Here is a 72089-nt window from a genome sequence, read left to right on the forward strand (position 1 = left end):
ATCGGACTACCTTAGAAGAAAAGATTAGAAGCTTTTGAAATGCGGTGCTATAGGAGAATGATAAAAATGAGATGGGTGGATAAAGTGACAAATGAAGAGGTGTTGCGACAAATAGATGAAGAAAGAAGCATTTGGAAAAATATAGCTAAACGAAGAGACAGACTTTATATTAAGCCACATATTAAGGCATCCTGGAATAGTCGCTTTAATATTGGAGGGATAGGTAGAAGGAAAAAATTGTGTAGGCAGGCCACGTTTGGAATATGTAAAACAAATTGTTAGGAATGTAGGATATAGGGGGTATACCGAAATGAAACGACTAGCACTAGATAGGGAATCTTGGAGAGCTGCATCAAACCAGTCAAATGACTGAAGACAAAAAAAAAAAAATTGTTTAATTTATTGTGGAATTCAATATTTTAAAAGCTGCATAATTATATTCCCAACATTATTTATCAACTATCAAGGGTTTTATTCATGAATCTGTGAAAAAAACTTTTAAGACAAATGTTGGAAAAAATCGTATAAATGATTAATTTCAGATATATTCAGGCCAAAGTACTTAAGACTGAGATTTACATTAGCAAAAATCTTTCTCAATATTCTTACTTCAATTTATGACATCCACATAAAAATATATTTAGAGCTTCTTGAGATATTCATGGACAAAAAACTTCTAAATATATTAGATGAAACAAGAACTTAATTCTTTGAAGTTGTTTATTAAAGTAAATTATTAATTAGAAAGTAATTTAAGTGAATTTAACTTAATCCAAACATTATTATGAACAAAAACTAACTTTTAAGTTATCGATCAGAAAAGGTAATTCCATTAAGATGTAATTCCATTTGGATATGTCGAAATGTTAAATAGTTTTGTGAACGGTAAGTAATCTACTTACTCCCCTTAAATGCTACAGAAATATTGATGTACAATATATATCATTCATACTATTTATATCCATCTAACACCACAATGCTTGAAACAATCTTTTATACAAGATAACAAATTTCTTGGAGTAAGGAAAACACTTCCCCATGTTAAAATATATAATACAATAATATATAATGTATAATACAATAAGTTCCTATTCAACCACAAATACAGTAACAGAGTGCAATAAAAAATGTATTACACTTAAAATGCAAGTTTTAAGTTTCAGCGGTATTGTTGTTTTTGAAAAACTCTGTGTGAAAAACACAATACACCTTAATTCTGGAAACAGCAATTATTTATTTTGTGATGCTTCTTGTTTAACAGGTTGTTGTCACAAAATCTGAAATATATTACATTTAATACTGTAATTTTAGTCTTACTTTGGCATAAAGAGTGATTTAGTTGTTCATATATTGGTTTTATGCAGCATTAGATAATACAATGAGACTACCACGGTTTTTGCATGGAGATCATTTTGTGTTAAGGTCTGCATCAGACTATCCTAATAGTTAATAAAAAATTATCTGAATTTGATAATACTGTTCATTTTAGAAATTGAGATTTCTCAACCGTACATATTATATCTGATGTATTTTATGCCATAATTTGTTTTAATTTGATTTTTATCATCAAAACTAAATATTTTACATTTTATTTCATAAAAAATTTGTCTTGAAAAGTAGGGATATTAATTTTGGGAGCCTACAAGATTGGAGAAAATTTATGATATTAAATTTTGTTGGTGGTAACTATTTCATACGATTTACGATAGTTTATCTTAAAAATCAGAATAAGGTACATTTCACATCTCACAAAAAATATTTAACATTAAGACCTATAAAAATAGATGTAACTATCTTTTTGTTTTTTTTACTGCTCAAAATTGTCAGGAGAATCCACTTGTCAAACGAGAAAATTGGTTGAGTTTAATTGTTGTCATGCGAGAAATTCTGATAGAAAATTTAATTGTTGTGAATTTACTTCTCTTGAGGATGAATTTTTCCTTGTAAATTTTCTATAATTTCAATAAATAATATTCATAAATTTGGGAAAATATTTTTGTCATATAATTTTTATATATACTTTTGAAAAATTAAATCTCCATGTACATAATTTGAATAATTCTTCCTTTTTGTACTTTTTAATAAATTTAAAATGGAGCCAATTTCTTATCCTTAGCTTCCAAGTAAGATACAGTAAAGTGAAACTGTATCCAATGTTGCTGAAACCTATGGTTAACCATCATTATCTATAGTGTATTAGTTAGTGTCAGCAGATGACCATTATTGTACAGGCTCATATAAATTTGTTATTTACTTTAAAATGAATATAGTTTGTCTAATAAATTCTTTTATTGTTCACAATCCTTCAGTAAGTTATTCTCTGAATATGTTGATGATACATTTCTAGGTCTCTTAAGAGCTAAACAAATTTACAAAAAATTAAAAAACCTTACACAATTATCAATTAATATTTGCCATTTTTCATCAGTGTTGAAAAGAAATTAACTTTACTAATATAATTACTGGGAATCAGAAATTAAACATAGTTTAGACTGTTGGCATTTTACTGTAAATAACCTACCTAATGGAAATATACACAAATTTTTCTTTTCAAAAATTTGTAAAGATTTTTAAAATGATAATCTTTTCAGATTAATTTATATAATTACATTCATGGAGAAATTAATTCAGGTTTTGGAATGGTTGAACTACAATTATGCAATAGTGAATTTATTTAGTATACTTAATATAATATTTTGTAGAGGGAAGCTATTCTCAACGGTTACTTTTTGTAATCTAATTAAGCCTTTAGACTTTACAGCAAGTTATAAGTTTAATTCTTGGAAAAGAGATTCAATATAATTTTTTAAAAGCTACAATTCATTTAATAACATGTTTTTTAAACACAGCCCAAGCAGTATTTTATAAAAAAGGGTCAACATGTTAAAAATAGTAACTACGGTAAACCAAGGTTTAGTTATTTGTTTTGCCATTATAAATTGAAGGTTAATCAAGAAACATCAAATTTAATGTTATTAATTTTAAGATAAATAATAACTATCTTTCTAACCCAAGAGATATTAAATTTTAGGTATTTAATTAACCCACTTTTAAGTTGGATTCCCGATACATAATTTATTGTTAAACATTAATATCAGCACTTCATTTATTCACTTTGCAGCTTAGGGGAAAAAGTTAAAATATATTTAAAAATGCATATTTTATCTTTTCACCCACATGTGAAAGACAGTTTTGGCATTCAAAGGAAAGCTATTTGAGCACTGGCATCATTCTATCGTAAGGCTGAATATAAGGCAAATACCAGCGAATTGAAGATGCTTAAGCTTCCTTATACTTACATACAACAATAAATCCATTATGCTCACAGTAACTAGAAAGCAATGCAGTTACCATTGATGTACGCAGTTACTCAAAAGTCCTGGTTAAGTAACTACACACTGAACCAGGAGTAAGCAAATTAAGTGGTGCTTAACTTGCTTTGAAATAAGTACAACATATTACAAAGTTAATAAAATGTCATTAATTACTAGGTCATTAAATTTTATAAAAAAATATATATATCATATAATTACAATTATATATTATAATGTTATGTATATAATTACATTTACAAAAAAAAAAAACTTTTGCTGCTTAAGAGCATTTGCAGAAATTGCAGTTATTACTGAGTAAACTTATTTATAATTATGTGCCACATATAGTGATGTATATTGCTGACAGTACTATTAGTACAGGCTTAGAAAAGATTGTTATTCTAATAACACCTGAAAAAATGACAAGGTCATGGTAAATATCTTCACAGCAAAAATTAATATACAACTTTATTGCATGATTATTTTCTAAAAAAAAAAAAAGGAAAAGATCTGAAAGGGATATATAAATATTGCTGTGCACACACTACCAGCACAGCAAGTAAAATTTTAGCAGATGATGAAGGTTTACTGGAAAGGTAGGCTAAATTTCATTCACTTTATTAGAATAAAATGAGCACACTTTGATATTAAGACATTTCAGAGCCAGAAACTGGATATATGAAAATAAAATTTGATAGCATAAGTAGATGCAGGCACAGAAATTGTAAAAACTCCTAATCATGGCTACACCACTAATATTGTCATTACTCTTTTTGAAACTAGTAACCAACTAGTGAACAATAAAGCTACCCCACAAACGTCCACTTAAATGAGGATGATATGTTGACATGTAAACAATGTCTAGTCTTGTACACTCAGGCGTAACATTCCTGTGACATATGGTTTATTGAACCCCAACAATCAAAGTCTATAGGTATCCATGGTTTAGATTTTAATTATCAATAAAAGCAACTAAATTTTACTAGGATTTGAACTTACAACCTTTTGACTTCAAAAATCAGCTGTTACAGCAGTGTTACTTAACTGCCTATTTGCAACTCAACAAATATTAGTAACAAAATATATATATACATATAAAAAACAATGCAAGCTTGTTTATAAGCACAGGTTCATTGAAGTTCTATTTATTATGTCAATGAAACAGATTCATAATATTAGTTTGTAAATCTTTGTTTACACACAACTTTGTTCTACATCATGCCATACATTTCAAATTATGTGTGTATATATATATATTTTATAGTAAATTTTAAATTTAATAATACATTATTATACTTTAATTAAAGTGGGGTGACCAACCCCTTAAGTCTCCTACCATCAATAAGGATATGATAGCACTCACAATTAGTGATCATGGATTTATTCAATGTATAATTACTTCTAACTACAAATTACCAAATAAAAATTAAAAGTTAATAAACAATATGAAGAATTAATGTTCAAGTACTATTAATAATTATGTACTAAAAATCTATTATTTCTTTAAACAGAAATTTCTTAACGGTAGATAGTTGCATCATTCCCTACGAAGTACGGTTGAGAGTAAAACAAATCTGACACTCATCCTGCCAAGTTCAAATGAAATTGGCACTCTTAGGTCAATAGCACAATAAATGAACTTAACTGTTACGGTTATTTCCCCATTCTACTGAGAACTTTTGTTCCGTCTGGGATAAAACTGGTTTGTAACAAGAACAGCATTAAAGATTGGGACATCAAAATATGATATATGTGTAATCATTTCTGAAGGACTGTGAAATTAAAGTTCAGTCTGTGTTTGCATGGGGTAAATGAAATTTACAGTCTCACATTTTAAATGCAATTATACAAGTTTCTGAACAACTTTCCTTTTGTGGAAAACGATTTTACAACGAACTAAAATGAATTTACATGACTAGTTAAAGCTCACGCTACTAATTATCAATATAAAAAACTAAAACTTAAATTCTATTGATCTACATTAGAATAACATAACATTACTTACTTAGTCAGATAAACAAAGTAAACACCAACAAGCACATAATAATAAAATTAGAACATCTACTACAGATCTTCCTAACAACGCTTTTCCCACAATTTTATCAGTGATGCCAACACATACAAATGTATTCTTTAATACATACGATATCTGTATATAATCTCGGAAAAAAAAAAATATATACATACGTATAATATTGCACATTATATTTATTAAATAATTTCTCATTCACTGAAAAGTTAAGTGGTTTAATGTAAAAATAAAAATTGTACTGAAATTTTCATAAAATTCTTAGAAGCGATTGTAATTTATTAAAATAAAAATAAAAATAATCCGTCATTTAATAATAATAATAAAGTTCTCATAAACTTGTTTGGAGTTGTTTATTGGTCCCAGACATCTTGAAACATGAACATCTTTGTACGCACAACGATGACAAAATACAGAATCCATCACCCTAAATCCGAAGTGAAACGTCTGTGTATCTCTTAAAGAAGATGATAGAGCCCTCCTCAACCTAAATCACTTTGTAACAGACACATTGCTTCAATGAAGTGACATTTTCTCTCCAAATCTGAAACATCATCATTGCACAAAGATGTAGTTGCATGTGACTTAGGTTACCCCCTATAATTCTGAATGTTGACAATTTCTACTCCAGTATCATTACAACTAGGGATAGGATCCAAGCATGGAAATCTAAGGCGCTCCACGGTAGATTCGTCCATTCCCACGAAAATGCTAATAAGGTCGCATAAACGCGTTGGCTGAGGGACGGACTTCTATTTAGAGAAACTGAAGGTTTCTGCAAGCCATCCAGGATAAGGTCGTTGCGATGAACAATTACAAGAAGTTCATAGAAAATCAGGACGTCAGTGATGAGTGCCGGATGTGTCACCAATTATCGGAGACAATTGATCATTTGATAACTGAGTGCGCTAGTCTGGCTGACAAGGAAATCTGCATCACCACATTCTTACATTAAACACTGTTCATCAGGCGTTGGCGTTGAAATTAGGACTCGAAGATGACAGGGAGCAGTGTCCTTTTATGAATATAAGGCGAGGCCTGTGCTGGAAAATGAGCACTATAGACTGTGTTAGATCTCTCGGTAAATACTGATAAAATTATTGCTGCGAAGAGGCCAGACATGGTTCTCCACAACATTAAAGAAAATACTGCTCTTGTCATTGATGTCACTCATCCATCTGATCACAATATTAATAAGGCTTAGAAGATAAAATAACCAAGTACAACCCTCTGGCAATAGAGTATAAGGAAATTTACAGACTGAACTCAGTAAAGTCATTCCCGTTGTGATAACAGCAGATACTCTGGTCCCTTGTGCGTCTCAGAGTATCCTTGTGGTATACCTTACTATCAGTGTCTTTTGGCTGTCGGTCGTGTGTGTACCTTCCGACAGTATCGAGGTTAGCTGATCCTAAGTCTGTATTCACTAACAGCGGATTTTAAATTAGACTCGACATCTGTAGCTCTGCTGCGGTGTGATTGGCGTGGATTTATACAACGCGTACTCGCCTCAACGCGGCGAAAGGGTGGCAATGACTGTTGGTCGTTAGTCCCCGTGACAAAAAAGGCTCTGCCTTTTAGTCCTTCTGCGCTCTTGTCAGAGCAAGGGCCGTAATCAGTGGTTCATTATTGTACGTCTAGTGCATCAATCAATCGTTCCAGCAGCGGCGAAGAGGTACGTAACGTGACAGCAGAACGTAAGGGTCTCCAGCTGCCCGTACTCGCTGCGGGCAGTCGTCACACAGTGGGCTTGCCCAAACCAGTTTATAGGGAGACAGCGAGAATTTCGTCAGTTTTCAAGTACGTTAGGGAATCTTCGGCCATGTCGGAGTTCCAAGTAGTAAAGAAGTCCAGGCGGAAGAGGAAACCAGCGCCGGTACCGTCGACTAGCTCCTCAGAGGACGAGGTAAGCGAAGCGATGGATACAGGGACATCCACCCAGGTGCGGTCCTCCCCTGTAGTAGAGGCATTTAAAAATTCAGAGGGCAGACCTGGTAGTTCTGCCCTGCTGTTGAAGCTAGTCCAGGAGGACCTGGAGTACTTGGTAGAGACTTTCTTTCGCTTCCCGGCGAGGTCAGCTCGGGTGCGAGGAAGACAGTTCTCCCCCGGCTAGGTAAGCTGAGGGAAGCTTTTGCGGCGGTAAGTGAGGGTTTCGAGGCCTTGGCCTCCAAGCCCCAAGAGGTCAAGGCTCCCAAGGTAGTTGTTCAGGCCCCAGCGTAGCGCCTACGGTGAGGTCCTGAAGACCAAACGAGAGGCCAGCAAAGCGGTAAAGAAGCCGGAGGTAGTTTTTGTTAACAAGGCGGAGGGCTCCAAGACCACGAGTCAGGAATTGAAGCGCTATTTCCGGGAAGCCCTTCGTGGCGACCGGAATCGGTTTAGGATTCGAGATATACGGGAGACCAGCAAGGGTTTAGTCGTCGTTGCGGATAACAAGGAGACGGTCCAAGTCATCAAGGACTCTCCAGCGGTGCAGAAGCTTGAGGTTAAGGTGGACCCCAAGAGATTGAGAAAACCCCGAGTAATTATATATGACATCGAGCGGGGTCTCTCTGATGAGGAAGTTCTGTCTCTCATTCGAGAGCAGAATACTGATTTGGATGCGGCCACGTTCAAAGAGCAGTGTAGGTTAGTCTTTAAGACTAACCTTAGCAAGACGCTTCTTGCACAGGCGGGCGGATTGGCCCAAGTTTTCCAACATTCTTGCGGCCAGGTTGCGGGTGTTCACTCGCACCCTGGACGAGGTCCCTCTAGATAACCTGGCAGAGAATTTCTCTTCCGCGGTGGTTGAAGCCGCAGAACTCTCAATCCCCCGTAGGATGGGTCGAGAGAGTGTAGCTGGTTGGTGGTCTCGGGACTTGACTGCGATAAAGCAGGCCGTGGGCCGACTCAGGAGAGCCGCACAGCGTGCGTGTGATCCTGACCGGCGCGAGGCCCTGTTTGCGGAGTATCGTCAGAAAAGGAACGAGTATTTTCATAGAATTAGGACTTCTAAGCGAGATTCCTGGCGCTATTTTGTTCAGGAGCAAGGGAATAAAGACCCTTGGGGTGTTGTTTATCGTGTACTTGGTCACAAATGTAAAAAGGAAAGTCTTCTGTCGGTCTCTCGACCCAAGACGGCGTTGTAGTTGAGAAAGATCTTGTGTTATCTCTTCTGATGCACGATCTGCTCCCCGATGATTCCGAGGTTGGTGAGACCTCGTATTACCGGAGAGTTCGAGCGGCGGTTGTGAATTTCAATACGGACTGAGGCGAAGGTCTGCCAGGTAATCTGTAGCCTTGCTACAGAAATAAAGCCCCCGGATATGATGGTATCACGGTGGAGCTCCTTGTTCGCACCCTGCCTGTAATTCTTGGGCCGTTGACTAGGGTGTTCAATAGGTGTTTATCTGCCGGGTATTTCCCGGCTTGCTGGAAGCGTGAAATTTTGAAACTGTTGTTAAAAGGTGGCGACAAGGACCCCACCGTTAGTTCTTCTTACCGACCTCTGACGCTCTTACCAGTTGTTGGAAAAATTTTCGAGAAGGTACTTTACCTCCGCATTAATAGTAGGCTCACTTTGAATCACATGCTGATGGACGACCAGTATGGCTTTAGACCCGGTAAGAGTACAGAGGATGCGATTATTAGGGTCCTGGATCTGGCTTCAGGCAGTTAGTGCAAGTATGTACTCGGTGTCTTCTTGCACATATCCGGGGCATTTAATAACTTGTGGTGGCCCTCTGCCTTGTTTCCATTGCAGAAGCGTGGTTGCACGCAGGAAGAAATTAGGACTCTGTCGAGTTATTTCAGCGAAAGAACTGTTGTCCTTCGTGACGGCAGTTCGCAAGTAGGAAAGACCCTGTCAAAAGGATGTCCACAGGGCAGTGTATTAGGTCCACTCGTCTGGACCATCGAGTTTGACTCTCTCAAGCGGCTGCGCTTGCCCGGTGGCATGTAGGGTTTTGCGGTTGTGGAGTCTTCAGCATAAGATGGTTTTCAGTGCGGAGAAAACCACTATGATGTTTTTGAAGGGCCGTCTAGCTGCAACTCGCCATCCGCGGGTTGTGATGGACGGTCGTTCAATTAGGTATGTCACCCTTCAGAATATCTGGGTGTTAACCTTGATGAGAGGCTTCTCTTCAAGGAGCACCTTCAGTATGTGGCGAAGAAAGAAGTTGATGCTTTCTTCGGCGTCCGTAGAGTGGTACATCCCGATTGGGGGTTGAATTTCCGTACCATGCGGATTCTTTATAAAGGCGTTTGTGAGGCCATTATGTTGTCGCTGCGCCCGTCTGGGCTCATCGTTTTCGGTAGCAATGTTATAGGGACATTCTATTACGAGCCCAGCGTCTTCTTTTGTTAGCGGTTGTCGGTGGTTACAGGACTGTCTCGCGAGTGGCAGTAACTGTGATCGCGAGCATCAAACCTGTAGATATGTCGGCTACCGAACGTAGCCAGCGATTTGTTGCAAAGAAGGGAGGCCTTCTTACTGCTGGGCGTATGCGTGAGATCGAAGACCAAGGTTTCGACTCTTGGCAAGATAGGTGGAATACTTTGACAGGTCGTTATACGCATGGTATATTTCCCAATGTTAGAGAGTTGCGAGCGGTTAGCTGGGTATCCCCCAATCGGCATACCACTCAGTTCCTCTCAGGACATGGTGCCTTTAGGGATAAATTGGCAAAGTTTGGGTTGGTTGATTCCGGCTTCTGTCCGGACTGTAGGGTCGATGACACCGTGGACCATGTCCTTCACATATGTACGAAGCTGAACGTACCAGAGTTGCTAGGGAACTCGAGAGTGTAAACTCTATTTTGGATCTACGAGTCAACTGGAGGACTCGTAGAGAGTGGACAGTAGTTGCTGGCTTCCTTCACTTCCTCGGCCTGAGCAGGGCTGCCGAAGGGATTTAGTAGGTGAACCAGGGTGGCTAGGGACCGCCTGGGCAGTTGGCTGGCCGAAGGTAGGCGCTTAAGGCAGCGTGCCTCGGTTAGCTGTATTGGTGGCATGTATTTAATCACGCTGTCGGCGGAGTTGCGGCCGTTGTCGGCGGGCGGGATTATTCTTGCCCGGTGGGTGCAGTCGCGCTCCGACGGGGGCACTAATGAGCTAATGACACTGTCGGCGGGGCTTCTCTGGGTACTGCTTTGGTGGTATGCATGGGAGTCTTGGCGGCGGTCTGCGAAAGATGGTGAATGTCACGCGGGACTCCGTGATGGCGCTGTGCGGGAGTAGGCGTTAATTCTCCTCTCCCGGGCAGACCGGAGCGGAGTCAGATAGAAACTCATTTTGAGTATTAAGCGGGTTCTTAAGGGAACTAGGTCTAAATTTCGATGTATAAAACCTTAGTGGGAAAGTTTGTTGTTGAGGTTATTAGTACCGATCTGAGACATTCAGAAAATGGCTCTTTAATAGTTATGTCTAGGCGCGGGGTCTTCGTTTCGCGGTTAGGCTTCTAGCTTAGTTCCTGAGGGCGACGTGGTAGCTGCAGGTGTCCGTTGTCTTCATTCTGAAGGCATAAACACGAAAAACTATCTCAGGGTGAACTTTACCGATGCAGATGTCCCTCGGGGCATCTGCATCGGTGGCATCTCTGCGGGGCCTGGACTGAAAGCTGTGGTGCGCAATCAGTTTGAGGGCGAGAAGATGTCCTCCGTTAAAGCCACAACTGGCTAGGAACGGAGGGGGTGGTGTAGCGACCGGACACGCTACGAGGTGGGATCTTCTCCCCTCGGGGGGAATCGAGAGGTGATAACAGCAACTTGATTGATTAATAAAAATTTGAAGAAGTGGATAGAAAAGGTTGGCCTGGATCCTCAAAACAAAATTACAAAAGATCGGTAATTCTGGAGAAGTGTAGGATTGTACAGACTGTGTTAAATGTACCACATCACTAAATGAGGTATGCCTCAATGGCCTCTCGTACTGGAGTTACAGATGTGAAATATCTCTGAGATGAAAAGATAATAATGTTTTCGTTATATATATAAGTAATACAAAAATGTAGTAGTTGAATATAAAAATTCAAATAACATTGTCGTTAATAAATTAAACAACAAGTAATCATTCTTAATTATTTCATAGCTTTTTTTCCATGATGGTCGGAGATGATATTAATTTAAAAACACATACTTCCGTAACAACAAACCGAACAAAATCTATTATCTTTTTTTTAATTAAAAATATGTACTTCAGATATATTATAAGAGTTTAGTTGTTTTTTTTTTTAGTGTAGGCCCTTATCATCTAAACTCCCTCCCCCACAAATAACTCTTGAAGACCGGACCTGTCAGAAAGTGGTCGGCAAGGAATACAGTGGAGCCCATACCGATAGAACTCGTACATCCCCGTCAGGCATCTCCTTACTCTTTTTCTTTTTATCCTCCGGAACCATCGTAAGGTATTACTTCAGAGTATATGTATGAATGTAGTCTTGTACAGTCTCAGGTAGACCGTTTCTGAAATGTGTAGTTAATTGAAACCCAACTACCAAACAACACTGGTATCCATGATCTATTGTTCAAATTCATATAAAAGTAACTGCCTTTCCTAGGATTTGAACTTGGATTCATCCAAGTTCAAGGGTGCCACAATATAAACACAAATCTTACTTGCTGCGCTCCCTTGTGTGCAGATACAACCTGAAGCAGCGATGACCCAACAGGAACTGAGTAAGGAAATAGTCTATCTTGCCGCTGTTTCACACAGGTGTCAGATGACAATATTAAGCGGTTTATTTTGTTTGTATATCGTCTACGTCTGGTGCTTTCTCAATAACGACTTGCACCTACATTTCGGTAGACTCGGATTTTCTTGTCACTATTTCCTTAGGTTTGGAACTACATGACCGAGTGATCTTTTCCTCTTTTCTAGACAAAACAAGATTTTTATTTACTACTTTAAGTGATGGTGTTATGATCGCAGGTTTAGCTAGTTTTTTTATGCTGCGCTGGTACGTTTCTTTTATCTACGATGTTAATGCGGGATTGAGCCTTCTCATGTTTAGATGGTTCTCTGCGATGAGTCGACTCTATCTCAACATCAATGATTTTTTCTATCATTGTTGCAAGGCTTGGTGGCATTGTATTAAGCAACTGCTCCACGTTAATTTTGGATGAAGAAGGGGCAGCCGCTGCTTCAGCATAAGCGGTCGATTGTCGAGGTGTTCGTTGACTAACAATTTTCTTCGCTTCAGTATAACTAACCTTCTGAAGCGTTTTAACTTCCTGAATGGCCGTTTCAGATTTATAAATCGAGCAATTCCTGGATCGGCAGTTATGGTGCTCTTTACAATTAATACAGATTGGAGGGTCTTTGCATGGTTCACCCTCATGTATTTTCATTCCATATATGCAGATTTCCTGAGCTTCACATCTAGCTGCAGTGTGCCCGAAATGTTGACACTTGAAACATCGCATAGGCTGCGGAATAAACGCACGTACATCAAGCCGATGTATACCAGCACGCACCTTTTCAGGAAGGGTAGGCCTGTTAAATGTTAATACATGAGAGGCCGAAGGAAGAACTTCGCAATTTCTTCTCATTGTTAGTCTGCGACACTGAATCACTCCTTGACTAGACATTTCCAGTACTATTTCCTCTTCGGTACAGTTTAGAAGATCACGGCAAACAACAACTCCTCTGGATGTATTAAGGGTGCTATGCGGTTGCACTGATACCGCAAATTCATGGATCTTCTTCAATGCCTGGACTTTTTGACTTTGACTGTCGTTAATAGTTTCAACGTGTAATCCGTTAAAGGTTTTACGAATTTCTTTAACAGGACCACCAGCACAAATAGTTATCTCTCTTACGATCAAGAATGGCCTAACTTTTTGGAAGTTTCCATTCTCCTCTGTAATAATTAAAAATATTGGCTTAGGTACGCTATAGCCAAATAAACTTTTCTTTAAGTCTTTACTGATTCTATCAGCATCTTTCTTTATCTTATCAGATTCCTTACTTTTTTCCTCTTCGCTTGTGGCGAATCGGAGGTTTCCAAACGAGGGTGTTTACGTGCACCCTCTGCCACGTTGGTTTGTTCAGGAATATTCATGAACATTTATCCCTTCTGTAGCAAGGCTAGCCGCCGGGGTACACCCCCACTCCAGGGCTACTAACTTGGAGGTCCGATCCGGTACTCCGGTGGAACCGGTATATGTCCTGGCGGATGCGCAGTCTCTGCACTGACTCCAGGCTCCTACTCACCGAAGCTTTCAGAGCTCCCATACACTGACATACATGGGCACCATTGCTACATGCTTGCCATCGCAGGGGGCATGTGGACAACGGAAGGGTCTTCGTTACACCTGCAATAACATTAACCCTGGCCACCACATCGCCAGCTCCAAGTTTGGTATGTGTTCGCTTCCCAATCATTAAATTGTTCATATCCTGCAGGTAAACGAAAACTCCAATTCATGTGAGGACCTGAAGGTGGAAACAGGTCAAAAAGAATACTAAATCCGAGGAATTTACTCGAGCCCCGTTAGCCAGCGATATGTATTGTACATAAGTACAGCTGTTACCGTCCTGGACGTGGAACGTAGATGTTGTGTTCCGGACGTGGGGATTACCTACCTCAGGGCAAGATAATTATTAATTTGTAATCTATTAATTTTACATTCAGGGATGTAAACTTCTGATTCTACAAAGAACACAATTTGCAAAAAAACAAGTTTCTTTAAAGTAACTAAAAAACATATAATTAAATGTTAAATATAATTTGTATGAGTTTGTTTTATCCCTTAATAAATTACAAGCTCAGTTACAGTTTTGATAATTGTTCTTAATTGTCCAGTAGAGTGTTCACCTACACAAAGACAGTTCAATTAATTTATGTCAATAAAACAATATAGAAGTAAATCAATTATATTTGCAAAAGGATTTCAATCAGATCTACTCTCTTCCCTATCTTCTTGTTCAATACGAAACCTACTCCTTGCCTGCCCTTAATTTGAAGCTGTGTTAATTATTCTAAAATCACCTGACCAAAAGTCGTTTTCCTCTTCTTACCAAACCTTGCTAATTCCTGCTACATCTACATTAAATCTATTCATTTACCTCTTTAAATTTTCTAACCTACCAACCTTTTTTAGACTTCTAACATTCCACGATCCGACTCATAAAATGTTCTTTTTTAATATTTTACTAAGGTAGGCGTAAGTATTAGTTAAATATCTTTACTATATATGAATATGCAGAGAGTTACATTTTCTTGCAAAAAAGCAGCTGTGATTTTCCATTGCTTTCAGCTGCGCAGTACTGAAGATTCAGTGATGTTGCTATGGCCTAAGTCCTCCCGACCTATTCCCTTAACAACTACTGAAAGAGCTGCTGTCTTCTTTCATTAATCATTCTTTAGTCTGGCTCTCAACAGGTACCTCTCCAATACAGCTGTACCTTCAGTCCAGCTACTCTGAATCACTGAGCACTCAAGCCCCCTCAACAACGGCAAGGTCTCATCATTCATAGACAGTAATTTTAGAATGTATGTATGTTAAAAATCTATGTTATGTTTATATGTGTACAGGTGCATTGCAGCAACATATATTTATTTTGTTACATGTTTTTTAACAGCTATTATAACAGTCAGAATATTATTTACATTTATAGAAATATACAGCATAGTACTGTATTTCCAAAAACAGTGTTTCTATTATTTATACACCAAAGTTATTTTACTAGTTTTTTTTTTTACATATGAAAAATGTAAAAATTAGAAATGAAATAAAATTAATTATTAAACCAAATTAAATGTACTTGATTAATTTTATTTTAACTTAATGGCTATCAGAAGTGTTAGTTCTCTGTTTACTATATTTATTTCAATGTTGTGCAGTGTACTTTGTCAGTCATTTGTGACATTTATTTTTTTAAGCGGTTTGCAGTACAGCTCAAGCTCTTTACCACATCCTGACCCCCATAGGGGAAGACCCCCTCCACCTTGTGATAATCCCAGTCACCACATATCCCCCTCCGTTCCTAGTCCTTATGGGTTTTACCATTTCACCAGAGGCCATCTTTTAGACCCTCTTAAACAGCTAACACTTCACAGTCATCAGTCTGGCCTCTGTCAGGAAGCCAACAATGCAAATGCCTCTGCAGACACTTCCATCATTGTATTTACACAACTTACCATTGCCTTCTTCCAACCATGATCCACCTACCATAACTTAGAACTCTCAAACAAATAAATCGATTTGCAGAAGTGTGATCCCCATGCCTTCCTCTAACACTGAAGGTTTCACACAAAAATTCTTCCCTTATCTAACTTCAATTAGAATGTGCACTCAGATCATTACTTGGTTGAGTCTTTAGACACCAAAAGTACTACTCTCACACCAATTAAGATTTGTGTTATAAAACAAAATGTTGATCGCAAAAATAATTCTGTCTTGCAATTCAATTTACTCACAAGTCTTCTTGTTTACTCAAAAATCAAGAAACAGATTCACAAATTTAATAAGCTTCTAATGAAAACTTACCCTATTTTTCTCTGCTCTGGTCTGCTTTCAGAAGCAGGGTAATGCCTACACCCTCCCATATTGCAGCTTCATCACACATTTATCCAAAGATCCATTCTCATCCTAACAGCAAATATCTAAGCTTACTGGGACGTCATGCCAAAACACCTACCTTGGTAGTAAGCACCCAGGCAGGCCCCTAGCTACACAGGCTGCTATTCTATAATAGCATCAGACACCCTCAGCCATCCTCCGCAGAGCTAAGAATCTAAGGAAGCCAGCAACTATGTTCCACTACCTTTTGGTCTTCCAATTTAGTTGCAGATCAAAAACAAAATTGATTCTCGCAAGCTTTTTACTGCTTTAGTATGTTCAGCTTTGTACCTGGAGCAAACTATAAAACACATCATCAATGGCCTTACACTCCAGGATCAAGTTCAATAACCAAATCTGTTAACCAATTTTGTGAAGCACCATGTCCAGAAGGAGATTGTGTAATAAGCTGATTGGGGGAAATCCACCTAACAACCTGAATACTTTTTAAAAAATCCTAAGCCATCTGAAAAAAAAAATGTTTACATCTGGGTTGAATGAATACTGCACATGCAAACACCTCACATGTTTAATATATACAGTGGTGTTTCACATGCATGAATAATGTAAAATATCAGACAATTTATAATGTTTAAATAAACATCTGAACCAGGGATTAAATAAATATTTGAATAAAAAAAAAATCCCTTCCGCACGCTGGAAGACAGAGGTAGATTTCATCAGTGTTAAAAAAAGATTTCCACCTTAAAGTTAAGAAATACTTCAAATTTACTCAATATGACGATAGTTGCACGTGAAAAAAGTTTCACATGTTTAGCATATAACATGCCCCATCTTTTTACAACTTCAGGAGCATTTTGGTCATCCCTTGTCGTAAGGGTAGGTCATATCAAAAATTCTTAAAGAACAGAAGTTTTAGGTAATGTTTAGAGAACTAACAACTAATTTAAACCGATTACCTACTGTGCCTAGGGACAGTCGATTGCCGACTGTGCCTAGGGAGGGTATAACTTTTTATCTTCAAAACTACATTTTTACACACCCTGGGCCAATGGTTGGCGATATCAAAAAACTTTACTTATATAAGTTTTAGGCCCTTATCGATAGAGTAGTAACAACTTTAAATGAATTCTATATTTTTCTTAATAATTAAGTTATAGTGATATTTTGAAAATGCACCCCCCTTTTCTGATTTTGTACGTTAATGAACTTAACTGAGATTTTGTGACAAGTTATTTTTAAGTAACAATTTGAAAGTGAAATATATATATACATATATATATATATAAATTTTTGAGCTGATGGTGGTTTTGGTGTCTGGGGGGATGTGAAACGCAAAAATATGTAGAAATTTTCCAGAAATCGAATCATTGTACCCTTTACAATCGCTAACTTTATTATGAAATCTAACTAAATCATGTAAAAAAATTAAGAAATCAGATATGAAATTATTCATATGCTATATTTTCTATTGGGCAATGACCTTAGCAGTTACTGCCAGTAAAACTAAAAAAAAAGTCAGTTATATTTAACAATGGTTAAATAATAACTGAACAACTATCAATTTATTTCAAATTTAATTTTATTAGCATTTCATGTAGAAGTATATTACTTTAAGTTTTGCTACATCATAACGCTTACATAAAAAGATTTAAGCTAATCAATTTTTTAATATAAAAGAAACAACAACAGCTCAACTTATCAAGAGAGATTAGATAGAAGAAAAATACTTTATTGACTATATTAAGAAAAGTAAGAGATTAAATAAGGTATTCAGAGAAGGAAAAAGGTTCACACCTAAGTGTATTTAGTGAGCTTCACTATATCACTAGTACAAGAGAAAAAATAACTATATAATAAAACCGTTAAACACGAGAAAAAATTTTACAGTAAAAAACAAAAACAATCCATTAAGTTTTAAAAAACAAAAAAGACAACACCAAAGAGTTCTATTACATAGAATCTAATACGACTTAAACAAGCACTTAAAACGATATACACAAGGAGAGATTTTATTTTAGCGTAAAAAAAATAAAAACTACAAGGTTGAAGAAAGTGAAAAAAACTTAAACCGAAGAGGAACTTTTAACAAGTAAAGTTGCACGAAAATCTAACAGAGTAAAATTTAATTAAAAAGGGTACACAAAAGAACAAAAACGAAGACAACACCGAAGAGTTCTTTTATAAAAATCCTAGTAGGATTTAAACAAGAACCTAGGAGGACCTACACAAGGAGGCACTTTTAAGTAAAAAACTCTTTGGAAAAAACCACAAGCTAAAGAAATCTCATTAAGTGTAAAAAAAAGAAGAGGAAAAAATTGCTACAAATTAAAAAAAAATTAAGGTAATTTAAGTAAAAGAAAACAGACAGGAATAGTAGGACCATAATAATAATGGTGGGGTGGGGGGTTGGATATCACCCTGATTATTTTCTTTGGAAATTTGTAAAACTGAACTTTTATGTAAAATATAATTTAAGACAATATAACTGATATATATTTTTTAATTACTATGTATAACATTTTTTTTTATAATTGTAAATAAATACACTTTTTGGATAAATTTCCAAAATTGATGTTTTTTTTATTTTTAATATTACATTAAGTAAAATTATATAATTTGGCAGTAAAAGTGTAGTTTGTAATAACCTAGTATTAAAAGTGTTTTTATAAATCGATTAATGTTGTTTTATGAAAATGGGGAAAATGACAAAATTACATAAGTTAAATTAAAAATGATTTGAGTTATTTAGAAATAACGAAAATATATCTATGTTTTTATTAGGTTTCAGTTAGAAATCGTGGTATTACACAAGTCTGTCTTTCATCCAGTAGGTTTTGAGTTCAAATCCAGGTTAGGTTAGCATTTTTCATATGCTATAACATCCATATTTGACTAAAACTAAGTAGTTAGTTTCTAAAATAAATAATTTATACTATTTAAATTAAATTATTTACAAATAAATGTGTAATATTTTAATTGGGCTGTTTTTTTTGTATTTAATTATACTTCATTATTAATTTTAACTTTTTATTACAACAAAACAGAAGAGGAATAAAAATCCTAATAAAATTAAATGGAAAGTTTTAGATTAAATCTAATCCTGAAAACCAATTACAGTAAAGTCTGTTTTAATAAAAGTTGGTCAAATTTAGAACAACAAATCCATCCACAAATAAAAGTGAATATCCTCATCACCACCAATCTGGACTACCATCATACCACATATTTTTTATCAGTTTGTAAGAACAAAGTTTATATAACTGATAAAATTTTGTTTTGTCTTAATGAGAATTAGAAGTAATAGGCATTTTTGTCCCACACTTTTACTAATAACAACAAAATCTCAATACTTGACTCTTATCTTTACACAGCTTTTGGCATGTTGTACCTAACTTAAATACAATTCATATGTTGGTCTTCTAAAGAGTTCCATAGCAATTTTTGAGGTACATTGACAAAAGTTTTCTTCAAGTCAATAAATTGTATCGATACATTAAAAGTATGAATAAAAATAGAACAATGAACAAATTTGCGGACTATTTTGAAAAACAGAAAATGAAAACAAAGTTAAGAGAGAGACATGAAAGAGAAAAATATCAAAATTGAAGATGTAGAAAATAAATGATTGTAGACAGATATGATATGTGCAAGCACTTTGAAAGAATAAATGTATTATTTAATTAATATTTCAATTATTGGACACTGATAGTTTTCAAGAAAACTGTTAATATCTCATTATTCTACTGTAAAATGAACCGATTAGCAACTGAGTGTATTTCTGTGTACTACTCACGTGTACAGATTTGGAATCATAATATGAGAAAGATCTATAACAGCAGCCACTTTTGCTGAAAAAAAATGTAATTAACAAATCAACAGTTTTGTAAACCACAAAACTCTAACTCTCATATTTTATTTTGATGTATTAAATTATACAGATTTTAAAATCCAAATACTTAATTGGTATTTTATTACAATACAAGAGCTGAGAGTTTTCACCTTGCCAGCTGCTGGGTCTAGTATATTAGTCATTGTATTGTACTAGTTTGTTGTATTTGTATTTTATATACAAATACGTCATTTTATTAATAATTTGATGTCATCTGTTAGATGGTAAAACAAACAAGGCTCACCTGTCCCACCTCAGCCAGGTAACAATTCAGTTGACAACATTAATTACTTTCTAGTAAACTGTTAATCCAAATATATTTCAATGTACTACCAAACTCTATCTGTCCAAATATATAATACGAGAGAGATGTACAACAACTTTGGCTGAAAAAAGGGTGTATAACATCCATTTTTGCAAAAAAATTCTATCCACACTTTTTTTGATATCTTTGATTGTACATTTTATTAACCGCTAATATTTTACTATTTTATGAATTTGTGTCATTACTGAACATTAATAATTTCCCAGTAATTGTAATTTCATTATTATTCTATTAAAATACAAAACTTTTTATTAGGCACTGAGAAAAGAAAGACTGTTTCTTTTGTTTCATCTTTTTAAAAAGTAATAATAGAATACTGGAAAAAAAATAATAGAATTCTGCAGAAAGAAAAACAAAATAAATTAATTAGACTGAAGCGATTCAAAAGGTTCTCCAAGACATAGGTATTGTTGAAACCTTTTTAAAACAAGATCTGTTTAGAAAGTTAATTTTCAATCACGAGTTGGAAAATAGAAAAAGAAGATGGTCTGGAAAGAGAAAATGAGTTAAAAAAAACAAAAAATTCTGGAAAAAATTATCTTTACCATTGTCCATATATGCCTAAGATTATAACAATGACATACCATTAAATGTAGAAAAATGAGATTTTTATAAATGAAACAACCTCAAAATCATCTACTTTTTGATATGAGGCCACCACATTTAAACCCTCATGGCTGGGACACTAAAAAATTTAAACGGAAAAGTTAAGACTATGCAGATTCACAATGTAGGTCAGGCAAAGACGGGGTAGCTTTAATTTAGTTTTAATTATCTAACTGGTACAGGATAAATGCATCTGGTCATAATATAATACAACCAACTGTTCTTACGAAAAGGAATCGTGTACATTTTAAATAAAAGAGCAATCTGTTTTTTGTAGAACTTTATTTGATTAAAAAAATAAATAACTTTGAATGTACGTATGAAAATATTCAAAAACATAATTTTTACATAATAAGAGTATATAAATATAGCTTAATCCATTTAAATATTTAAGTGGAAGATTAAGTTTTCATTTCACATACATATTGTAAAATCAGACTATATAAATCTGAAATCTTTTAATTTATGAACAAAATATTATTTCTTAACATCACATAATAATCGCAATTTATATATTATAAACATTTCTAAAACTGAAATATAATAAACTAATTTTTTTATTACAATAAAATACTCTATTTCATAAAGAAATTTATTTTATAAAAAATTGAATACATATAAAATTTAATAAAAAATATTATTTTGCGATAGTAAAATTTTAGTCAATAATTTTGAAAAACTGTTGAATCTGCTAAAAAATCCAGAAAAAAGCTCAACTATTTGTAACCAGTAACTAAACTAGAAAACTCAAGTCCCCTGAATAAACAAGAAATAAAGAACAAACAGATCTCTAAAAATTAATAAAGCATCCGGGTGAGGACCCAATAACTGTGTAATTTTTTAAATTATGATTATTAGCTAATTAATCAATGATCTATTACAGAAAATATTTGGAAGACAAAAAAAATCCTGCCAGAATGGCCACTCTGCCCCAATTCATCCTTGACACAAAAGAGGAGACAAAATTTACAGTGGAATGTCTCTCCTTTCAGTAACCTTTAAAATGTTATAAAACTTGTAGAGAATACAAAGAAGAGAAGAGCACATCAATAAACGAATTGGGAAATATATCAGGGTGATTTAGAAAGGGAAGATTCTGTGTGGAAAAAATAAATAGTAAAGAGGAGATTTTTTTGCCTTTACAAAAGATCGGGCAAGATTCAAATAGAAATGGTAAATGTAATTGCTGAAATATATTTCTTAAAATATATAACAAAATATTTCTTAAAGAAATTAATTGGAATATACCAGTAGCAACAAAGTATGATCTAATCTTAAAGATTCTTAATTTTTTTAGGTGTTAAAAAAAATGTAATTTTTTACATTTTCTGATAGTATATATTTTGAAAAATATTTTGGTAAATTTACAAGCATAAATTCAAAATAATTGCAAAGTTATACAAATTTAACTCTTAATTGTTGTCGTCTGGTCATTTTTGACCTGAGAGTTATATTTTTGTTGGCTATGTTGACATGACAGTTGCTACTTCCCAGATTTTCATTGTCCACTGTATTCAAGGGTGTTTCAAGGTCAGCTATAGTGCCATGTACAATGAAACTTATTGGTTTACCTTTTACGAGTGTTCACAATCAATCCGATGATAGTAGCAATGTTACTTTTTTTTTGGTAATAAAATTGTCATTGTATTTTTTACATTTTTAACAAATTATGAGTTTACTGAGTATAAGTACCTCTTGTGAATGTAGTAAAAGCTTGAATGAAAATGAAATTGAAGATATCTTAATGAACTGATGATCTGTAGGGCAGTGGATCTATATTTAGTGAATATGATAGCGATAGTGAATGTGACATAGAAAGTCCTGACAATGTATGTGAAATTAAAAACAAAAACGCGATGAGTGTATCAGATGAATTGTTGAAGAGGAAATTAGACAAAAGTCTGTTTATGAAAAAAATTGTTATAAATTGTGTACTGAACTTATCAGTTCAAGAGCTTAGGTTATTAGGTCTCATCTTTCTCAAATAAAAGAAACTGCTAAAAACTTGAATCTCTATTAATTCAATTTATTATTGGGAATTACTGTTTACTGATGTAATGTTATACATTATATTAGAACATAAAATTATTAAATTATCACTAAAACTACTGCTTCGCAACTTCCTTTGTTAATCACGATAATTATGAATTAAAAGCTTTAATGGACTGCTGTATTTATTTGGTATATTTAATTCTAGTAAAGAAGATGTGAGGAATCTACAGAAAGTGATGGAACTGGAAGTGTTATAATCAGGGAAACAATGTCCCTTCAGCGGTTTTTATTTCTGTTAGTTTTAACGACACTAAAGTACACTCCAGTACACGAGATGGTGACAAAACTGCTCATATTTTCAAATTATTTAAAATGTTCCTCTCAATTGCCAGTCCAATTATTCTGCGTCCAAGTATCTAATTGTAGACAAGATGCTTGACAGTTTTCAGGATCTATGCACCTTTCGAATGTTCATGAAAAATAAGTCCTGAAAATATGGACATATATTTAAGAAAATCACTTGCCTTAACAAATATGAGACGACTTGAAGAATCCAGACTTCCAACATCGCTGACTTTAATATTAGAAATGTATTAAAAATTAAAAGAGGAATAATCGAACCTGAATTGCTGCAGAAAAAACACAGGCGATGTCATATGTGCCCATCAATCAATGCCAACAAACATCTCAACGTCTGTAGTGAGTGTGAGACCATGTATGCAAGTACAAATAACATCATAAGAAATAGTTGAAATTAGTTATGAATATTAAGATGTCGCTTTAAACTGGTTTTTCGATTAAATGACTTTTGACAAAAGTTACAAATATAATTCTTCTCTTTTGTATGAATATTAAGATGTATTTTTAAATAGCTTTTGCTATTTAATGACTTTTGACAAAAGGTACAAACATAATTCTTCTCTTTTGTATGAATATTAAGATGTCTTTCTAAATTGGTTTTGTAATTAAATGACTTTTGACAAAAGTTACAAATATAATTCTTCTCTTTCGTATGAATATTAAGATGTATTTTTAAATTGCTTTTGCGATTAAATGTCTTTTGACAAAAGTTACAAATATAATTCTTCTCTTTTGTATGAATATTAAGATGTAATGTTAAAGTGCTTTTGAGATTAAATGACTTTTGACAGAAGTTACAAATATAATTCTTCTCTTTTGTATGAATATTAAGATGTTGCTTTAAATTAAAATTACAGTTAAAAACCTTATGGCAGATTTTGCAAACATAATAAATTTTCTCTTTCGTATGAACGTTTAAATGTGATTTTAATTCAGAACTTTGATTAAAAGTCTTCTGACAAATGGTACAAACATAATTCTTCTCTTTGTTATGCTTAATAAGTTGTGTTTTTAAATTATTTTCTGGAATAACAGACTTTTGACAAAAGTTAGAATTATTTACACTACTCTTACAAGTAAGACAATTCTTGGTACTTCCTTTGATGGTTAATTTATCAATAATAACCTGTAAAATTAAAACAACAATTAAAAAGTAATTATGAATTAATGTAAAATTATTTCCATTACAATAACATTATTCTATTTTGTAAAAAGCCGCAAAATATGGATAAAAAACTGAATATTTTAAACATATATTCAAAATAAACATCGTTTGGAATATTATTTATTGATTCACAAGTAAAGTTTAATGTAATAACAAACTTTACTTATCCTATTGCATAGGAAACATAGCTGAAACTTTACAGATTGTCTGGGATAAAGGCATCCAAAACAAATGGCCTATATTTAGGATATCAGTCCTAACTTCTTAGTAGACTCAAATGATAGCATAAATCTCCAAGAATTGCTCAGTGTACTTTCAATAGTCAGTAGAATATGCATATGATGTGCAGACAAGCTGACTCCAATGCGATTGTAGTCCATCAAGATGTGGATCCCACAAAAACTATTCAGTGCATGCTTTTGTTAATGGAGTTTTAATCATGTACACATGTTTAACAGCTTGTACAAATTGAATGCAATATCAATTCTTTTACGTCCAAGTTTAACGTCCTCCAAGGTAATGACTTTAGGAGACAGAAATCATCAAAGGTTTCAGTTTTAATGAGACTATGGATCAAGTAAGTGACGCAATCACTGCCCATCCCATTAACTTCTTTTGGCAACCTAGTTATGGATTGTAAATATCTCTTTCCACTGTTCACAACATTACCATAAGCACTCAGTTTGCAAGAATACAAGTTACAACAATTATTTATAGTTAGATATCTTATTTAGTGGTGAGATAACTTTTTCATATGTGCAGGATAGTTAAAGACACACTATCAAATTTAATGTACTTAAAACCCCATGCAGTAATCTAAAATGAAACGGAACCACCCAAGTCAATGTCTATTTATGATGAAACAAAAATGGTATAATCAGACTGATTTTTTCATGGAGCCCACTGTGACAGGGCACATTTACCTCGACCTGATTGAGAATTTTCCTGTTCCTCAGATTCCTGCCGGATTCAGTTTCCAACAAGATGTTGTTCCACCACACTTATATTGAGATGTTACCATGTTCCTGAACAACACTTCCCCAGATGTAGGATCAAATGAATTACCAATTGCATGGCCAGCTATATCTTTCAAATATCACTTCTCTAACTTTTTTGCTTGAAATTTCATTAAAAGTTGTAACAAACAAAGTTTGAGAATTGGACGATTTAAAACAAAAAATTTGAAGGTGTAGGTCTAATAATGAAGCTGGTGCTCTTAACCACCTGGCAGGAGTTAGATTATTGTCTGGAAAGCAATTTACATTACTGAGTGGATTTAAATCACGCTATTTATAAAAATTATAATAATTTCTTTTTTTTTATCTATAAATGTGCTGCCATCTGTTGCTGCTTTTTTAAGTGTCATCATCATATTCTGTCTGAAAGTTGATCAAGTAGGAATCTTTTGTATTTATATGTTTAAATATCTGAAAAATGTCCTAACTTTACCTAGTATTATTTAAATTAAATTTCTTGATATTGTAATATTAAAATTAACTATTTACAATATTTTAATTTGTTATTATGTTTGATATGTAATTTTATATAAATATATTATATACAGCTGATGGTGAAGGATCCTGCAAAGGTGCTTTTGGAATAAAAAACAAGGTAAGTGTCATTTCATTTACTTTATAATTCTGTACTTGGGTTGTTCAAGTTGATTTTTTTATTATAAAAATACTACATATATATACATATGATCAAACTGAAAAACATGATTTATAACGTATAATATTATAACAAATAAAATAAAAATATATATTTTTTAAATTCTTCTAAATTCGCGTCCTCTTTTAACAATATATTAAAAACATTTAAAAAACTTGTAAATAAATCTGATGAAGTGGTGCGCATGCAAGAAACACTAATATATATATATATTTCCACACAGGGCAAGAAACTTAAAAACCAAACTGAGAGAGCTTAACTACAGGTATTTGAGTGTTACCTTTTACACTGCTCCTATTAGCACTATTATTGGAGGTGTATATTACTGCTCTAATCTATTATTGTCTGTTGTAAACTATTCATGCTTCAGTGCAATAATTTTCGAGAACAGTGGTTTCCTTGTCAACACGATTTGTCTAGTGCAATTCTGACTAGACGATTTGTCTAGTTGCAAGTCCTACACTATCAATAACTGAAGGCAAATGTTCACAATAAAAAACTGAAGTCATTGACAACAGTATGCATCAGGTGACTCTCAATAATATTACTTTAGCATTGATGCATCTGCTGTGCAGGATGATCACTTCGGATATCTTTTGTCAAAATATGGTAGATATGTTAAGTCTTCCTAATGTAATCACAAAATTAGATTTTATATTATTTTCTTTTCATTTACAGATTTTATGTCACAACCATGTTTAGTCTGTACCAGGTCCAATTTAAACTGCCTATCTGATAAATATTGAAACATGAACACTGAATACAATTAACAACATATCACCTAAAGCTTACAAAATGTTCTACTCTATCAACACGTTAAAATTCACATACTTCGGTCATCAATGAATTTCAAAAACACACTTTCTTCTCACACATTGACCATTTATCATTCACAATCATCTCAATAAATCAATATCTATTAAACAGAACTAAATACAGTTACAAACATTTTTTTTAAAATGAACACATTGGAATATATACACAGTAATGAAATTAACAAGAGACAAATCATGTTTGTTACAATAACCAATAGCTAATACTTACACGACATGGATAAAATACCATCCCATCTTTTGTCTTCACTGTGTGAAAATCTTTTATTCGAAGTTCATTGCTTTTCATATTAGGATTAACCTGTGGTGAAACATCATCATTCAATAAGATCTCAGATTCCTTTAAAAAAAAAAAGATAAAGAAAACAAATTACAAACTAATTAATTTCCAATAAATGTTTTTTTTTATTTTATTCTGACTGGAACTTAGTAATAATACCACTTATATACAAATCACATATCATAAAAATAAATATTTTTGGCAGTAAATACCATTAAAATTTGTCTTGCTAAAATTTTTAGAAAAATCCAAGTATTATGACAAAATTAGGCCAAAAAAGAAGAAAATTATTTTAATTTTATTTTTGTATTAATTTAGTATTTAAAGAATATTACAATGGTTATTTATATATATATATTATACACTTTATTTTCTCAATGTGTACGTTGTAAAAAATAACAAAATAGCAAACACATTAATCACAAATTTAATTCTGAGAAAATTAATTGTATAAGTCAAACAAATATTGACTTGTTGTTGTTGTTCAGGAAGGTTTTGAAGAATTTTTTTTAAACTTTCAACTTAATTCTCTTGAAATTTGATTCATTTACTCAGATTTTCCTAATTTTTTTATATTATCAGTATGATGTGATTTGTCCAACTCTGCGAAATGAGCAGTTCTCTCACCTTTGCATCATTAGAAATAAATCTTTGTCCAATGAGCCATTTCTTCAGATTTGGGAGGAGGAAGTAATTAATTGAAGCCAAGTCAGGTGAATACAGCACATGCTTCCAGATAACTTTGTCAAAGTGTAAATTATCATTGAGTTTTGCAACTACTATCAGAGTTATGTGTACCAGCACATTATTGTGGTAAAAGAACAGTATCTTTTTGGCCAATGTGGCAGTAAATATCAATCAGTCCAGTTAGACATCAGAACTGTAATGATCCTCATACTTGAAAGTTCATGTATTACTAAAGAATAAACCAAAACATGGTAAAAAAATGCATTGAAGTCAAATTAAAACATCAACATTAAGTGCTTACATAAAGTTTCACTCACATAACTATTCTACAAAATTCACTCTGAAAGGGTGAGTAAAACTAACTTACTGCTTCATTTTTGATTTTATGATCTTCTAATTTAATTAGGTTGGTCCCTTCACTCACAAGAGGATCTGTCACTTCATCAAAATTATCACACCCATTATTGATCGGCTCCTCTTTCACTTGCAAAGATTCACTTTCCTGAAACACAAAATCAATGATTTAATGTTATAGTTCAATGGCATGATGATCTTTCCATATGACACAAAAAAAAAATCAAATTATACTTACACAAACAGGTGTAATATCATCTTCAAAAGGGCGATGTGGTAAAATCAACAATAAAGTTTCCTTTGTGGTATCATCTTCAGTTTCTAGTTTGATACTGTTAGAGGGGAATGCTTCATACACGTAGATATTCTTTACAGGTACATCCATTATCTTCAAAAATAAAAACACTCTAAGTTAAAATTGAATTATTTATAATAAAAACAACAAAGTCGCTGAAAACTGTAAAACATTTCATATATTGAAATTTTTATTTATATTTATTTGTGTGTAACTTTTTTTTTTACATGAATATTTAAGAACTTAATTATAGTGTATATATATAAAATATTGTCAAGTGAATGATTAATGCGAGACCTGACATTAGACACATCACTAATAAAAATGGCGCTAGTCATTCTCAAGAATGAAAGAGAAGAAGTTTTGCAACATTTTCTTCATGCATTAAATATACACAAGTGTTACATAAACATGATATTACCACTGAAATAAAGGTGATAGTCAGCCACACACAAGCAGCTCAATTATTTATACCACAGAAATTTATGTACAATGGACATCAAAACTATCAGAGAACATTACCATGATTGTGCCCAGACGTACTTTAGTTGCTTCACATGAAACAAAATCAAACCTGGGGCAGACAGTTTAAAGCAACCAACTAATGGTCTTTTAAACAGAAAATTATAAATTATATATGACTCCATTCACTAAAAACATTAAAAAGCTGGAGCTACAATTTTAATAATTTTTTTTTAAACCTTACAGTCCAGTACAATCTTCTTCAATTCAGAGAAGCCCCCTATTGAACAAAATGTTGAAATTCATCAAAGTCACTCCCAACAATTGTAGGCTCTCTGTAGGAGATGATCCTCTCATACTCTGAGAATGACATTCCCCTGTCGTATATTCCCGATACAGAATAAAAATTGCACCTACAAGATGTGTTGTTATTATGGAAACCATATAAGAAAGGAATCACGATATTATTGTTGTGAATGTGATGTTGGTATTTGTCCTGCCCCTTGTTTTAGAAATTTCCACACTAAGAAGGAAAACATTTTCATATTTCAAAACATTAAAATTCATATAAAAAAAAAAAATTTTATAACTAGTATTCAACTGAAATATAGTAATAACTCTTTGAACAGGCAAACATGAATCTAAGTTATTATTCTGTGATCTTGAACTCTGAATGCATAAATTTATAAATATTTATGAACTATTTCTATAATTTAATAGTTTTCACAGTTAGATGAGAAAAGTATACATAGAAATTCACAACATGTAAACAAATTTCACCATGCCTCAATGAGATAATGTTATGTATCAGACTACACTTTGTTTAGTTTGGTAGAGACTCAGATCATCCATTCCTGAGACATATGGTTAATTAAACCCCAACCACCAGAGTACACAGGTATTCACTGTTAAATTAATAAATCTTATAAAAGCAACTGACTTTTACTAGGATTTGAACCTGAGAACTTTCGACTTTGAAAATCAGCTGTTAAAACAACTTTTTTGTGATGAGTTAAACACTAGATCAGCCTGGTGGGCTAAATATGTATATTATTATTATCTTTTATGACCGCATAGGATGATTTTAGTCAGTCTGTTATGCATGTATCTTTGATGGGACTGTTTGGGCCTTGTGGTCCTCCCATTACTTTTTCATACATTTCAATCTTTGTGCCCTTTCTAGTGTTGAAAATGTTTGTGCTGTGAGGTTTTATCTTATAAGAGTTTTTGTTCATGAGTTTCTCATTTAATTTTATCGTACCTGTGGCGTCTACTGATGTAATGCCAATTTCCTTCAGATCCTATCTTATTTCTCTCAATCATCTGCATCCTGCCTTTGTATTTTCCGAGTCGAGATTGTACTGCATTAGCAGTTTCCGAAGTCTTGAATACTGCATCCACACGATTATGTCGAAAGAATCCTAATCTCCTCTTATGCATATCAGTAATGGGTTCTAACTCTTTGTACATGATTTTGTTTGGCACATTCACACCACTGCCTATCTTTCAGATACTTTTTATCCATGCAAGTTCTTCTAATTTTTTCTTTCCTTCTTCTGGAATCTGTCTTTCATTGTTTGTTCAGGTGGAAGAGTGTTTGCTGCATAAGTGGTTTATGGTTTTATAACTGTGTTTAAGTGTCTTATTTTTGTATTTATTGATAGGCATTTTTATTATAAGTGTACCAGGTTAATTTTTGTGCTTCAGCTAGATTTTTCTTCTTATTCAGATAAAGGAATGTTTGTTTAGATTGTTTGTTACTATTTCTCCAAGGTATTTAAATTGGGTTACTAAATTTTAGGTCCAATTTTATTTGTAATGTTTTGAAGTACTAATATTCGTAATTTAGTTTCATCAATGCCATTTGCTACAAGTGCCAACTTGTCAGCAAAACTAGGAAAGTTTGTTTCAATTTTTCCACCCATTTTAACTTTTGTGAGACAACTTTTTGAGATCTTGAGCCATTCCCTCATCACCATTTCTAAAATACAGTTGAACAGTAGTCGTGAGAACTCATTGCCTTGGCGCAGTCCTGTTTCGATCTTAAAACGTTCTGAGAGCTCACCCCAATTTTACCTTTGACACAGTTTGTAAGGGTCTGTTTTATCATGTTTATAATATGATGAATAGTTCAGGGTGTCTTAGAATTTTTAGTAGGGATGCAGTGATAAGCTTTATTGAAATCTACAAACGTTACGACCACATCCTCTTGTAATCCATTATTAGCTTGAAACTCAAGATGTGTTCTGGGCAGCTCCTCCAGGCTCTGAAACCTTCCTTGTATTCTCCTGGTTTTTTTTCGAGTTGTGGATGATTCTTGTAAGAATTTTGTATGTTGTCTCTAGGAGTGAGATTCCCCAGTTAATTGTTAGGGTCTGTTTTGCCCCCATTTTTGTGTAGGAAATGGATGAGGGCTATCGTCCACTGTTCTGGTAGTTCTTCTTTGATCCAGATGTTGACAAACTGTTGATGAAGGACAATTTTTGCTGATCTTCCTGCATGTTTTTAGATGTTTCCAAAAGTCTGATTTTCTTCTGCTGCTTTGTAATTCTTCATCTCACCCAGTGCTTGGTAGACTACTTTTATTGTGGGAGGGTTGATGTTTTCTGGTAGAGTTGGTGTTAAAGTTTAAGAATTTTGTTGGTTCTTCGCAATTTAGGAGATCATTAAAATATTTAACAAGGATTTCCAAATTGTTTTTATTTCTGTTAGCCAGGTCCTTCTATTGACTTGTGTTTTTTTAATGATGTAGTCTCTTTATTCTCCTTAGGGGTCAGGTGGTTTCTTTTCTTTGTTTTACTAGATTTTGGAAGGATATTTCTAATTTTTGGGATTAATAGCAATAGTAGATTTTTTTCCACTGTTTTGACACATTTGCCGTTCCAACATTGATGTTTTTGTACGGGATTTTATTGGGGCTAATTCTTCTGTGATTAATTTAATGTTGTTGACTGGATCTTCAAGTTTATCTGCGATTGTTATTTTTTTGGTTGCTTTTTGGTGATTTTCATTCTTGACCAGTCGGGCAGGATCCTCTTTTCTTTTAGTTTTAGACTTGATTTTGTTGTTTTCTTTGTGAAGCAAATTTTATTTTGACTACATAGTGATTGGATCTAGTGTCTACTCCTCGGATGACTTTTACACTGTAGATCTCCATGTGGTGCTGTTTATCCATAAAGACGGTCTAGTTACCATTCTTCTATAGTGTAATCAAGGTGTTTTTAAATTTTGATTATTTGAGATTTCCTCTTGAAATATGTGGATTTGAATATTAGCTTGTCATTTCTGCAGAGATCTATGAATCTCTCTCCATATTTGTTTGTTTTCATTTGAGTGGGCCATTTTCCAATGTTGTCGTGGTCTTCTTTCTCTGTCTAGTTGGGCATTGAGTTTCCAATTAATTGTTCAACATGGATTTCAGTTATGTTATTTATAGTTAGCTCGCGTAGATTCCAGAACCTTACTGTTTCTTTAGTCTTATGGAGAATTATTTTTATTAGTAGTGGATGCATGGCTGTTTATTATAGTGTAGATTTTATTAGATGCATTTGGTGTGAGTGTTGAGATTCTTGGAGATTGTGACTGGAATTATTGTATAGTTTCTTATTTTGAGTCTGACTAAAAAGCCTGTTCCAAACTGTGGCACTTTTTCATCACTCTCTTTCCAGGTATACCTTTGCAGAGTCTATATCCTTGAGATTCAATGGCATCCTGGTCAGTGTTTCTTATTTCCTGCAGACCCATGATGAGAATTTTGTATTGGTCCATTCGGCCAGTTATTATTTTTAGTTTACCAGTCCACTGCAGCAAGTTTACTTTGTGTGTGGAAATGTAGATGATTTGATTTGCTTTGGTTTGATTTTGGACTTTGTATTTTTCTTATTTGTGTGTGTAGTGTTAGGGCATTCCAATGCTTCCAGTTGCATGTTATATTCTAAGTGCCAGCCCACCATATCTAAATGCTGCCTTTTCTAAACTCTGGTGTTGCTTGGTTCAGCAGGTGGAGTATTTCTTAAAAAAGATCTTTCAGTGATGCCTCTCAAGGGGTCACCTGTCAAACTAGGTTCCGAGTTACAACTCTAAATGCGATCTAGTGAGGTGTGATTTGATGATAAATGAAGCTATGAAGTTTTTTTAGATTCAGTTCACCAGACAAATTTCTCCTATTTGTTTGGGATACCTCCAAGCATAATCCATGAAGGCTCAATCTGACTTTTGTTAAAAGATATTACTTTGGAGAAAAGTTAAAAAGTCTGATCCTAAATGTTACACCCATATATATATATATATATACAATATAATATTCTTTCAGCCTCCACAAATCATAGAATTAGAAAAACATTCACCTTTAATCTTTTACTCCATCAGATGCTATTGGACCTAAGCCCATCCTCAGTGATATCTTTTATAAATTCTTAAACTGTTTACAATTATACAATAACTATTAGCTTTTTACATTTCGTAATGTTTTTGCAATTGTTGGATTTAATTATATAGATACCAGAAGAATACGATAAAACAAAAACTCCCGTTATTTCAATTGAGAAATAAAATGAATATATAAATGAAATGGTTTTAAAAAAAATTAATGACCCAACAATAAAGTTTTAAAAATTAAAAAAAGATTCCTTAGTTAAATACAAGGAAATATTTAATAATAATAATAAATTAAAATATCATATCAGATTATCCATATATACCTTGTACCCCAAAACTTACAGGTTTCCCAAAATTACACAAGGAAGGTATAACAACAAGACCATTAATTAATTTCAAAACAGCCCCAAGTTATATTATTACTAAAATTATTGATATAGCAATTAGATCAAGAATAAATATAGAATATAACTGAAATATAAAAAACAGTTATTAATTAATTAACTAAATAAGTTAAAAATTATTAAAACTATAATTACTAGCTTAGATATAACTAATATGTACCCAGATAAACCCATTGATTACACAATCTCAAAAGAAAATAAATTAATAAAAGCAGGAGAAGACATAAAATTTATAAATATTTAACAATTAGAAACATGTGTAAGCAGAATTATTTTGAATTTATTGGAACCTGTTACATATAAGAAAATATTTTACCCATGGGATTTCCCTTATCTGCTTTAATGTCAAAAATATATTGCAGAAATTTGATAATAGAACAGTATATGGCATAAATCACGTATATTAAATTTTATTGTGGGTCAGATTCGTGGATGATAATTTAGTTATATATGAACCAGTTATAGATAATGAAGTAATTTTAAATAAATTCAGTTCAGATCATAAAACTTTATAATTTACATATGAAATGGAATATAACAGAAAAATAAATTATTTAGATATATATATATATATATATATATATATATATATATATATATATATATTAAAATATAAACAATCAAATAATAACTGAATTATACAAAAAACTTACCTGAAATGAAATTTTTATAAATAGGAATTCTAATCATATTTGGTCCCAGAAGGTTAATATTTTTAAGTATGTACTTAAACAGAGCAATAAAATACATAAACGACAAATGGGAATTTTGTAATTTTAGTATAAAGAATATAGCTATAAAAAAAGGATATCATATGTCATTGACTGATATGAAAAATATAATCCAGAATTTTTCAGTAATCAAAATATTACTACATTATTACCCATAAAAATAGTGAAATGTTTATCTAAAATACCCTTATACAAATAAAATTATAGAAAACTAAATTGATGCGTATACAAATAAAAAATACAAACCTGATAATCATATAATAAAACATTAATAAGTAAAAAATAAATATGGGTCTTCTGGTATTTATAAAATTAAATGGAACAATTATGAAAAGATATATAAAACAAATAGATCATTTAAAAATAGATGTAATGAACATTTTAAATCATTTAAAAATAGAATAATAGGTTTCTCGAATGTTGCTGACAATTTTATAATAATTTTGATTATTATTTAGTTTAGAAGGTAATTTGGAAATAGTTGAAAAAATTAATACTGAAGATAAAAAGTTTAACCTGCTAAATAATTAATATATACGAGTTCACAAATGAATTGCATGGAATCCAAAATTTACATGCAAGGCCATAATAATGAAAAACAATACAGTAGGATGCTGATTTTCAAGATGTCTGACAATATATATATATATATATATAAACGTGAATTCAGCCTTGTAAATCTGCAAACAGAATTTGATGGAGATACTTTTATTTAAATTAAGTTTGTATCCAAAGATAAGATATGATAAATTAATAATTATTGTAATACTTTTTCATTATTGACTGAACAAATATTTGTTAAAAAATAAAAAATCTTTAAAAACATTTTGAATATTTTTAGAAGTTTAAAATTTGTTTTATTAATTTTTATTTTAAACAATGTAAAAAGCTAATAGTTATTATATAAATTGTGAACAGTTAAAGAATTTATAAAAGTTATCACTGAGAATGAGCTTAGGCCTGAAGGCATTTTGAAGTAAGAAATTAGAGGCAAGAGTGTTTCTCTAATTCCGTGCTTTGCAGAGGCTGAAAGAATATTCTATCGTACATATAGACATTTATGTAGACAGAAAAAAAATGGACTATAAAAAGTTTAACCTGCTAATTAATATATACGAGTTCACAAATGAACTGCATGGAATCCAAAATTTACATGCAAGGCCATAATAATGAAGAACAATACAGTAGGATGCGGATTTTCAAAATGTCTGACAAACTGGACTGCTTAAATCCAAATTAAGAAATTAAAGAAAAAATAATACATTATTAGAAAAAAAAATCTTCACTTCAACCAGAAACATTTTATTTATGTTTATTTTACTGAATTTTTCAATTGACCTTTTTGCAATTCATTTAGCAAAAACATATATGTATTTTAGCCTTTGTAAAACTTATTAAAGTAAATTTTTACCCAATTATCCAGATCTGGTCTTGTAAAGGTTAATCTGGACAATTGGTGTTTTCACTGTATGCAGAATCTAATATCCTTACTTACCACTTCATTTTTAACTTCTAAATTTTCTGATTTATACAAATTGGTGTCTTCAATTGCTAAATGATCTTTTTTGATATCAAGTAGTTCCTCTTTCAGCTGCAGTAAATCTACTTGCTGTAATAAAAAACAAAAAAATGAATGCTACAAAGTAAAGATTTTTACGATTTTTTTGTATAATTTATTAAATATATAAAATGGCTCCTGTAATTTGCTTAGCATACACATATAGGACAGCCACAGTTAAATTATTACTATTATTATTAGGTGACTTTAATATGCCCGATTTTGCCAAATATTATCAAAAAATGTTTCAACTCATCTTATAGATTTTTCTACAAATTGTAACCTTTTACAATCAAATAATCTGTTAAAACTCTTGTGGTAATTCTCATGAGTTTGTTTTTTCTAATCTTACTGACATATTATGTTAATAATGCTTACAGTAAAACTTTTTATCATGGTAATATCATTTACCTTAGAGATAATGTTGCTTAAGACTTTGAGTTAAATCTTATAGCTAAACAATTCTTACCAGATATTTTTATAACATTCACCATTTACTAAATAGGAGTTTGATTGTAAAAGATATTTATTTATTATATTGCCATATAATATTGAAGTTTAAGAGTGAAACAAGGAAACTGAATTTAGTAGCAAATGAAAAATGCAATACCTGACTCGGATTTGATATTTATCACCAATATAGAAATTTTTTTTAGAACTGCAACTACATATTAACAATATTGTTGATAATCATGTACCAAAAATATTTATATATAATGTAATTTTTGAAGCAGTTCTCTACTGAGAATTTACACAATTATTAATGAGAAAAACTTCCATAAGCTTCAAAAACAACATAGATCTACCTTATTATTAAGATATATTTAAGAACAAAATATTTGTAATACTCTTAGTCAAGATTTATTTTTTAATTATACTGTTAAAGTTGAGGAATCTTTATGCAATGGTTCCAAAGATTTTTTTAAAATAAGCTAACAAAAACAATGATAAATCTATTTTAGGTGGCCACGAAGGCGGAGCAAATGCCTTCAACACTGAAGAGGCTAAGGCCAATGTCCCAGGGCATCTAAACGCAGGATATTAGCATCTACGGTGGTGTTGGATATATAGCCGATACTATTGCTATCACATACAATATTGTATGTGATGGTGGTAAGGTGGGAGGCCTTCAGACTGAAGAGCAAGTATAGGAAGTTGGCAATCAGGGTAGCCCAATTATATAGGACAGTTTCGTTGGATGCTTCACTAGTGGTGGTGTGAATGCCACCACTGGACCTCATAGCCAAGGAAAAAAGGGACAGGATCACAGAAGGCAAGGACCCGTATGTTTATTGAATAGCAGGAGGTGGAAGAATCCAAAAGGACATTACAGCTATATTTTGATCCCAGAAGTAGCTGCTATATTGGTCAATAGACCATGGGTCATTCGGGGTCTACGTCTGCAGGATTGGAAGGAGGTGTACAGATCAATGTCAGTATTATGAAGAAATTAACAGAATGGAGCACATCTTTTTCATGTGTCCCAGGTGGAAGGAAGAATTGGCATGTGATGGTTTGGCCTCGCTTGGGGGTCATGCAGTTGATGCTCTTGTTCGGTGAGAGTTGGACCATGTGTTCACAGTGGTTTCTGGTCGAATATTATTCAGTCGACTGAAAAATATTAAAAAATAATGAGTAATATTAAATAAAATTTGAACACTTTCTTTTTGAATATCTTGTTAAAAAATTTGGAGATGTATATACACAAGAAAAAATTTTAGCAGATGATGAAAGTTTACTGGAAAGGTAGGCTAAATTTCATTCACTTTATTAGAATAAAAAGAGCACACTTTGATATTAAGACATTTCAGAGTCAGAAACTGGATATATATAAATAAAACTTGATAGCATACGTAGTCAGGCACACAAATTGTAAAAACTCCTAATCATGGCTACACCACTTTTATTGTCATTACTCTTTTTGAAACTAGTAACCAACTAGTGAACAATAAAGCTACCTGTTACAAGTAATACAATGTCGGCCAATGTCAGAGGTCCCAGGGCATCTAAACGCAGGAAATTAGCGTCTACGGTGGAGTTGCATATATATAGCTGATACTACTGCTATCACATACAATATTGTATGTGATGGCGGTAAAATTAGAGGCCTTCAGGCTGAACAGCATGTATAGGAATTTGGCAATCAGGGTGGCCCAACTATATAGGACAGTTTCCTTGGATGCTTCACTATTGGTGGTGGGAATGCCACCATTGGACCTCATAGCCAAGGAAAAAAGGGGAAGGACCACAGAAGGCAAAGAGGAGGCAAGGAGCAATATGTTTATTGAACAGAAGGAGGTGGAAGAATCCAAAAGGACATTAGAGCTATATTTTGATCCCAGAAGTAGCTGCTGTATTGGTCAATAGACCACGGGTCATTTGGGGTCTACGACTGCGGGATTGGAATGAGGTGTACAGATCAATGTCAGTATTGTGAAGAAACTAACACAATGGAGCATATCTTTTTCATGTGTCCCAGGTGGAAAGAAGAATTGCCATGTGATGGATTGGACTCGCTTGGGGGTCATGCACTTGATGCTCTTGTTCGGTGAGAGTTGGACCATGAGTTCACAGTGGTTCCTGATGGAGCGCTCCACCAGAAACTACTAAACAAAGAACATGAGGTGGGCAGCAAACATTGTTTGTTTGGGTTAAACAAAAAAACTCCTTAATCAATTTCAACTAAATTTTTACCCACATTTCTCAGCATAACTGAGAAGGTTTTTAGATATGTTTTCAATCACAAAAAAAAAAATGAATATATATCTGTAGTAGTAGAGATTTTCCAGTTGAAGCACAATCTTTAATGAACTGTGAGTCATCACTGTGTGAGGTGAGTTTGAACTGAATGCATTATATCAGTCGACTGAAAAATATTACAAAAATAATGAGTAATATTAAATTTTGATCAATTTCTTTCTGTTTAACAATAATGACCTTCCCTTGGGGACTGCATGTGAGGCTAGAGTGGTGAGGTATACGAACACCTCATGGGAGACTAGCCCAATCATTACTATCAACTGGTAACAAACGGGGTGCCCCTGGGGCGCTTTTTTGGAGGTGCAATGTGGTGCTCTTATATCAGAAAACAATAATCCGATTTTGAAAACTCAAACTGGGAATATATATAGTTTGTCTGTTTGCTCATGCATCATGTGAGACGAACCTGACTAACTGAGTACTTTCAAATTTCAGAATAAAATTGTTCCAAATTCTTTCAAATTTCAGAATAAGAGAAGGTTTTAAGCCATTAATCGAGGCCCTAGCTCCCTTGAACATTAAGATATTAAAAATATTCATTATTTCTTCACTCCCAAGATGGGTGAAGTTGTGAATTAAGGAAATTTATTAAGGAAAAGATAGATTTATTCTTTTACATCATTACTGAATATTTCGGCCGCCATTGCAAATAAATAAGTTATGAATTTTTCATCGTCAAAGGCATGTGTACTTTAGTTACCATAGTTCCTATTACCTATATTTCATAATTTATTTTCTTTTTCAGGTTTCTGTCCAACCTCACCATGTATGTTACAATATCCAATAATTATAAATACTTACATGACCTGGATAAAATTCCTCCTCTTCTTCTGCCTTTACAGTGTGTACATCATTAATTTTAAGATTAATCCGAGGTGGAATGTCATCATTTAATGAGATCTCAGATTCCTATAAAAATAAGATGAAAAAAAACCTTACAAAAATGTTGAAATTAATTAATATTCAATAAAATATCTTTTTTTTATTCTGACAAACCTAATTATAGCATAGTAAATTCGTCTATTATCAAGATATACTGTCATCATAAAATAGATTAAAGGAAAACAAATTATAAGATAAAAATAGATGCGATCAAAGTCTATATTAACTGTTTATATAAAACACATGAAATAATGTTAAGGTAAATATTAAAAAATAAAAAATCACAAAAAGATAATCCACAATTCTAAGGGCGCTATTAAAAATTATTTTGAGCATATATTTAAATACATTTTGATCAGAATGCAGATAAACTGTTTTTTTATAATTATTATTATTTAAAAATTCTGCAACAGAGGAATGTTGTTTCCATAAAAGAGAATATTTAATTTTATTTTAAATAAATTGGTGGGAAGATTTTTCATATGATTCAGAAATTCAGAAGGACATTAAGGCTCGTCTTCTTGTAAGTTGAAGTTATGAAAAGACAGTACTGTTGTCTGGTTACGTTTCTAAATTTCCCTTTAATTTTACTAAATTATAAAAGTAAACCCTATAAAATTTCTTATAATGAATTTTATTAGCTGTCAATAACACAAAGGAAATTACCGAAATTGAAGATTTAAAATACCCAGAGGAGATTATTGAAGTCAAACATCTCTGAAAAAGAAGCCATTAGGTCCATACACAGTAAAGTGGCTAATCTATCAATTTACTAAACGCCTGCAGCAGCAAATTAATATCACTGAATGCTAACCCCAATGTTGAACCCCAACAATCAAAGTCTATAGGTATCCATGGTTTAGATTTTAATTGTCTATAAAAGCAACTAAATTTTACTAGGATTTGAACTTTACAACCTTTTGACTTCAAAAATCTGCTGTTACAGCAGTGTTACTTAACTGCCCATTTGCAACTCAACAAATATTAGTAACAAAATATACATATACATATATATATTACCTTTGTAAAAGTGATTATAAAAGCAAATGTCTATATAGTGTATCTTTTGTACCATATTACTATCTCTTTTCTCTTACACTGTACATTGTATTTTCATTTTTCAAATTTCTTCTTAATTTAACTGAAACACATATACTTTTTATTTTTTTTACCTATTGTATTACCCATTAAATATAGAATCACACAACCTTATTTAAATTACGCTTTTCAATTATCCAGATTTGGCCTTGAAATGTCCATCTGGATAATTGGTGTGCCACTGTATATAAAATCTAACACTTACCACTTCACTTTCAACTTTTAAATTTTCTGGTTTAACTAAGTTAAACTCTTCAATTGTTAGAGATCCTTTTTGATTATTCATAATTTCAAGCAGTTCCTCCTCTTTCAGTTGTACACAATTTATTTTCTGTAATAAAAAACAATAAATAAATGCTACAAAGTAAATATGTTTATGATTTATTGTACAATTTATAAAAGTAAAATAAATTGTATATGTAATTCGCTTATCATACACAAACAGCGCAGCAACAGTTAAATTATTATTATTAGGCGACTTTACTGTGCCAGGTTTTGTATAGGAAACTTAAGAAATGTTTCTTTTGCTAAATGTTGTCATACAAATCTAAATATTTAAAATGCTGTTACTCATCTGACAAATGGGTGTTGAAAACAACACCACCTTACAAGATGATGTTTTCTACAAATTTTAAGCTTCTGCAATCAAATAATTTGTTAAACTGTTGCAGTAATTCTCACGATTTAGTTTTTCTAATCTTAATGTTGCAATTTGTTCAAATAGTTAACAATAAAACTACCCTACCATGGGCCAATTAGATGAGAATGATAGGTAAACAATGTGTAATCTTGTACACTCAAATCTCTGCTACACAGGAATTATTTTTTATCAGTGTTTATTTTACTGGGGGTTTTTAACTGAATTTTTGCAATTCATTTAGGAAAAACACACACAAATATATTAAAGAATTTATTAATCTCAATTATAAAAGTAAATTTCTACACATAGAAACTTTTTTTTGTTTTTCCACCATATTTATTTTTTGTTCATTGTACAAATTTACATATATTCCAAATATCTTTCTGGGTCAATCCATTTACTGTGACCCAAGGGTTGACACCAATTCAAAAAAATTCAAACTCACCCAATTGTTTTACACATGTCTCAGGACCTTAAAAATAAAAGTCTTTTTTTAAGCAGTTAACATGTGGCAGCCATTTTTGTTACGGTACACGCCTATTTTTGCGATTGTAAGGGTTTATGAAAACAATCGTAACTAAAAAACTGTTAGTCCGGAAAGAATGAAACAAAAAGCAATATATTCATATTTTTTCAAGGTGAAAGAATGGTCTAGCGGTTTATTTACCTATCTCTCTTCTTTCTACGAGAAAATTAGAGATAAATTTGATCTTGAAAAACAGTGAAATTTTACTTTTGGTAATTATTTTTATGAGGCGAGGATGGCAAACACAGTTTGAATTATTTTTTTACATGTAGGTATTGTTAGTAGTTTTACCATATATAATATCAATAGTGATATAATACTTAACCCTACATTTTTGAAAACTAATCTTTTTACATGATTTAAGTTTTGGCTTCAAATAATTTTGACGGGCAGGTAATAAAAATTTGTAATTTCCACCACTTGCAGTGTTTTTGTAGATGTTTATGGAAAATAAAATAGTTTCTTGTGTACTGTACTAAAAAAATAATTATAACCTCTCAAAAATCATGAAAAACTTGTTACAAGCAATACAATTTTGACTAAATAAAAAAGTGCTCCAAGGGATTTCTTGTCTTCTTGGAGATTTAATATTTTTATACTTAATAGTATAGTTGAAATAGACTTGTTTGAACCATTCAATTGCAGTGCTCATCTTATAACAGGCGCTTGAATTCATTTCCAGTCATCAGGAAAATTCATGCTGCAACATGCTCATTTATGCTTGTTGCATCATTTAGCTTCGCGGTTACAGACTGGTGTGTCTGACATTAGTCAGTGACCTGTTCACATCATTACCAAGTGTCACAAATTTTATCCTATTTTTGAAAGTGTTTATTAAATAAATAAGTTTTCATCATTATATTACCAAATTTTAAAATTATTTAAATTTTTACATTATTTTTTAAGTAAAACAATGGAAGAACAATGTCCCATAGGAATTTATGTGAATGAAGAGTGTCAAAACATTGTACTGGTACAGTGCCAAAAGAACTCATTAAAATTTGTGAATTAACTGATGAAAGCAAATAACTTATTTTTTTACATGTTAATTCAAATGTCACTAGTGTTTGTAAATATCATGAAAATGTTTTTGTCAACATTCAGTCACCTGCATTGCAGTTCTGTTGCAACCCTTTGAGAACTCATAAAAAACCAGTTAAGAAAAACTTGACAAATAACATTAGAGCAAGCTCTAAAAGAACACATTTTTCCAAATTTAAATTTAGTACCTGGAAAGTAACCTTTGTGTTAACTGTTTCAACAGTATTTTTTCTCAGCAGAACAAAGAACTATACGAATGTAAAGACTAAGAGCAATATATTGCCCCATATCACAAAATTGAACAATTGGATGCTGGTTGTAGCATTTTGGGTGTATCACTTCCATCAAAATTAATTAAAAATTAAGGTATTAGAAGCTACCATAAATATGTTTTTGTGACAAAAGACATTGTAAGATGTAAGTTTACTTCAGACTCCAAGGACTAAGAAGATCATCTGCTGTCAAGTATTGCACCTCTTTCACTTAGAGAACTCTATTACTTGTGTGTATGACTATCAATGGTGGATAGAAGTGGTAGATATTAGCCTTGAAAATGATGATCTGCAGGTTCATTTTTCCACGATCTTACATTAAACACTGTTCATCAGGCGTTGGCATTGAAATTAGGACTCGTAGATGACAGGGAACAGTGTCCTTGTTATGAATATAAGGCGAGGCCTGTGCTGGAAAATGAGCACTATAGACCGTGTTAAATCTCTCGGTAAATACTGCTAAAATTATTACTGTGAATAGGCCAGACATGGTTCTCCACAACATTAAAGAAAAGACTGCTCTTCTCATTGATGTAACTCATCCATCTGATCACAATATTAATAAGGCTGAGCAGATAAAATAACTAAGTACAACTCTCTGGCAAGAGTATAAGGAAATTTACAGACTGAACGCAGTAAAGTCATTCCCGTTGTGATAACAGCAACTTAAATGATTAATAAAAATTTGAAGAAGCTGATAGAAAAGGTTGCCCTGGATCCTAAACTCAAAATTTCAAAAGATCGCTAATTCTGGAGAAGTGTAGGATTGTACAGACTGTGTTAAATGTACCACATCACTAAATGAGACCTCAATGGCCTCTCGTACTGGAGTTCCGGATGTGAATTATCTCTGAGATGAAAAGATAATAATAATGTTTTCGTTATATATAAAAGTAATACGAAAATGCAGTAGTTGAACATAAAAATTCAAATAACATTGTCGTTAATAACTTAAACAACAAGTAATCATTTTTAATTACTTCATAGCTTTTTGTCGATGACGGTCAGAGATGATATTAATTTAAAAACGCATACTTCCGTAACAACAAACCGAAACAAATTTATTATCTTTTTTTTTAAATACGTACTCCAGATATATTATAAGAATTTAGTAGTCGTTTTTTTTGGTGCAGGCTCTTATCATCTAAACTCCCTCCCCCACAAATAACTCTTGAAGACCGGACCTGTCAGAAAGTGGTCGGCAAGGAACGCAGTGGAGCCCACGGGTACCGATAGAACTCGTACATCTGCGTCAGTCGTCTCCTAACTCTTTTTCTTTTTATCCTCCAAAACCAATGCCAGATATTACTTCAGAGTATATATATGAATGTAAATGAAATGTAGTCTTGTACAGTCTCAGGTAGACCGTTTCTGAAATGTGTGGTTAATTGAAATCCAACAACCAAAGAACACTGGTATCCATGATCTATTGTTCAAATTCATATAGAAGTAACTGCCTTTCCTAGGATATGAACTTGGATTCATCCACTTGAGTTCAAAATAAATATCAACTGATACAAACTTTTTTAATGCAAGTAGATATCTGTAATTTGTTTGTTCATGATAATGTATAAATGCTGTGAATAAATATTTGTAAATGTCTTGAAGGAGAGAAGCTCAACAGCAAATGTTAACAAATATTTACTTCATTCTTCTCTTACAAGGATTTATTCTTAAAAATCTTGAATTTTAACAAAGGTCAGTAGAATGTAAGTGGCAAAAATGGTTTAAAAGGTTAATTGTCGGAACATTTGGATGATTGTTGGGTTTTGATTAAAAAATTGAGATTTCTTCTGTTACTCTAAGTATGAGGAGAGTTATGTACATTGTTATTTGTAATGGACCAAGCTAAATCTCTGAGCTGTGAAAATTTTAAACGTAAATAATTACATTGGATTTTATTATTATTCCCAGAAATCGGCTGCCATTTAAGTCCTGATTGGGTTAGGGATGGCTTTGTAAATAATAATCTTTGAACTAGAGACTTTGAAGAACCCTTTTACATAGATTTTGTTTGTCTTTTCTGGTGTCAAGTCTTTTAGTCATTCATTACACCATCATTCTGTACCTTTATCTTTGAATCTGTCTTATCCAAGGTATTTCATGGGTTTTAACTTGATGCCCGCTGAGCATGTAGTTATTACAATTACAAGGTCATCCAGAAAGAAACCAAACATTTGATATTCCATATCATCATTTAACCAGTGGTGGTGTATCATTACAAACAAATAAAATATTATTTTTAAAGAATCCTACTTGGTTTTTTAGAAATAAAACTTTGTTTGTCATGTCACTCTGTTTTGACAGAGTTTACTTAAAATAATGGGTAACGGGTTTTTTATGTACATTATTCATGTTGTTAATAAATATTTAAGCATAAATTAAGTTTTACCGTAACCGCTAATGAGTTTATTTGATAAAAACAAAGTATTCCAAGAGTTAATTAATGTCCGACTGTTTGAGGTTACAATAATATAATTATTAAATATAAAAGAAATTTCTTGAGAAGTTTAATGATTTCATTTTATCATCTTTGGATTAATTTTTAATAAAATATTTATAATAGAATCCTTTAATAAAGTCATTGTTTTAAAATTAAGAAAAATAATATTCTCCGTTTCATGTGTTAACTGAACGTTATTTCTCTTACTCTGATTCTTTTCTTTAGTTCAGTCATCAATTTGAGAAAGAACGGTAAGAAAAAATCTCTCCTTTCCATATAGAAGGTTCTGAATTCAAATTCCAGTTATTTTTCATATGACGGGCTAAGAAATGCTACTATGCCAGAGGAGGTAATTTAAATAGTGCAGGAGGTGCGAAGCTACATAGTGAGTGCCTCAGAGCAAGAAGGCGACTGCAGAGGTTGTTAAGGGGTGGTGTCCACCCAGGCATTTTTCATGCTAGAGGGATACGTAATGAAGCCAGGCGTCTGTGTAGGGCAGATATTAATCGGGCTAAGAGAGCTATGTGGGCTGACCAGCTCTGTGAGGTTGATGGTGACATGTGGGGGAGCAGCTACAAGATAGTAATGAAGAAGTTTGGTCGTTCCCTCCTCGTTCTGCCATGAGTCTGGTGGATTGTTTGGAAAAACTATTCCCAAAGGCTGTTGAGTGCCTTGGCAGGAAATTGCTCTGGAAGGTTCAGTGCCTCTATTTAACCGGGATGAAGTAACAGCTGCCGCCATGCGGGTTAGGCACAGGAAGAGTCCTGGACTAGAAAGGATCACCATTTAGTCTATCTAGAAGCACCGAGTGATGCAGTGCAGGACCTGGTCAATGTAGTCCCGCAAAAGCTACAAGATGCTGCTAACTACTGCTTACACATGACTTTGTGCCAGATGCTTGGAAAGTTGCTTGGTTGGTGCTATTGGAAAAGGGTAGGAATCAGGAAGTTAATGTCACTGGCTACCGTCCTTTGTGCCTACCGAGTACACTTGCTAAGCTATTCGAGCGCCTTCTTGTGGGTAGATTGACGACCGAGTTGCATGCTAGGGTAGGTAGTATGGTTTTTGCAAAGGTAGGTTCACAGTGCATTCTCTCAACCGAGTAATGAAGCTGGTCGATGAGGCTGCTGCTGGATCCTGGCGTATCAGGATGATTTCGGTTGTTGAAAACGCTTGCTATAGCCTGCCCTGGCGAGTGACTCATGATGAAGTGGGGAGACGTGGTGCAAGTGCGTACTCCAGCGGATCATAAATCTGTACCTGTCCCGTAGGTATGTAGCCGCCAACTCTGAAGTAATGCAAATTACCCATGAGTTGGAGGGTGATGTGTCGCACAGGGCTCGGTTCTCGATCTTCTGCTATGGAACGTCGCATATGTTATGTTGAGAATCGGGTATCCGGAAGGGGTCACGGCTGTAGGTTTTGCAGATGACCTGGCCCTGGTAGAATATTATTTACATTTATAGAAATGTACAGCATAGTACTGTATTTCCAAAAAAAGTGTTTCTATTATTTATAAACCAAAGTTTTTTTTTTTTACATATGAAAAATGTAAAAATTAGAAATGAAATAAAATTAATTATTAAACCAAATTAAATGTACTTGATTAATTTTATTTTAACTTAATGGCTATCAGAAGTGTTAGTTCTCTGTTTACTATATTTATTTCAATGTTGTGCAGTGTACTTTGTCAGTCATTTGTGACATTTATTTTTTTAAGCGGTTTGCAGTACAGCTCAAGCTCTTTACCACATCCTGACCCCCATAGGGGAAGACCCCCTCCACCTTGTGATAATCCCAGTCACCACATATCCCCCTCCGTTCCTAGTCCTTATGGGTTTTACCATTTCACCAGAGGCCATCTTTTAGACCCTCTTAAACAGCTAACACTTCACAGTCATCAGTCTGGCCTCTGTCAGGAAGCCAACAATGCAAATGCCTCTGCAGACACTTCCATCATTGTATTTACACAACTTACCATTGCTTTCTTCCAACCATGATCCACCTACCATAACTTAGAACTCTCAAACAAATAAATAGATTTGCAGAAGTGTGATCCCCATGCCTTCCTCTAACACTGAAGGTTTCACACAAAAATTCTTCCCTTATCTAACTTCAATTAGAATGTGCACTCAGATCATTACTTGGTTGAGTCTTTAGACACCAAAAGTACTACTCTCACACCAATTACGTTTTGTGTTATAAAACAAAATGTTGATCGCAAAAATAATTCTGTCTTGCAATTCAATTTACTCACAAGTCTTCTTGTTTACTCAAAAATCAAGAAACAGATTCACAAATTTAATAAGCTTCTAATGAAAACTTACCCTATTTTTCTCTGCTCTGGTCTGCTTTCAGAAGCAGGGTAATGCCTACACCCTCCCATATTGCAGCTTCATCACACATTTATCCAAACATCCATTCTCATCCTAACAGCAAATATCTAAGCTTACTGGGACGTCATGCCAAAACACCTACCTTGGTAGGTAGTAAGCACCCAGGCAGGCCCCTAGCTACACAGGTTGCTATTCTATAATAGCATCAGACACCCTCAGCCATCCTCCGCAGAGCTAAGAATCTAAGGAAGCCAGCAACTATGTTCCACTACCTTTTGGTCTTCCAATTTAGTTGCAGATCAAAAACAAAATTGATTCTCGCAAGCTGTTTACTGCTTTAGTATGTTCAGCTTTGTACCTGGAGCAAACTATAAAACACATCATCAATGGCCCTACACTCCAGAAACAAGTTCAATAACCAAATCTGTTAACCAATTTTGTGAAGCACCATGTCCAGAAGGAGATTGTGTAATAAGCTGATTGGGGGAAATCAACCTAACATCCTGAATACTTTTAAAAAAATCCTAAGCCATCTGAAAAAAAAAATGTTTTCAAAAAACCTTACATCTGGGTTGAATGAATACTGCACATGTAAACACCTCACATGTTTAACATATACAGTGGTGTTTCACATGCATGAATAATGTAAAATATTAGACAGTTTATAATGTTTAAATAAACATCTGAACCAGGGATTAAATAAATATTTGAATAAATAAAAATCCCTTCCGCACGCTGGAAGACAGAGGTAGATTTCATCAGTGTTAAAAAAAGATTTCCACCTTAAAGTTAAGAAAAACTTCAAATTTACTCAATATGACGATAGTTGCATGTGAAAAAAGTTTCACATGTTTAGCATATAACATGCCCCATCTTTTTACAACTTCAGGAGCATTTTGGTCATTCCTTGTCGTAAGGGTAGGTCATATCAAAAATTCTTAAAGAACAGAAGTTTTAGGTAATGTTTAGAGCACTAACAACTAATTTAAACCGATTACCTACTGTGCCTAGGGACAGTCGATTGCCGACTGTGCCTAGGGAGGGTATAACTTTTTATCTTCAAAACTACATTTTTACACACCCTGGGCCAATGGTTGGCGATATCAAAAAACTTTACTTATATAAGTTTTAGGCCCTTATCGATAGAGTAGTAACAACTTTAAATGAATTCTATATTTTTCTTAATAATTAAGTTATAGTGATATTTTGAAAATGCACCCCCCTTTTCTGATTTTGTACGTTAATGAACTTAACTGAGATTTTGTGACAAGTTATTTTTAAGTAACAATTTGAAAGTGAAATATATATATGTGAAAAATATTTGGAAGACAAAAAAAATCCTACCAGAATGGCCACTCTGCTCCAATTCATCCTTGACACAAAAGAGGAGACAAAATTTACAGTGGAGTCAATAATTACAGAGGAATGTTTCTCCTTTTAGTAACCTTTAAAATCTTATAAAACTTGTAGAGAATACAAAGAGAAGAGGCACATCAATAAACAAATTGGGAAATATATCAGGGTGGGTTAGAAAGGGAAGATTCTGTGTGGAAAAAATAAACAGTAAAGAAGAGATTTTTTTGCCTTTACAAAAGATCGGCCAAGATTCAAATAGAAATGATAAATGTAATTGCTGAAATATATTTCTTAAATTATATATCAAAAAATTTCTTAAAGAATGTATCAGAATATACCAGTAGCAACAAAGTATGATCTAATCTTAAAGATTCTTAATTTTTTTAGGTGTTAAAAAAAAATGTAATTTTTTTATATTTTCTGATATTATATATTTTGAAAAATATTTTGGTAAATTTACAAGCATAAATTCAAAATAATTGCAAATTTATACACATTTAACTCTTAATTGCTGTCATCTGGTCATTTTTAACCCGAGAGATATATTTTTGTTGGCTATGTTGCAATGACAGTTGTTACTTCCCTGATTTCATTGTCCACTCTATTCAAGGGTGTTTCAAGGCCAGCTATAGTGCCATGTACAATGAAAACTTATTAGTTTACCTTTTACGAGTGTTCACAATCAATCCGATGATAGTAGCAATGTTACTTTTTTTTTGGTAATAAAATTGTCATTGTATTTTTTACATTTTTAACAAATTATGAGTTTACTGAGTATAAGTACCTCTTGTGAATGTAGTAAAAGCTTGAATGAAAATGAAATTGAAGATATCTTAATGAACTGATGATCTGTAGGACCGTGAATATGATAGCGATAGTGAATGTGACATAGAAAGTCCTGACAATGTATGAGAAATTAAAAACAAAAACGCGATGAGTGTATCCGATAAATTGTTGAAGAGGAAATTAGACGAAAGTCTGTTTATGAAAAAAATTGTTATAAATGTAGTACTGAACTAATGTTATTAGGACTCATCTTTCTCAAATAAAAGGAACTGCTAAAAACTTGAATCTCTATTAATTTAATTTATTATTGGGAATTACTGTTTACTGATGAAATGTTATACATTATATTAGAACATAAAATTATTAAATTATCACTAAAACTACTGCTCCGCAACTTCCTTTGTTAATCACACTGATAATATTGAATTAAAAGCTTTAATGGACTACTGTATTTATTTGGTATATTTAATTCTAGTAAAAAAGATGTGAGGAATCTACAGAAAGTGATGGAACTGGAAGTGTTAAAATCAGGGAAACAATGTCCCTTCAGCGGTTTTTATTTCTGTTAGTTTTAACGACACTAAAGTACACTCCAGTACACGAGATGGTGACAAAACTGCTCATATTTTCAAATTATTTAAAATGTTCCTCTCAATTGCCAGTCCAATTATCTAATTGTAGACAAGATGCTTGTCAGTTTTCAGGATCTATGCACCTTACGAATGTTCATGAAAAATAAGCCCAGAAAATATGGACACATATTTAAGAAAATCAGTTGCCTTAACTCATATGAGACGTCGACTTGAAGAATTTGGACTTCCAACATCGCTGACTTTATTATTAGAAATGTATTAAAAATTAAAAAAGGAAAAATCGAACCTGAATTACTACAGAAAAAACACAGGTAATGTCATATGTGCCCATCAATCAATGACAACAAACATCTCAACGTCTGTAGTGAGTGTGAGACCATGTATGCAAGTACAAATAACTTCATAAGAAATGGTTGCAAAAATGAAGTTCTTGAATAAAATCTTGCAATTTTTTTCTTCATTTAAAATTTTTCTATACATATTTGTCTCCAATTAGGTTTGAAATATCACAATTTATTGTTACAAATACATTTCATTCAAGAATCAGACATTTTCAAATTTCATAATACATAGAAGATTTTTCGATTATTTAAATTTTTAATTAATTCGTTTATTTTATGTGTAAAAAAATTTCATTAGTAGTCGGTAATTAGAAAAAAAAAATCATTAAAAATGTTAATCTTTTTATCAAAAAACACATTTGCAATTTTCATACATATATCACATATTTAGATCAAATTAGTTTTATTAATTTATATATATTCTAAACATTATGTTGAATATTTTATTTCTTAAATGCAATGATAGATATTTGAAATAATGTATATTAAGTAATATGATGTTTTACATGCTACAATCAGGAAATCTCATTAAATTTTATATAAAACCACAAAAAAGCCACCTTTGTATGTTTTGGTCAGCCGTGAACCGACGATAGCATTAATGTAATAATAGCAGTAAAGAGTTAAAGTGGTACAGAAGTAGATCAAATTTCAAAGTATGGTAAGAGACCTGGCATCTCAAGTCTCTGCCATCTATTGTTTAAGTTTGCAGCTCCTATACTTTTCAAAACCTTTTTCTATTGTGAATAGAATATATCTGAGAATGTAATAGGAATATTAACAACAAATTGAGACATATATTTCAAAATGTTAGTTTCTGTTCATTATCAAGTTTATGAGCACGTTAGTGTGTAACAAAAAGAGGAAAATAAATCACAACCAGGAGATAAGATAAGAAAACATTTTTAAGAAATTGACATATGAAAGAAGCAGTCATTTTTTTACATGTTGATAAAAAATTAAAAATAAAGTTTTTGAGGTCAATACTGACAACAGGCTTAGGAATCCTCCTATTTGTTTTTAATATGCGAGTAAACTTTAATACAAAATCAGAATGTGGTTTTAGATCCATTCAAGATCAACATTATTGGTGAAAATGCATTTGAGAAAACACATGTAATGTGTGATTTGTACAAGAAGTTTCACTTGTGAACTTCCCAAATATTTTAAAAATTAAATGACTTGACAAAATTTACAAATATAATTTTTGTCTTTAGTATGAATATTAAGATGTTGCTTTAAATAAGAAGGATAATTAAAAACCTAATGGCAGAAATTGCAAACATAATTTTTCTCCATGGTATGAACATTTAAATGTAACTTTAAATCAGAATTTTGATTAAAAGTCTTCTGACTAAAGGTACAAACATAATTCTTCTCTTATGTATGAATATTAAGATGTATTTTTAAATTGGCTTTCTGATTAAATGACTTTTGACAAAAGTTACAAATATAATTTTTGTCTTTAGTATGAATATTAAGATGTTGCTTTAAATTGCTTTTGTGATTAAATGACTTCTGACAAAAGTTACAAATATAATATGCTTTTTGTTAAACTGCTTGTTGCATCATTTAGCTTCGCAGTTACAGACTGGTGTGTCTGACATTAGTCAGTGTTTATTAAATAAATAAGTTTTCATTATTATATTAGCAAATTTTTAAATTATTTAAATTTTTACATTATTTTTCAAGTAAAACAATGGAAGAACAATGTCCCATAGGAATTTATGTGAATGAAGAGTATCAAAACATTGTACTGGTACAGTGCCAAAAGCACTCATTAAAATTTGTGAATTTACTGATGAAAACCAATAACTTATTTTTTTACATGTTAATTCAGATGTTACTTAGTGTTTGTAAATATCATGAAAATGTTTTTGTCAACATTCAGTCACCTGCATTGACAGTTCTGTTGCAACCCTTTGAGAACTCATAAAAAAACAGTTAAGAAAAACTTGACAAATAACATTAGAGCAAGTTCTAAAAGAACACATTTTTCCAAATTTAAATTTAGTACCGGGAAAGTCTCTTTGTGTTAACTGTTTCAACAGTATTTTTTCTCAGCAGAACAAAAAACTATACGAATGTAAAGACTAAGAGCAATATATTGCCCCATATCACAAAATTGAACAATTGGATGCTGGTTGTAGCATTTTGGGTGTATCACTTACATCAAAATTAATTAAAAATTAAGGTATTAGAAGCTACCATAAATATGTTTTTGTGACAAAAGGCATTGTAAGATGTAAGTTTACTTCAGACTCCAAGGACTAAGAAGATCATCTGCTGTCAAGTATTGCACCACTTTCACTTAGAGAACTCTATTACTTGTGTGTATGAATATCAATGGTGGATAGAAGTGGTAGATATTAGCCTTGAAAATGATGATCTGCAGGTTCATTTTTCCAAGAGAATTATTAGAACAGATACCACAGCTGTTGCTTAACCACACTAAACAATAAACTTACATTGCTACAAAAACATACAATTTCGTTGAAGAATAATTAAGATTTTGCTACAATTTATTTTTTGTATTAACTAAGCTCTTCAATCATTCTTTAATATCTTGATGCATTTTATACTGATTTTCGTTGTGACATTGGTGTAGTAATATCAAATTACTTATTAAAAAACTTGCTGCGTGTGGATTTTATACTAAATTGTTGTCTTGGATACATCCATTTCGTACAAACAGAATTCCTTATGTTGAAATTGATAATTTTATTTCTAAGCCTATTTATGTTAGATATGGGATTAAGACAAGGCATGCATTTGTGTTCTCAAATTTTCAATGTATTTATAAATTACTGTTTATTCATATGCTATTCGCATTTTTTTTATTTTTTGCACATGATATATGAAATTGTTTAAGCCGATTACAAATCTAGTTGAGATTCAATTACTTCCAATTAACTTGAACTGTCAGCAAAAATAGTATTTCTGCTAACTTTAAAAAAATTAATTTCATATTCAATTTGGAAGGTTTCAAAATGTTGATATAATTGTGCAGCTGAATAATATAAAATAATACTGCAATACCAAAGGTATCTTCTATTAAAGACTTAGCTGTATGTTTTGATAGCAAGTTATCCTTCAATGAATAAACTGGTAATACTGTAAGTCACTAAAAATGATAAATTTTATTAAGAGATTCTCTACAAATTTTAGGTCATGCATTTATGAAGTACTAAATTAAAATTAATAAACTCTGTTGTATGGTGACCTTTTGCTGACTTGCAATTAAAATTACCTGAAATACCACATAGAATCTTTCTTGCATGTGCTGCATATAAAATTAGTGATTCTATGCACATTACCAATCATAACTTTATTCATATTTTTAATTTGTTAAAAATACCAAGAATTGAGTGATTTCAGATCAGGACAGATTTAATATTTGCTACTAAAATTTTTAGTAATTATTTTGACTATCCTAATTTATTGGTTTTTTAACTTTCATATTAACTACATTGCTTGGTATCATTTTCAAAATTTTCATGGTCAAATCAACTCACATAGATTATCTATATTACTATGCTACCAATACTATGTAAAGTACACTTAATACCACCTTAACCTTATCAAGAGCTATTCTAACTTATGAATGATAATTTTGTTATGAAATTATGTTGGTTTTTTTTAATATGATTTTGTATTCACGGGTTTCATGCCTGTCTATATCAATTAAATAAATAAATACAATTTAAAATTTACCATACATACCAAATAGCAATTGTACAGTCTTTGATTTAGGGTAAAAATAGAAAAGTAGGCCACAACAGCAAAGACAATTCCAAAATTCCAGCAAGTACTTTAAAAGATCATTAAACTACCAAGAAGCCAAGGTAACAATTCAATTCAAAATCTAGCAACTTGAACTGAAAAATCCAAACAAAATAATTAAATCAAAATATGCAAAATCAGCCAGAAATTAAATAACAAGGTAGCAAGGGTTAATTTTACTGCAGCAAATTACAGAAACAATCATGAAAACAACAGATGAAACAGAATGAAATAACGACAAAGGTATTTCCTTCTTACCTTTGACAAACAAAATCCTTTCAAAATATTACTGAATTAAATCAAACACTTAACAACATTACTAAACAGACTCTTCCAAACACCTCTCATAGACAGCTTTCTTATAATTCCTTAATGACTGTTCTTTATGTTTTATAGTGGCTTGAATGAGGTTATATTTGATATTGATTCATTTGTGATGGCACTATTAAATAATTACTCTGAACATGAATTTTTAATTAAATTTAAAAAAATATTTTTTCTGCATCCTGATCACCTTGCTATTTCTTATTAATATATTTACCTAACATTATTTCATGTCTTTTATTTAAATAATAAGTTAAAAAAAAAAAAGACATCATGAAAACTAGAACTAAAGATCGCCCAGTTATAAGATTTGAACACTCACTATACCACTTGGTTCCTGTGACTAAAAATATACAAATAACTTACTTATTTAATAAAAATGTTTAATTAAGTTTACTACAAAACATCACGAGTTGGAAGCTGCCATTTTGGATTTAATGGAGGAATCCCCACCAAAAACTATACAAAAAGGTAATAATAAATTCCATTACAAGCTAAACCACCAGCCCACACTCTTGTTTTCGAAAAACTTTTTCTAATTTGTATGCCCCATTTTAGAATACACATTTTTTTCAACATGCCCACAATAATAAAGGTTACCAAAAATAGGGAAAAATACTAACATTATTCAGATTAAGCAGAATTCAAAAAACAATGCAAGCTTGTTTAAATATATAGATGTCAATAAGCATAGGTTCACTGAAGTTCTTTTTATTATATGTCAGTGAAATAGATTGATAATATTGGTTTGTAAATCTTTGTTTACACACATCTTTGTTCTACATTTCAAATTATGTGTGTGTGTGTGAATATATATATAAGGCCAACCTTTGTAGACGCGTTAACCACTAGACCAGACCGGTGGGTTAAAATTAGAACAATTTACATGACTGGTTAAAGTTCACACCAATAATTGATCAATACAAAAAATTCAAACTTAAATTCTATTGATTTATATTTGAATAGCATAACATTACTTACTTAGTCAGATAAACAAAGTAAACACCAACAAATACACAATAATAAAATTAGAACATATACAACATCTCTTCCTAACAACGCTTTCCCACAAATTGATCAGTGATGCCAACACATGCAATTGTATACTTTAATACATACGACCTCTGGATATAATCTTGGAAAAAAAATATATATACATACGTATAATATTGCACAACATACTTAAAAATAATTTTTCATTCACGGAAAAGTTAAGTGGTTTAATGTAAAAATAAAAATTGTACTGAAATTTTCATAAAATTCTTAGAAGCAATTGTAATTTATTAAAATAAAAAAAAAATATTAAGCCAGCATTTAATAATAATAACAATGTTCTCATATACTTGTTAGGAGATGTTTATTGGTCCCAGATATCTTGAAACATGAACATCTTTGTACGCGCATCGCCGACAAAATACAGAATGCATCACCCTAAATCCGAAGTCAAATGTCTAAATATCTCTTAAAGAAAATGATAGAGGCCTCCTCGACCTAAAATCACTTTTTAACAGACACATTGCTTCAATGAAGTGATATTTTCTCTCCAGATCTGAAACATCATCATAACACAAAGCAGTAGTTGTATCTGACAAGGGTTACTCCCTTCTAAATCTGAATGTTGACAATTTCTACATAGTATCATTACAACTAGACATAGGATCCAAGCATGGAAATCTAAGGCGCTCCACGGTAGATTTGTTCATTCCCACGAAAATGCTAATAAGGTCGCATAAACGCGTTGGCTGAGGGACGGACTTCTATTTAGAGAAACTGAAGGTTTTTACATGCCATCCAGGATAAGATCGTTGCGATGAACAATTACAAGCAGTTCATAGAAAATCAGTGATGAGTGTGGGATGTGTCACCAATTATCGGAGACAATTGATCATTTTATAACTGAGTGCGCCAGTCTGGCTGACAAGGAAATCTGCATCACCTCGATCTTACATTAAACACTGTTCATCAGGCGTTCGCGTTGAAATTAGGACTCGTAGATGACAGGAAGCAGTGTCCTTGTTATGAATATAAGGGAGGCCTGTGCTGGAAAATGAGCACTATAGACTGTGTTAGATCTCTCGGTAAATACTGATAAAATTATTGCTGCGAATAGGCCAGACGTAGTTCTCCACAACATTAAAGAAAAGACTGCTCTTCTCATTGATATCTGATCACAATATTATTAAGGCTGAGTAGATAAAATAACTAAGTACAACCCTCTGGCAATAGAGTATAAGGAAATTTACAGACTGAACTCAGTAAAGTCATTCCCGTTGTGATAACAGCAACTTGATTGATTAATAAAAATTCGAAGAAGTGGATAGAAAAGGTTGGCCTGGATCCTATACTCAACATTCCAAAAGATCGGTAATTCTGGAGAAGTGTAGGATTGTACAGACTATGTTAAATGTACCACATCACTAAATGAGGTACGCCTCAATGGCCTCTCGTACTGGAGTTACGGATGTGAAATATCGCTGAGATGAAAAGATAATAATAATGTTTTCGTTATGTAAAAGTAATACAAAAATGTAGTAATTGAACATAAAAGTTCAAATAACATTGTCGTTAATAAATTAAACAAGTAATAATTTTAATTATTTCATAGCTTTTTTCCATGTCGGTCGGAGATGATATTAATTTAAAAACACATACTTCCGTAACAACAAACCGAACAAAATTTATTATCTTTTTTTTTATAAAAAATATGTACTTCAGATATATTATAAGAGTTTAGTTGTTTTTTTTTTTGGTGTAGGCTCTTATCATCTAAACTCCCTCCCCCACAAATAACTCTTGAAGACCGGACCTGTCAGAAAGTGGTCGGCAAGGAAGACAGTGGAGCCCACAGGTACCGATAGAACTCGTACATCCGCAACAGGCCTCTCCTTACTCTTTTTCTTTTTATCCTCCGTAACCAATGTAAGGTATTACTTCATTGTATATATATGAATGTAAATGAAATGTAGTCTTGTACAGTCTCAGGTAGACCGTTTCTGAAATGTGTGGTTAATTGAAACCCAACTACCAAAGAACACTGGTATCCATGAACTATTGTTCAAATTCACATAAAAGTAATTGCCATTCCTAGGATTTGAACTTGGATTCATCCACTTGAGACACACTAAGATCACGTGCTCAACATCATCAAGGGTGCCACAATATAAACACAAATCTTACTTGCTGCGCTCCCTTGTGAGCATATACAACCTGAAGCAGCGATGACCCAACAGGAACTTAGTAAGGAAATAGTTTACCTTGCAGCTGTTTCACATTGGTGTCAGATGACATTATTAAGCGGTTTATTTTTTAAATTGGTATAAACATATTTTAGAATATGTTCAAAAAAAATATCAACTGATATAAACTTTTTTAATGCAAGTAGATATCTATAATTTGTTTGTTCATGATAATGTATAAATGAGGTGAATGAATGTTTGTAAATGTCTTGAAGGAGAGAAGCTCAACAGCAAATCTCAACAAATATTTACTTCATTCTTCTCTTAAAGGATTTATTCTTAAAAATCTTGAATTTTAAAAAAGGTCAGTAGAATGTAAGTGGCAAAAATGGTTTAAAAGGTTAATTGTCGGAACATTTGGATGATTGTTGGGTTTTGATTAAAAAATTGAGATTTCTTCTGTTACTCTAAGTATGAGGAGAGTTATGTACATTGTTATTTGTAATGGACCAAGCTAAATCTCTGAGCTGTGAAAATTTTAAACGTAAATAATTACATTCGATTTTATTATTATTCCCAGTAATCGGCTGCCATTTAAGTCCTGATTGGATTAGGGATAGCTTTGTAAATAATAATCTTTGAACTAGAGACTTTGAAGAACCCTTTAACATAGATTTTGTTTATCTTTTCTGGTGTCAAGTTCCTTAGTCATTCATTACACCATCATTCTGTACCTTTATCCTTGAATCTGTCTTCTCCAAAGTATTTCATGGGTTTTAACTTGATGCCCACTATTCATGTAGTTATTATTATAATTACAAGGTCATCCAGAAAGAAACCAAACATTTGATATTCCATATCATCATATTTGCCTATTCATCATTTCATTTGTGTCATTACAAACAAATAAAATATTATTTTTAAAGAATCCTACTTGGTTTTTAGAAATAAAATTTTGTTTGTCATGTTTCCAGTCTGCAAATATGTCTCTAATGAGATTGTAAATTTTTTCTTGTATACAAAAAGGGATTAAAAGTTTTGAAGAGCAACTTGTTTGTATAATATTGCTTTAAATTTGGAAAATACTTATAGAACCTGATGAATTTAGATCTAAATTTACAAATGTCATTACTAATTATGCTGGGTTTTAAAATCCAGCTATCATGAGTGCTTCCAGACCATACGGCTTCGGTGCTGGATACTTTGTTGTCCACATTACAATGTTGTCTGGCAAATCCTTTTAGTTTATATAATGAAATATAATTATTTTTTTCTACAATCAACAGCACCAATTACATATCGAATTTTGAATCTAATACTCCACTTTTCTTTGGCTTTAGCAATTTCAGTTGCATTTCAGAAAAAAATTATCCATCAATTTTCCTTAAAAACTGCTTTTTCGAGAGCATAATTGAATGCTTTTGTATTAGTTCTTCCGTATGAAATCCTTGCTAACACCATTCTGAAATCCTGGATATGATTAAAGTCTGAGAAAAACTTCAGTTTTTTGTTGCATGCTTAAAGTAACTCTTCTAGTTTCATTTGTTTCAGGTAAAAAAAATATTGTCAAAAACTCAACAGATTCTTTCACAAACACAAATTTTCTTGTACTGATCACCACTGATTGTTCTTACACCACACACTGTTTTTACAGTACAAATGCTCATAAATGCAGCCATTTTATTAAACTGTAAATGTTTTTAGTATGGTTACTACTAACAATCAACGAGCTAGTAATAACTGATAAATTTAAGTAAATGAAACGTATTATTCCCCCAAATTTCAGTATTTACTTAGTAGTATCGGTAAATAGTATTTCAATAAATACTGATAAAATTAACTGAAGTAGTAATTGCTTTTTTATTCACAAATACTAAATAATTTACTAAAAATATAGCTAGTAATTACTGGTTTTCATTCCCCTTCCTCAGTGTGATAATTAACATTTTCTGCTATTATTTTTATCTTCCGTAAAAAGAATGACTGTTCTAGGATAACCTCACTCCAACTACTTCCACTACTCGCTCTCCTTGTATTCATCCTCTTAATAGACATTTTTTTTACAAAATTATTAAAAAATTAGAATGTAAAAAATTTATATTTATTGGTACCTTTTTTATTGCAGGCCATATTGTTTCAGAGGTGGCTGTAACCCAAATCACAGTTAAAAAGTTAATCTTGTCCTATCTTGACCTAATCAACCCTAAAATTAATGTAGAAACGTTAGCAGTTTACTTTGTAATTTATTTATATAAACAAAAATTATTTTGTTTAGCAAACCACTTATTTTGCATTTCACCCTAGCAACACAAATTTTCAACCATTCTTTCATGGATTACCACCCCCATGTCCTTGCGGAATGTGGATTCATTTTTAAACTGTCTTTTACATACACATCCTTATGATTTCATTCTTTATTTACCCTTAGCTGAATTGTAAATAATCGTTTTTATGTTTATATCAATAATTTTATTTTTACATTCCTTTATATTAATTATTTCACGTTCAGGTATGATAACAGAAACTTTTATTTTCACAATGCTTTAGATTTCTTGTTTCATATAATATTTTAATAAACAAATATCCTGTCAACCCTTTATATACATTAAATTTAAAAATAAATTTTCTAAATAATTAATATTTTTATTGTCTTCTTATCAATTCTTTCAATATTTATGATTTTATCAACCCATTCTTGGTTTGCTATAATTAATTGATAGGCACATATGTAATAATAATTATTATGTCAACCTTCTGAGCAGATTAAATTTATAATGTCTTAAAAGAAAAACATATCTTATCATTTCGTTAATGCTTGCTGAAATATAGCAACATTAATATGTACGCAAAAAATAAATGTTACTAACAATTACTATACTAATTGCTAACTACTAACATTTACCTGCTAGCTACACTAATATTTATAGAGATTAAGACTAACTATAACAATATATATGTGTTTACTTAAAATAATGGGTAACAGGTTTTTTATGTACGTTATTCATGTTATTAATAAATATTTAAGCGTAAATTAGGTTTTAGCATAACTGCTGATGAGTTTATTGGATAAAAACAAAGTATTCCAAGAGTTAATTAATGTCTGACTGTTTGAGGTTAGAATAATATAATTATTAAATATACTAAAAAAATTTCTTGATAAGTTTAATGATTTTTTTTTTCATCTTTGAATTAATTTTTAATAAAATATTTATAATAGAATACTGGACTAGATGGCATCACCATTTATTCCATCTAGAAAAACCGAGATATGCAGTGCAGGTCCTGGTCAATGTGGTCCCGCAAAAGCTACAAGATGCTGCCAACTACTACTTACACATGACTTTGTGCCAGATGCTTGGAAGGTTGCTCGGTTGGTGCTATTGGAAAAGGGTAGGAATCAGGAAGTTAATGTCACTGGCTACCGTCCTTTGTGCCTACGGAGTACACTTGATAAGCTATTCGAGCGCCTTCTTGTGGGTAGATTGACGACCGAGTTGCATGCTAGGGTAGGTAGTATTGTTTTTGCAAAGGTAGGTTCACAGTGCATTCTCTCAACCGAGTAATGAAGCTGGTCGATGAGGCTGCTGCTGGTTCCTGGCGTATCAGAATGATTCCGGTTGTTGAAAACGCTTGCTATACCCTGCCCTGGCGAGTGACTCATGATGAAGTGGAGAGACGTGGTGCAAGTGCGTACTCCGGCGGATCGTAAATCTCTACCTGTCCCGTACGTATGTAGTCGCCAACTCTGAAGTAATGCAAATTACCCATGAGTTGGAGGGTGATGTGTCGCAGGGCTCGGTTCTCGGTCTTCTGCTATGGAACGTCGCATATGATGTTGTGTTGAGAATCGGGTATCCGGAAGGGGTCACGGCCCTAGTAGTACAACAAGAAGTGGCTGAACAGGGCAATGCAGCAATTTGCAAGGCAAAGGAGTGGCTCGAATCAAATGGCCTTAAATTAGCAGAACGGAAGACGGTAGCAGTGGTCTTGGCTGGCAGAAGGCTTGACCCCATCGTTTCCTGAGTCGGTGAAACTGATGTTGCGACCACCAGCAAGGCTAAGTACCTTGGTGTTTGGTTGGACAGGCGGAGGACTTTTCTTGAGCACACTCACGAGGTGGTTAGCAATGAGGACGAGTTAGTGCCCTAGCGAAGCTAATGAGAATTCTTGGCAGCCCATCTACCAGCAAGAGGAGACTCCTCGCCTCTGTGGCGTAGTCGGTGTGTTTGTATAGGGCTCCGTATGGATTACAGCCCTTAGCACCAGGCGGGCCAGGGAGCACCTGGATGGGCTGCAGAGAATGCTTGCCTTGCAGATTGCTTGTGTGTACAGTACTGTATCCAAAGAGGCGGTGTTTTTCATTGTCGAAGTTCCACTCTTGAGTCTCGTAGCAGATGAGCGGGGTACGGCGGCCGGTGACGCGTGTACATGGCTTATCAACCAGTGGCAGGAGAGATGGAGAGAGTCGAGAACGGGTGAATGACCATACCCCTCATCGCAGAAATAATTGTCTTGGTGAGGAGGACGTTCTTATAAGCTGACACAGTTTTTGAGTAACCATGGCTGCTTTGGGGCATATCTTCATAGGATTGGGAATTGGGCTTCTGCTCTATGTCAGTATTGTAGGGTCGTTGACTCCCCATAACATGTGCTATGGTGTGGGCGGTGGCATGATGTAAGGCGCCCAGTAGTGGATGAGTTTGGGGAGTTAAGGGTCGGGAATGTAGTCCCTAAGATGCTTGCCTCAGAAGCAGTGTAGCGGAGTAAAACTGCCATGGTTGAAGCTTTGTGCGTGGATGAAAGGAGTACCTCGCACGTTGTGTTGATGTGCTCTTTTTCGGTCGGGGCTTGTGTTTTATTATTGTGTATTTCATTATTATTCATTGTATTGTATATTAGTAGATATATGTAGCTGGGCGAGATTAGTTTCTGTATGTATTAAGTGTATTGTATTTTTATGTATACAGGTGATGTTGCATCGTCTGTATCTAAATTTGTATTTTATTAATCATGTTTTATGTAGGCAAGTATTTGGTCGGGATTTATGTTGTGAACTATATTGTTTTATTGTAGCATATTATGCGTTTATCATAGTACTTCTCAGTAGTATTATGAGCAATTTCCTAAAAGGGTATTTATTACCGGTTTTTATTTGTAAGAAATTACTTTCGGAAGCAAGGGAAAAAAGTGTGTAGCATAACATTGTTCAGTACATTAAAATTGTACTGAAAAATTATCTGCAACTGTGTGGCCGTAAATTATACGGGATGGCCGTTTTTGAAGGGTGGTAACTGAGTTAACCTTATAAACCGGGTATATTTCTTTACAATCGTAACGAGAAAAAAATTATTTTTCGTAAGCCGTAGAATTCATGTTTTTCTTAAGTTTGTTGTTTTACTAAATTTAATGCAGAATAAAAATATAAATATATTTATAAACATATAAAATACACATTTTATCCACAAAATATTTTTATCCTACCCTGTCCTATTAGTGTAGCTGTAAAATATATTGACTCAAAGTTGTTTTGAATATGTTGCTGAAGGGAAGGGTTTACATTTATTTGTGAATTTAGAGATTTTTTTAAATCTTATTGACCGATGCTAGTTAATATTCCAACCATTCACACCTATCTTCATTCAATCAAATAATTATTAATGTTATTGTTAATATATAGCCAATCTACTTTATTTAAAATTAGATTTCAACTGCTTTATTCCTTTCTCCCTATACTCAGTTGTATTTTAATTTTTATCTGTTTTCTTTTAAAATATTGCGCTTTGTCATTCTGATAGTAGAATTCATTTGCTTTGTAATTTATTTATTTTTAAATTTAATGGGATCATTTTATTACTTCAAATACAAATAAAAGTTCATTACTCTCTATTTATTCATATTAAATCATCATTCGAGTACTAGATTACGAAAGAGGGTTTGAGTGGCAATGCATGAAGCATTATGTAGAAACTTCTGGAATGACTGAGATGATTAAACGTGAAAACAATATAAATTTTTGATTAAGAGCTCACCAAGTAGGTATTGGATTCTTATTTTACCATATTTCTCTATCCTTTAAAATTCAGATTCATAAAATTAAAATTATCAGGAAGTTCAAAAAAATTAAATCCATTTTTACATTCAAAATAATGCCAAAGATTCATTTTCTTGTTTTGGGATCGCTAAGCTCAAAAAAGGAATTAATTATTTAATAACGTCAGTATGTGTATATTTTTTATATTTAATTCAACAGAATTATTAATTTGTAATCTATTAATCTTACATTCAGGGAAGTAAACTTCTGATTCTACAAAGAACACAATTTACAAAAAAAACAAGTTTCTTTAAAGTAACTAAAAAACATATAATTAAACGTTAAATGTAATTTGTATGAGTTTGTTTTATCCCTTAATAAATTACAAGCTCAGTTACAGTTTTGATAATTGTTCAGTCTAGTGTTCACCTATACAAAGACAGTTCAATTAATTTATGTCAATAAAACAATATAGAAGTAAATCAATTATATTTGTAAAAGGATTTCAATCAGATCTACTCTCTTCCCTATCTTCTTGTTCAATACGAAACCTACTCCTTGCCTGCCCTTAATTTGAAGCTGTGTTAATTATTCTAAAATCACCTGACCAAAAGTCGTTTTCCTCTTCTTACCAAACCTTGCTAATTCCTGCTACATCTACATTAAATCTATTCATTTACCTCTTTAAATTTTCTAACCTACCAACTTTTTAAGACTTCTAACATTCCACGATCCGACTCATAAAATGTTCTTTTTTAATATTTTACTAAGGTAGGCGTAAGTATTAGTTAAATATCTTTACTATATATGAATATGCAGAGAGTTACATTTTCTTGCAAAAAAGCAGCTGTGGTTTTCCATTGCTTTCAGCTGCGCAGTACTGAAGATTGAGTGATGTTGCTATGGCCGTTAAGTCCTCCCGACCTATTCCCTTAACAACTACTGAAAGAGCTGCTGCCTTCTTTCATTAATCATTCTTTAGTCTGGCTCTCAACAGATACCTCTCCGATACAGCTGCACCTTCAGTCCAGCTACTCTGAATCACTGAGCACTCAAGCCCCCTCAACAACAGCAAGGTCTCATCATTCATAGAGGGTAATTTTAAAATGTATGTATGTTAAAAATCTATGTTAGTTTGTATGTGTACGGCTGCATTGCAGCAACATATATTTACTTTGTTACATGTTTTTTAACAGCTATTATAAAAATCAGAATATTATTTAAATTTATAGAAATGTACATAGTACTGTATTTGCACAAAAAATGTGTTTCTATTATTCATACACCACAGATATTTTACCAGTTTTTTTTTTTACATATGAAAAATGTAAAAATTAGAAATGAAATAAAATTAATTTTTAAGCCAAACTAAATGTAGGCGATTCATTTTATTTTAAGATCTGTAACCGATGATATTGATTTTTCCTTGTGACTTAATGGCTAACAGAAGTGTTAGTTCTCTGTTTGCCATTCTGTTTACTATATTTATTTCAATGTTGTGTTTCATTTGTGCAGTGTACTTTGTCAGTCATTTGTGACATTTATTTATTTTTTTAAGCGGTTTGCAGTACAGCTCAAGCTCTTTACCACATCCTGAACCCCATAGGGGATGACCCCTCCGCCTTGTGATAATCCCAGTCCCTCCCCACACATCCCCCTCCGTTCCTAGTCCTGATGGGTTTTACCATTTTACCAGAGGTCATCTTTTAGACCCTCTAAACCTGATAACACTTCACAGTCATCAGTCTGGCCTCTGTCAGGAAGCCAACAATGCAAATGCCTCTGCAGACACTTCCATCATTGTATTTACACAACTTACCATTGCCTTCTTCCAACCATGATCCACCTACCATAACTTACAACTCTCAATCAAATAAACCGATTTGCAGAAGTGTGATCCCCATGCCTTCCTCTAACACTGAAGGTTTCACACAAAAATTCTTCCCTTATCTAACTTCAATTAGAATGTGCACTCAGATCATTACTTGGTTGAGTCTTTAGACACCAAAAGTACTACTCTCACACCAATTACGTCTTGTGTTATAAAACAAAACGTTGATTGCAACAATAATTCTGTCTTGTAATTCAATTTACTCAAAGTCTTCTTGTTTACTCAAAAATCAAGAAACAGATTCACAAATTTAATAAACTTCTAATGAAAACTTACCCTATTTTTCTCTGCTCTGGTCTGCTTTCAGAAGCAGGGTAAATGCCTACACCCTCCCATATTGCAGCTTCATCACACATTTATCCAAAGATCCATTCTCATCCCAACAGGCAAATATCTGAGCTTATTGGGACGTCATGCCAAAACACCTACCTTGGTGAAGTAAGCACCCAGCCAGGCCCCTAGCTACACAGGCTGCTATACTATAATAGCATCAGACACCCTCAGCCATCCTCCGCAGAGCTAAGAATCTAAGGAAGCCAGCAACTATGTTCCACTGCCTTTTGTTCTTCCAATTTACTTGCAGATCAAAAACAAAATTGATTCTTGCAAGCTTTCTAACGGCTTTAGTATGTTCAGCTTTGTACCTGGAGCACACTATAAAACTTGGTACACATCATCAATGGGACTACACTCCAGAAACAAGCTGAATTAATAACCAAACCTGTTAACCAATTTTGTGAAGCACCATGTCCAAAAAGAGATTTTGTAATATGCTGATCGGGGGAAATCCACCTAACAACCTGAATACTTTTTAAAAAATCCTAAGCCAACTGAAAAAAAACTGTTTTCGAAAAACCTTACATCTGGGTTGAATGAATACTGCACATGTAAACACCTCACATGTTTAACATATACAGTGGTGTTTCACATGCATGAATAATGTAAAATATTAGACTATTTATAATGTTTAAATAAACATCTGAACGATTAAATAAATATTTGAATAAAAAAAATAAAAGGCATTTCATCAGTGTTAAAAAAAATTTCCACTTTAAAGTTAAGAAAAAACTTCAAATTTACTCAATATAACAATAGTTGCATGTGAAAAAAGTTTCACATGTTTAGCATATAACATGCCTCATCTTTTTACAACTTCAGGAGCATTTTGGTCATCCCTTGTCGTAAGGGTAGGTGATATCAAAAATTGTTAAAGAACAGAAGTTTTAGGTAATGTTTGGAGGACTTACAACCACTTTAAACCGAATGCCTACTGTGCCTATGGACAGTCGATTGCCGACTGTGCCTAGGGAGGGTATAACTTTTTATTTTCAAAACTACATTTTTACACACCCTGGGCCAATGGTTGGAGATATAAAAAAACTTTACTTATATAAGTTTTAGGCCCTTATCCATAGAGTAGTAACAACTTTAAATGAATTCTATATTTTTCTCAATAATTAAGTTATAGTGATATCTTGTTATTTCGAAAATGCACCCCCTTTTCTGATTTAACTGAAATTTTGTGAAAAGTTATTTTTAAGGAACAATTTGAAAGTGAAATATATAAATCTTTGAGCTGATGGTGGTTTTGGGGTCTGGGGGGACATGAAACGCAGACATGTAGAAATTTTCCAGAAATTGAATTATTATACCCTTTACAATCGCTAACTTTATTATGAAATCTAACTAAATCATGTAAAAAAATTAAGAAGTCAGGTATGAAATTTTTCATATCCTATATTTTCCATTGGGCAATGACCTTAGCAGTTACTGCCAGTAAAACTAAAAAAAAAGTCAGTTATATTTAACAATGATTAAATAATAACTGAACAACGATCAATTTATTTCAAATTTAATTTTATTAGCATTTTATGTAGAAGTATATTACTTTAAGTTTTGCTACATCATAAGGCTTACATAAAAAGATTTAAGCTAATCAATTTTTTAATATAAAAGAAACAACAACAGCTCAACTTATCAAGAGAGATTAGATAGAAGAAAAATACTTTATTGACTATATTAAGAAAAGTAAGAGATTAAATAAGGTAAACAGAGAAGGAAAAAGGTTCACATCTAAGTGTATTTAGTGAGCTTCACTAAATCACTAGTACAAGAGAAAAAATAACTATATAATAAAACCGTTAAACACAAGGAGAAAAAATTTTACAGTAAATAACAAAAACAATCCATTAAGTTTTAAAAAACAAAAAAGACAACACCGAAGAGTTCTATTAAATAGAATCTAATTCGACTTAAAAAATCACCTAAAACGATATACACAAGGAGAGATTTTATTTTAGCGTAAAAAAAATAAAAACTACAAGGTTGAAGAAAGTAAAAACAACTTAAACCGAAGAGGAACTTTTAACAAGTAAAGTTGTACGAAAATCTAACAGAGTAAAATTTAAAAAGGGTACACAAAAGCACCAACAAGAAAACACTAAAGAGTTCTTTTCTAAAAACTGGATTTAAACAAGAACCTAGGAGGATCTAAACTAGGAGAGGCTGTAATTTAGAGTAAAAAACAAAGAGGTTCAAGAAAGTCAAAACAATTTAAACCGACTAGGAACAAGTAAAGTTATAAAAAAACCCAAGCAGAGTAAAAATTTAATTAAAAAGGGTACTCAACTGTTTCTTTTGTCTCATGTTTTTAAAAAGTAATAATAGAATACTGAAAAAAAAAATAGATTTCTGCAGAAAGAAAAACAAAATAAATTAATTAGACTGAAGCGATTAAAAAGGTTCTCCAAGACGTAGGTATTGTTGAAACTTTTTTAAAACAAGATCTGTTTAGAAAGTTAATTTTCAATTACGAGTTGGAAAATAGAAAAAGAAGATGGTCGGGAAAGAAATAGACTAGAGAAAATGAGTTTAAACAAAAAAAAAAATGCTGCAAAAAATTATCTTTAACATTGTCCATATATGACTAAGATTATAACAATGACATACCATTAAATGTAGAAAAATGAGATTTTTATAAATGAAACAACCTCAAAATCATCTACTTTTTGATGTGAGGCCACCACATTTAAACCCCCATGGCTGGGACACTAAAAAATTAAAACGGAAAAGTTAAGACTATGCAGATTCACAATGTAGGTCAGGCAAAGACGGGGTAGCTTTAATTTAGTTGAAAATTATCTAACTGGTACAGGATAAATGCATCTGGTCATAATATAATACAACCAACTGTTCTTACGAAAAGGAATCGTGTATATTTTAAATAAAAAAGCAATCTGTTTTTTGTAGAACTTTATTTAATTAAAAAATAAATAACTTTGAATGTACATATGAAAATATTCAAAAACATAATTTTTACATAATAAGAGTATATAAATATAGTTTAATCCATTTAAATATTTAAGTGGAAGATTAAGTTTTCATTTCACATACATATTGTAAAATCAGACTATATAATTCTGAAATCTTTTAATTAATGAACAAAATATTATTTCTTAACATCACATAATAATCGCAATTTATATATTATAAACATTTCTAAAACTGAAATATAATAAACTAATTTTTTTATTACAATAAAATACTCTATTTCATAAAGAAATTTATTTTATAAAAAATTGAATACATATAAATATTAATAAAAAATATTATTTTGCGATAGTAAAATTTTAGTCAATAATTTTGAAAAACTGTTGAATGTGCTAAAAAATCCAGAAAAAAGCTCAACTATTTGTAACCAGTAACTAAACTAGAAAACTCAAGTCCCCTGAATAAACAAGAAATAAAGAATAAACAGATCTCTAAAAATTAATAAAGCATCCGGGTGAGGACCCAATAACTGTGTAATTTTTTAAATTATGATTATTAGCTAATTAATCAATGATCTATTACAGAACATATTTGGAAGACAAAAAAAATCCTGCCAGAATGGCCACTCTGCCCCAATTCATCCTTGACACAAAAGAGGAGACAAAATTTACAGTGGAATGTCTCTCCTTTCAGTAACCTTTAAAATGTTATAAAACTTGTAGAGAATACAAAGAAGAGAAGAGCACATCAACAAACAAATTGGGAAATATATCAGGGTGGTTTAGAAAGGGAAGATTCTGTGTGGAAAAAATAAATAGTAAAGAGGAGATTTTTTTGCCTTTACAAAAGATCGGGCAAGATTCAAATAGAAATAGTAAATGTAATTGCTGAAATATATTTCTTAAAATATATAACAAAATATTTCTTAAAGAAATTAATTGGAATATACCGGTAGCAACAATGTATGATCTAATCTTAAAGATTCTTTTTTTAGGTGTTAAAAACAATGTAATTTTTTACATTTTCTGATAGTATATATTTTGAAAAATATTTTGGTAAATTTACAAGCATAATATCAAAATAATTGCAAAGTTATACAAATTTAACTCTTAATTGTTGTCGTCTGGTCATTTTTGACCTGAGTTATATTTTTGTTGGCTATGTTGACATGACAGTTGCTACTTTCCAGATTTTCATTGTCCAATGTATTCAAGGGTGTTTCAAGGTCAGCTATAGTGCCATGTACAATGAAACTTATTGGTTTACCTTTTACGAGTGTTCACAATCAATCCGATGATAGTAGCAATGTTACTTTTTTTTTGGTAATAAAATTGTCATTGTATTTTTTACATTTTTAACAAATTATGAGTTTACTGAGTATAAGTACCTCTTGTGAATGTAGTAAAAGCTTGAATGAAAATGAAACTGAAGATATCTTAATGAACTGATAATCTGTAGGACAGTGAATCTATATTTAGTGAATATGATAGCGATAGTGAATGTGACATAGAAAGTCCTGACAATGTATGTGAAATTAAAAACAAAAACGCGATGAGTGTATCAGATGAACTGTTGAGGAGGAAATTAGACAAAAGTCTGTTTATGAAAAAAATTGTTATAAATTGGGTACTGAACTTATTAGTTCAAGAACTTAGGTTATTAGGACTCATCTTTCTCAAATAAAAGAAACTGCTAAAAACTTGAATCTCTAATAATTCAATTTATTATTGGGAATTACTGTTTACTGATGAAATGTTATACATTATATTAGAACATAAAATTATTAAATTATCACTAAAACTACTGCTTCGCAACTTCCTTTGTTAATCACGATAATTATGAATTAAAAGCTTTAATGGACTACTGTATTTATTTGGTATATTTAATTCTAGTAAAGATGCAAGGAATCTACAGAAAGTGATGGAACTGGAAGTGTTATAATCAGGGAAACCATGACCCTTCAGCGGTTTTTATTTCTGTTAGTTTTAACGACACTAAAGTACACTCCAGTACAAGAGATGGTGACAAAACTGCTCATATTTTCAAATTCTTTAAAACGTTCCTCTCAATTGCCAGTCCAATTATTCTGCGTCCAAGTATCTAATTGTAGACAAGATGCTTGACAGTTTTCAGGATCTATGCACCTTTCGAATGTTCATGAAAAATAAGTCCTGAAAATATGGACATATATTTAAGAAAATCACTTGCCTTAACTAATATGAGACGACTTGAAGAATCCAGACTTCCAACATCGCTGACTTTAATATTAGAAATGTATTAAAAATTAAAAGAGGAATAATCGAACCTGAATTGCTACAGAAAAAACACAGGCGATGTCATATGTGCCCATCAATCAATGACAACAAACATCTCAACGTCTGTAGTGAGTGTGAGACCATGTATGCAAGTACAAATAACATCATAAGAAATAGTTGAAATTAGTTATGAATATTAAGATGTCGCTTTAAACTGGTTTTTCGATTAAATGACTTTTGACAAAAGTTACAAATATAATTTTTCTCTTTTGTATGAATATTAAGATGTATTTTTAAATTGCTTTTGTGATTAAATGACTTTTGACAAAAGGTACAAACATAATTCTTCTTTTTTGTATGAATATTAAGATGTATTTATAAATTGCTTTTCCGATTAAATGACTTTTGACAAAAGTTACAAATAAAATTCTTCTCTTTTGTATGAATATTA

The 72089-nt window shown here is 32.3% G+C and overlaps 1 protein-coding gene across 1 annotated transcript; it reads right to left on the reverse strand.

The window, feature by feature from the left end:
• Positions 1-26870: 26870 nt before the first annotated feature.
• On the reverse strand, positions 26871-46237 carry LOC142317971 (uncharacterized). Its single transcript, XM_075354504.1, has 6 exons — positions 46031-46237; positions 40780-40905; positions 39396-39503; positions 28246-28395; positions 28021-28155; positions 26871-27026 (listed from the first exon to the last, which is right to left on the reverse strand). Exons 1-6 carry the CDS (start codon positions 46235-46237, stop codon positions 26871-26873), a joined length of 882 nt encoding a protein of 293 aa, XP_075210619.1.
• Between the last annotated feature and the right edge of the window lie 25852 nt (positions 46238-72089).

Source organism: Lycorma delicatula, chromosome 1 (assembly GCF_047948215.1).
Source record: "Lycorma delicatula isolate Av1 chromosome 1, ASM4794821v1, whole genome shotgun sequence".
In the NCBI taxonomy this organism is placed as follows: Eukaryota; Metazoa; Arthropoda; class Insecta; order Hemiptera; family Fulgoridae; genus Lycorma; species Lycorma delicatula.

Bases quoted from the DNA above. Each gene is read 5' to 3' on its own strand.
- LOC142317971 (XM_075354504.1), bottom strand. From the start codon at position 46,237: ATGGCGGCAGCTGTTACTTCATCCCGGTTAAATAGAGGCACTGAACCT. The intron at 39,504-40,779 runs GTAAGTGTTAGA...TTATTTTTATAG, and splicing joins TAAAAGTTGAAAGTGAAGTG to GAATCTGAGATCTCATTAAA. The intron at 28,156-28,245 runs GTAAGTATAATT...TTTGTGTTTCAG, and splicing joins ATGATATTACACCTGTTTGT to GAAAGTGAATCTTTGCAAGT.